General features: G+C 55.0%; 7 protein-coding genes across 7 annotated transcripts; 3 read left to right on the top strand and 4 right to left on the bottom strand.

Moving 5' to 3' along the window:
- Positions 1-25,808: 25,808 nt before the first annotated feature.
- IUM83_16530 (gnat family protein) lies at positions 25,809-26,288 on the bottom strand (the record flags this gene model as incomplete). The annotated part of the gene is made up of 1 exon (XM_067941417.1): positions 25,809-26,288. The coding sequence occupies one exon, from the start codon at positions 26,286-26,288 to the stop codon at positions 25,809-25,811; it is 480 nt and encodes a 159-aa protein (XP_067783243.1).
- Positions 26,289-26,677: 389 nt separating this feature from the next.
- Positions 26,678-27,196, top strand: IUM83_16531 (uncharacterized protein; the record flags this gene model as incomplete). Its single annotated transcript, XM_067941418.1, has 2 exons — positions 26,678-27,049; positions 27,128-27,196. 2 exons carry the CDS (start codon positions 26,678-26,680, stop codon positions 27,194-27,196), a joined length of 441 nt encoding a protein of 146 aa, XP_067783242.1.
- Positions 27,197-27,349: 153 nt separating this feature from the next.
- Positions 27,350-31,568, bottom strand: IUM83_16532 (AGC/PKG protein kinase; the record flags this gene model as incomplete). The annotated part of the gene is made up of 12 exons (XM_067941419.1): positions 27,350-27,469; positions 27,545-27,861; positions 27,920-28,005; positions 28,083-28,162; positions 28,227-28,649; positions 28,724-28,880; positions 28,948-29,474; positions 29,542-29,634; positions 29,720-30,310; positions 30,404-30,565; positions 30,683-30,883; positions 30,969-31,568. The coding sequence occupies 12 exons, from the start codon at positions 31,566-31,568 to the stop codon at positions 27,350-27,352; spliced, it is 3,357 nt and encodes a 1,118-aa protein (XP_067783245.1).
- Positions 31,569-33,321: 1,753 nt separating this feature from the next.
- On the top strand, positions 33,322-34,947 carry IUM83_16533 (RAVE (regulator of V-ATPase assembly) complex subunit RAV1/DMX protein, WD repeat superfamily; the record flags this gene model as incomplete). Its single annotated transcript, XM_067941420.1, has 1 exon — positions 33,322-34,947. The coding sequence occupies one exon, from the start codon at positions 33,322-33,324 to the stop codon at positions 34,945-34,947; it is 1,626 nt and encodes a 541-aa protein (XP_067783244.1).
- A 2,456-nt stretch (positions 34,948-37,403) lies between these two features.
- On the top strand, positions 37,404-41,991 carry IUM83_16534 (RAVE (regulator of V-ATPase assembly) complex subunit RAV1/DMX protein, WD repeat superfamily; the record flags this gene model as incomplete). Its single annotated transcript, XM_067941421.1, has 5 exons — positions 37,404-37,483; positions 37,566-37,689; positions 37,768-37,891; positions 41,708-41,757; positions 41,836-41,991. 5 exons carry the CDS (start codon positions 37,404-37,406, stop codon positions 41,989-41,991), a joined length of 534 nt encoding a protein of 177 aa, XP_067783247.1.
- Positions 41,992-42,375: 384 nt separating this feature from the next.
- On the bottom strand, positions 42,376-43,494 carry IUM83_16535 (Carbohydrate-binding protein; the record flags this gene model as incomplete). Its single annotated transcript, XM_067941422.1, has 1 exon — positions 42,376-43,494. The coding sequence occupies one exon, from the start codon at positions 43,492-43,494 to the stop codon at positions 42,376-42,378; it is 1,119 nt and encodes a 372-aa protein (XP_067783246.1).
- Positions 43,495-43,687: 193 nt separating this feature from the next.
- Positions 43,688-45,369, bottom strand: IUM83_16536 (gpi transamidase subunit pig-u family protein; the record flags this gene model as incomplete). Its single annotated transcript, XM_067941423.1, has 6 exons — positions 43,688-43,926; positions 44,002-44,126; positions 44,202-44,362; positions 44,430-44,573; positions 44,641-44,854; positions 44,915-45,369. 6 exons carry the CDS (start codon positions 45,367-45,369, stop codon positions 43,688-43,690), a joined length of 1,338 nt encoding a protein of 445 aa, XP_067783248.1.
- Positions 45,370-70,459: the final 25,090 nt, after the last annotated feature.

Raw genomic sequence — 70,459 nt, forward strand, 5'->3', positions numbered from 1 at the left:
TCGCTCGGGACACTTCCTGGACCAAATCGGCAAGCGCATCGTTCTACCAGCTACGCATTCGGGCAGTCCGCGGGCCATGTACAAGTCTTACCAAGATTCCATGGCTATCGTGCGGGAGTACGGGAAACCGGACGTCTTCGTTACTATGACGTGCAACCCTACGTGGGAGGAGATCCAGGAGAAGATACCGGAGCCAAACCAAAGTGCTCAAGACCGCCCGGACATCATAGCGCGAGTTTGGCAGCAGAAACTCGCGGCTATGCTGAAAGACTTGGATGAAGGCGTACTGGGACGTGTTCTGGCGAGGATCTACGTGGTGGAGTTCCAGAAGCGGGGCCTCCCACACGCACACATTCTGATTATTCTCGAAGACGAAGACAAACCGCGTGCAAGTCAAATCATCGACAAGTTGTGCTCTTCGGAGCTTCCCGACGCCGAGATCAACCCCCAGCTGTACGAGACCATCCTCACTTGCATGATGCATGGTCCATGTGGCGCGGCGAACCCCTCCAGCCCCTGCATGAAGGACGGAAAGTGCACGAAGGGATACCCGAAGCCGTTGGTAGAGGTTACCCAAGGAAACGTGAACGGCTTTCCTGTCTGCAGACGTCGCCGCCGGCCACCGGGAGTACTCAAGTTCAAGGGAAGGGAGTACGACAACGCCACCATTAACCAGTGGGTGGTCCCGTACAATCCCTACCTTTCGCAGAAGTACAACTGCCATATCAATGTGGAGGTTTGTACGGCCCTCACGGCGGTCAAATATCTGTACAAGTACGTCTACAAGGGGTCCGACAAGGCTGTAATCACTGTGGAAACGGTTGGCGGGGAGTCGAACGGTGCAAGGATGGATCCCAACGAGATTCTTCGGTACCTGAACGCAAGGTATATATCTCCGATAGAGGTATGTATGCGGCTTCTCGACTTCTCCGTTCAAGGCAAGACGCACTCCATCGTACAGCTGACGATCCACCTGGAGAACGAGCAATTTGTGACCTTCCGTTCGAGCGACAACCCGGATCGAGTTCTCACGCGTGGTCGCCACTCGATGTTGACCCGCTTCTTCGAATTGTGTGCGAGCGAGGCTCCGGAGAACCAAGTTGCAAAGACCATGGTGTACCAAGACATTCCGAAGCTATTCCGATGGGATGACAAGGCAAAGAAATGGGTTCGTCGCAAACAATACCAAGCGGCGCTTGGGCGGATGGTTCATGTGACCCCTCGGGACATGGAGCGGTTCTACATGCGTGTACTGCTGTGTCACCGCAGGGACCTCAGTCCTTTGCCAAGCTTCGGACAGTGGATGGTGTTACGTATGCGTCGTACCGCCAAGCCGCACTCAAACTGGGCTACCTTGAAGACGACGCAGAATGGATTGCGTGTATGGAAGAAGCCGCTGCCTTCAAGATGCCGTACCAACTCCGCCAGCTCTTCGCGACGATCATTGTTTATTCTCAAGTTTCGGAGGTTCGCGTACTGTGGAATCGATTCTACGACGTTCTTTCTGAAGACTTCGCGCACACATACCGGGGCTTGGAAGGACAGGAGAAGGAAGACATGATCAGGTTCCACACACTCAAGGACCTTAACGACCTGCTCCAAATCAATGGCTACGTAGTGGCGGACTTTGACCTCCCTCAGCTGGATGACTACCCGCGGCTGGTGCTGGATTCGCTGCTGCGGAACAACCTCATTCGACGCGAACTGGAGGGGTACCAGCACTCTACCCTTCAAGCCATTGTGGACCAAGAAAGCCAGCTGAACGACGGCCAACGAGCTATTTACGACGAAATCATCCAGGCGGCCGAAGCACCAGTTCAAGGCAACAAGCTGTTCTTTATTGACGGCCCGGGAGGTACAGGAAAGTCAACTCTGCTGCGGCATATCCTGGCGAAGGTGCGACTGTCCGGGAAGATCGCGATTGCTGTGGCTTCGAGTGGAATTGCTTCGCTGTTGCTCATGGGTGGGCGCACAGCGCATTTAACGTTCAAGATACCTCTCAAGCTGAACGACAAGTCGACGTGTGCGATTTACAAACAATCGCGCCTCAAGATGTTGATCGAGCGGGCCAGTTTGGTTATCTGGGACGAAGCTCCGATGACTCACAGGCACGCCTTCGAAGCGGTCGACAGGTCTTTGCGTGACATCATGGGTAACGACCAGGAGCCTTTTGGAGGGAAAGTATTTGTGCTTTCCGGTGACTTCCGACAGATTTTGCCGGTGGTAGTGCGCGGCACACCAGCGGAGACCATCGACGCGTGTCTGAAGTCATCTACGCTCTGGCGACACTTCAGGCAGCTGCATCTCACGGAAAACATGCGTGTACAATCGGCAAGTAACGAAAGCACCGCCGCAGAGCTCGCGGCTTTCTCGGAGTTTCTCCTACAAGTCGGAGAAGGTAGGCACGAGGTCAACAGGTCCCTGGGCAGGGACTTTGTGAAGATTCCGCGCGATATGCTGATCGACAACATCTACGAAGAAGGAGACGACATTGAAGACGAAGAAATCACACCTGGAGCTGTTCCACGGGGTTTGAAGAACATTATTGATAAGATGTACGCCGACATCAACGATCCCGAGGTTGCGACGGACGAGTACTTCGCCAACAGGACCATCTTGACGACTACCAACGCCGTGGTGCACCGCATCAACCAAGCCGTCTCTGAACGACTCTCCGGGGAGGCCCACGAGTATCTATCGGTGGATTCAGTGGATGACGACAACGAACGCAACTTCTTCGAGCCGGAAGTGTAGCATTCGGTGACTATCAATGGTATTCCTCCACACAAGCTTACATTGAAGGAAGGCGCACCAGTTATGATGATGAGAAACCTGAACGCCGACTTGGGCCTCTGCAACGGAACACGACTACGGGTTGTCCAGCTCAAACCTCACGTTATTCATGCTACCATCATGACTGGCGAGCGCATAGGCCAAAACGTTCTAATTCCGAGGATCGTCTTCGTCAGCGATGGGGACGCGTGCGAGTTTCCCTTCCGCTTGCGACGCAAGCAGTTTCCAGTTGTACCTGCGTTCGCCATGACCATCAACAAAGCCCAAGGCCAAACCGTCCAGAACCTAGGTTTGTATCTGGCGACACCCTGCTTCTCCCACGGACAGCTCTATGTGGCGCTGTCGAGAGTTACACCCAGGTCCAAGTTCAAGGCTTTGATCGAGTATCCGGAGCTGGAGGAAGACGACGGTGCATACACTGACACAATTGTGTACAGGCAGATATTCGAAGATGCTTAGGCGGAGTAGGCATTCAGCAGTACACACTTCATAATTACATAAATATATGTCTTTTTTCAAGTGCGTTTCAGTTTAGCAGTATATTCCTTTGACGAAACCATCGCCCGCCGGAGGGAAGCGGAGGCGGGCATACCTACAACGTCAAGCGTTGTATAAGCAAACCAACCAGCCCGCCGGAGCGAAGCGGAGGCGGCGGTCCATACTACTGTGGCCAAACCCACACCCACCGCCGCGAAGCGGCGGCGATCAACTAGTCCCCTACAACTAACAGAGTATCCTGTCAGTCTGTCTGTGTGTGTCGTGTTCTCTGTCCTTGGGGCCTTAGCCTGCCGTAGAGCATCGTCCTACCGCCCTGGGTTAGCGCATTAGTAACCTGCCCTATGGCATCTCACCATCGTCCCGACTGGCTCATATTTGCCCGATATGACAACGCATAGCCATGCGTTATATCTATTCGTCCTGTGATTGACCGATTCTGCCTCAGCGCTCACATTTCCTTTTTGAATTCCGCGCGCGGCGGAGCGAGGAAGCGCTCCGACGTCGGGCGCTGCAGCGAGCCCCACAGGACGCGAGCGCCGCACAGGGACTAAGGTACGCTTAGCTACATAGTTTCCTAAGTGTAATAGAAGTGTCGGTTTCGGGAGTTCCGCCTGTTGGGATAACTGGTACCTTCAGGGCAGTCGAGGTATTATAGTGTGGGATTAAGGGCGGCCTGGTGCCTACTCCGGTGGGGCCACGGGGGAGTTGTAGTGGGTTCCACGACACGGCCATGTAGTCGAGACTCCCCCGTTGGTGCACAGATGCCAGGCAGGTCGTCCCGAATCTGCAACATTGCTCTCTTGCTTGCATCCCGGGTTTAATTACCTTGGAGAATGGCATTTGGGTACTGCAGCTCTCCACTATACTGACCGTTACTTTCTCTAAAGTGGGTAGCAATACCCATTTTAAGATGATAAGAAAGACTGCAGCTGGCACCCGCCGCCGACGTAGGATTGCGCGTGCCCTTGCCGCAGCGACCGCTCTTGGGAGCCGCGACCCTGAGGTGCCCACGTCCGCCCGCCAGCGGCGTGGGAAATCTCATACCAATCCGGGGTAAATGGGGCAGATCTCGGCGAAGCCGGTGACCTACCTCATCTCCGGGCCAGTGGTCGTGTATGGGACCGGCACTTTAGGTGGACGCACCTATTTGTGCTTCTGTGTCCGCGGCGGGACGCGTGTATAGGACCCTGGAAATGGCGACGGTGTTCTTAGACTTTATGTCTAACGCGTCATGTGACTCTGTTGTGTGCGCGTAGGCAACAATGGCTCGAACGAAAAGGAAATGGACGCGCGAGGAGATCGAGCAGGCCTTGCGGGACAACGAGCGTATCAACGCAACCCCGGCTGCCCGGAGGAGCCTGCCGCTAAAAAGCGCCGCCAAGCGCGTCGGAGAGCTAAGCGATACAACTTAAACAAGGAATTTCAAGCGCTTAACGTGACAGACACGGCCGCTACTGTCACGGCTGTCGAGAGTCATGTTGCGGTCGGAAACACGTCTGCTGCGCCTCCACCAGTCCGCAGAGAACAGCCCGTGGTCCAGGCAGCGGCGCCTGTTGTTCTACAGTTGCAGCGGCGATGTCAGCACAACGGAGCAAGTTCTGGCTCGACCCGGCGGAGGCAGCACGTAGGCGGCGGGCAGCAATGACGGCGTCTCAAACGAGAACGACGCCGTGCACGCGACAGAGAGAGAGACCGAGTTAGAAGGGCTAACATGACGGGATCCCAACGCGAGCGTCAAAGACGTAGAGATGCAGAACGCCAAAGTGCACGTAGGGCTCTAACAGAGGCCGAACGACATACAGGCCGCTAGAAGAGCTAACCAAACCGAGCAACAACGGGAGATCATGCAGGAGACCGATCGTCTACAACACGCCCAACAACGCCAGCAAGAAACGCCAGATGAACGTGAAGAACGCCAGGAACGCGACCGCGTTCGCCAGGAAGAACGTCGGGCTAATCTGGCGCAAGAGGAAGCGGAAGCAGAGCGAGTGGCTCTTCGGGAGTGTCAAGCAATGGTTCGCGATGCTCAAGAGGAGGAGGAGAGAGGAGCGGCGACAACAGGAGCGTATACGGCGCAGTACACTTCGCAGAGGTCATGCACTCGCAAACCAGGAGGATTTCAGAGTCTCCATGCTCAGCGGCGACAACATCGTCAATGGGCGCCACAGACTGCCTCCGACTACGGTTTGCCCTCATTGCAACGCGTGGAAATGGCCTGCAGAGTCCAAAAAAGGCTGCTGTTTAGAGGGAGCGGTGCAGCTACCTTCACTACCTGCTGCGCCTCCGCGATTGCACCAGTTATACACGGACGCCGAGTTTCGGCGCCGCATCCGTGCCTACAACCAAGTGTTTTGCCTTCACGTCGATTGGGGCTTCCTGTAGCAACCGGTACAACTTCAGGGACGTGAACCAAGACGAGAGCGTTGCGGGACAACGAGGCGTATACACGTATCGCATTCAAGGAGCCATGGGGCACTACCTGGGCTCTCTACTTCCGCGTATCGATACGTTCACAAACGAGCCCATGCCTCCCAAGTTTGCCCAGATCTACATCGTCGATCCAGACATGCAACAGCGAGCGGAGCGACGCCGAGGTATCTTCGCTGACCTCGATTCTGGAACGCTGCTGGAGATCGAGCAGATGATGGAGGAGTGCAATCCGTTCGCGCAACAATATCTCAACTTCGCGGAGAAGCTGCGCGCCGACCAGGCAGCGGGAAAGGAGGTGGCTGATATGGTGTTCCGGCTACATGAAAGAGGTCGAACCCGCGAACCCACAACCTACCAACGGTCTCGGAAGTTGGGGCGACTCTTATCGAGGATGGCAACTTGGACAGCCCGCGCGACATCCTTCTGTGTGCAAAAGATCACTCTCTGTTGCGCCTTTTCGAGACACACTCTGTGTATGACCCGTTGCAGTACCCACTACTTCTTCCGCATGGAGAACTGGGTTGGACCTACACAGACGTGTATGCGAACAACGTGGTGCGCAGAAAGAAGCGTGAAATGTCCCTCCGCGAGCATGTAGCCTACCGGTTATTCCAGAAAGTCGGTGACGAGTCGGTACTGCACCAAGGTGGACGATTATTCCAGCAGTACTGCGTAGATCAACGAGCCAAGTGCGAGCAAGAGCAACTGCGTTGGGTGGCATCCCATCAAGCCGAACTACGGGCCGATCAGTACAGCGGGGTTCGAGACGCGCTTCTAAGTGAATACACAGCGGTTCTGCGCGAGGGCGAAGCTCTGCTGACGGAATACAACCGCGAAACTGGGGCGCTCCAGCACCCCGATGAACCGCAGCGTCGCTCGGGACACTTCCTGGACCAAATCGGCAAGCGCATCGTTCTACCAGCTACGCATTCGGGGAGTCCGCGGGCCATGTACAAGTCTTACCAAGATTCCATGGCTATCGTGCGCGAGTACGGGAAACAGGACGTCTTCGTCACTATGACGTGCAATCCTACGTGGGAGGAGATCCAGGAAAAGATACGGGAGCCAAACCAAAGCGCACAAGACCGCCCGGACATCGTAGCCCGCGTTTGGCAGCAGAAACTCGCGGCGATGCTGAAAGACTTGGATGAAGGCGTACTGGGACGTGTTCTGGCGAGGATCTACGTGATGGAGTTCCAGAAGCGGGGCCTCCCACACGCACACATTCTTATCATTCTCGCAGACGAAGACAAGCCGCGTACAAGACAAATCATCGACAAGTTGTGCTCTTTGGAGCTCCCGGACGCCGAGATCAACTCCCAGCTGTACGAGACCATCCTCACTTGCATGATGCATGGTCCATGTGGCGCAGCTAACCCCTCCAGCCCCTGCATGAAGGACGGAAAGTGCACGAAGGGATACCCGAAGCCGTTGGTAGAGGTTACCCAAGGAAACGTGAACGGGTTTCCTGTCTGCAGACGTCGCCGCCGGCCACCGGGAGTACTCAAGTTCAAGGGAAGGGAGTACGACAACGCCACCATTAACCAGTGGGTGGTCCCGTACAACCCCTACCTTTCACAGAAGTACAACTGCCATATCAATGTGGAGGTCTGTACAGCCCTCACAGCAGTCAAATACCTGTACAAGTACGTCTACAAGGGGTCCGACAAGGCTGTAATAACTGTGGAAACGGTTGGCGGGGAGTCGAACGGTGCAAGGATGGAGCCCAACGAGATTCTTCGGTACCTGAACGCAAGGTATATATCTCCGATAGAGGCATGTATGCGGCTTCTCGACTTCTCCGTTCAAGGCAAGACGCATTCCATCGTACAGCTGACTATCCACCTGGAGAACGAGCAATTCGTGACCTTCCGTTCGAGCGACAACCCGGATCGAGTTCTCACTCGCGGTTGGCACACGATGTTGACCCGCTTCTTCGAACTGTGTGCGAGCGAGGCTCCGGAGAACCAAGTTGCAAAGACCATGGTGTACCAAGACATTCCGAAGCTATTCCGATGGGATGACAAGGCAAAGAAATGGGTTCGTCGCAAACAATACCAAGCGGCGCTTGGGCGGATGGTTCATGTGACCCCTCGGGACATGGAGCGGTTCTACATGCGTGTACTGCTGTGTCACCGCAGGGACCTCAGTCCTTTGCCAAGCTTCGGACAGTGGATGGTGTTACGTATGCGTCGTACCGCCAAGCCGCACTCAAACTGGGCTACCTTGAAGACGACGCAGAATGGATTGCGTGTATGGAAGAAGCCGCTGCCTTCAAGATGCCGTACCAACTCCGCCAGCTCTTCGCGACGATCATTGTTTATTCTCAAGTTTCGGAGGTTCGCGTACTGTGGAATCGATTCTACGACGTTCTTTCTGAAGACTTCGCGCACACATACCGGGGCTTGGAAGGACAGGAGAAGGAAGACATGATCAGGTTCCACACACTCAAGGACCTTAACGACCTGCTCCAAATCAATGGCTACGTAGTGGCGGACTTTGACCTCCCTCAGCTGGATGACTACCCGCGGCTGGTGCTGGATTCGCTGCTGCGGAACAACCTCATTCGACGCGAACTGGAGGGGTACCAGCACTCTACCCTTCAAGCCATTGTGGACCAAGAAAGCCAGCTGAACGACGGCCAACGAGCTATTTACGACGAAATCATCCAGGCGGCCGAAGCGCCAGTTCAAGGCAACAAGCTGTTCTTTATTGACGGCCCGGGAGGTACAGGAAAGTCAACTCTGCTGCGGCATATCCTGGCGAAGGTGCGACTGTCCGGGAAGATCGCGATTGCTGTGGCTTCGAGTGGAATTGCTTCGCTGTTGCTCATGGGTGGGCGCACAGCGCATTCAACGTTCAAGATACCTCTCAAGCTGAACGACAAGTCGACGTGTGCGATTTATAAACAATCGCGCCTCAAGATGTTGATCGAGCGGGCCAGTTTGGTTATCTGGGACGAAGCTCCGATGACTCACAGGCACGCCTTCGAAGCAGTCGACAGGTCTTTGCGTGACATCATGGGTAACGACCAGGAGCCTTTTGGAGGGAAAGTATTTGTACTTTCGGGTGACTTCCGACAGATTTTGCCGGTGGTAGTACGCGGCACACCAGCGGAGACCATCGACGCGTGTCTGAAGTCATCTACGCTATGGCGACACTTCAAGCAGCTGCATCTCACGGAAAACATGCGTGTACAATCGGCAAGTAACGAAAGCACCGCCGCAGAGCTCGCAGCTTTCTCGGAGTTTCTCCTACAAGTGGGAGAGGGTAGACACGAGGTCAACAGGTCCCTGGGCAGGGACTTTGTGAAGATTCCGCGCGATATGCTGATCGACAACATCTACGAAGAAGGAGACGACATTGAAGACGAAGAAATCACACCTGGAGCTGTTCCACGGGGTTTGAAGAACATTATTGATAAGATGTACGCCGACATCAACGATCCCGAGGTTGCTACGGACGAGTACTTCGCCAACAGGACCATCTTGACGACTACCAACGCCGTGGTGCACCGCATCAACCAAGCCGTCTCTGAACGACTCTCCGGGGAGGCCCGCGAGTATCTATCGGTGGATTCAGTGGATGACGACAACGAAGGAAACTTCTTCGAGCCGGAGGTGTTGCATTCGGTGACTATCAACGGTATTCCTCCTCACAAGCTTACATTGAAGGAAGGCGCCCCAATTATGATGATGAGAAACCTGAACCCCGACTTGGGCCTCTGCAACGGAACACGACTACGGGTTGTCCAGCTCAAGCCTCACGTTATTCATGCTACCATCATGACTGGCGAGCGCCTAGGCCAAAACGTTCTAATTCCAAGGATCGTCTTCGTCAGCGATGGGGACGCGCGCGAGTTCCCCTTCCGCTTGCGACGCAAGCAGTTTCCAGTTGTACCAGCGTTCGCCATGACCATCAACAAAGCCCAAGGCCAAACCGTCCAGAACCTAGGTTTGTATCTGGCGACACCCTGCTTCTCCCACGGACAGCTCTATGTGGCGCTGTCGAGAGTTACATCCAGGTCCAAGTTCAAGGCTTTGATCGAGTATCCGGAGCTGGAGGAAGACGACGGTGCATACACTGACAACATTGTGTACAGGCAGATATTCGAAGATGCTTAGGCTGAGTAGGCATTCAGCAGTACACACTTCATAATTACATAAATACATGTCTTTTTTGAAATGCGTTTCAGTTTAGCAATGCATCCCTTTGACGAAACCATCGCCCGCCGGAGCGAAGCGGAGGCGGGCGGTCCACACTACTGTGGCCAAACCCACACCCACCGCCGCGAAGCGGCGGCGCTCGGCTAGTCCCCTACAACTAACAGAGTATCCTGTCAGTCTGTCTGTCCGTAAGTCCGTTCTCTGTCTTGGGGCCTTAGCCTGCCGTAGCGCATCGTCCTACCGCCCTGCATTAGCGCATTAGTAGCCTGCCCTATGGCATCTCACCATCTTCCGGACTGCCTTATCTTTGCCCGATATTACAACGCATAGCCATGCGTTATTTTTATTCGTGCTGTGATTGGCCGATTTTGCGTCAGCTTTCACATTTCCTTTTTTGAATTCCGCGCGCGGCGGAGCGAGGAAGCGCTCGGACGGCGGGCGCCGCTGCGAGCCCCACAGGACGCGAGCGCCGCACAGGGACTAAGGTACGCTTAGCTACATAGTTTCCTAAGTGTAATAGAAGTGTCGGTTTCGGGAGTTCCGCCTGTTGGGATAACTGGTACCTTCAGGGCAGTCGAGGTATTATAGTGTGGGATTAAGGGCGGCCTGGTGCCTACTCCGGTGGGGCCACGGGGGAGTTGTAGTGGGTTCCACGACACGGCCATGTAGTCGAGACTCCCCCGTTGGTGCACAGATGCCAGGCAGGTCGTCCCGAATCTGCAACATTGCTCTCTTGCTTGCATCCCGGGTTTAATTACCTTGGAGAATGGCATTTGGGTACTGCAGCTCTCCATTATACTGACCGTTACTTTCTCTAAAGTGGGTAGCAATACCCATTTTAAGATGATAAGAAAGACTGCAGCTGGCACCCGCCGCCGACGTAGGAATTCGCGTGCCCTTGCCGCAGCGACCGCTCTTGGGAGCCGCGACCCTGAGGTGCCCACGTCCGCCCGCCAGCGGCGTGGGAAATCTCATACCAATCCGGGGTAAATGGGGCAGATCTCGGCGAAGCCGGGTGACCTGCCTCATCTCCGGGCCAGTGGTCGTGTATGGGACCGGCGCTCTAGGTGGACGCACCTATTTGTGCTTCTGTGTCCGCGGCGGGGCGCGTGTATAGGACCCAGGAAATGGCGACGGTGTTCTTAGACTTTATGTCTAACGCGTCATGTGACTCTGTTACGTGTGCGTAGGCAACAATGGGTCGAGTCAAAAGGAAAAGGACGCGCGAGGAGATCGAGCAGGCCATGCGGGACAATGAGCGTATCAACGCAACTCCCGCTGGCCCGGAGGAGCCCGCCGCTAAAAAGCGCCGCCAGGGACGTCGGAGAGCTAAGCGCCACAACTTAAACAAGGAATTTCAAGCGCTTAACTTGACAGACACAGCTGCAACGGTCACGGCTGTCGAGAGGCACGTCGCGGTCGGAAACATGCCTGCTGCGCCTCCACGAGTCCACCGAGAACAGCCCGTGGTCCCGGTAGTGTCGCCTGTTGTTCCTGCAGTTGCAGCGGCGATTGCCACTACAATTGAGCAAGCGCCTGCCATTACATCGGCGGAGGCAGCACGTAGGCGGCGGGCAGCAATGACAGCGTCTCAACGAGAACGCAACCGTGCACGCGACAGAGAGAGAGCCCGAGTTAGAAGGGCTAACATGACGGGATCCCAACGCGAGCAGCAAAGAAGAAGAAATGCAGAGCGCATGCGTGCAAGTAGGGCTTTGCTGACAGAGTCCGATCGAGAGCGGACGCGCAATGAAGAGTCCGCGAGACGTGCCGACCAGCCGGATATTGAACGGCGGTTTGTACAGGAGGTCGATCGCCTTAGACACCAAGAACGCCGTCAACTGGAAACCTCTGAAGAGCGACAAAGCCGACAGGAACGCGACCGCGTTCGCCAGGAAGAACGTCGAGCTAATCTGGCGCAAGAGGAAGCGGAAGCAGAGCGAGCAGCTAATCGGGAGTGTCAAGCAATGGTTCGCGATGCTCAAGAGGAGGAGGAGAGAGAGGAGCGGCGACAACAGGAGCGTATACGGCGCAGTACACTTCGCAGAGGTCATGCACTCGCAAACCAGGAGGATTTCAGAGTCTCCATGCTCAGCGGCGACAACATCGTTAATGGGCGCCACAGACTGCCTCCGACTACGGTTTGCCCTCATTGCAACGCGTGGAAATGGCCTGCGGAGTCCAAGAAAGGCTGCTGTTTAGAGGGAGCGGTGCAGCTACCTTCACTACCTGCTGCGCCTCCGCGATTGCACCAGTTGTACACAGACCCCGAGTTTCGGCGCCGCATCCGTGCCTACAACCAAGTGTTTGCCTTCACATCGATTGGGGCTTCCTGTAGCAACCGGTACAACTTCAGGGACGTGAACCAAGACGAGAGCGTTGCGGGACAACGAGGCGTATACATGTATCGCATTCAAGGAGCCATGGGGCACTACCTGGGCTCTCTACTTCCGCGTATCGATACGTTCACAAACGAACCCATGCCTCCCAAGTTTGCCCAGATCTACATCGTCGATCCAGACATGCAACAGCGAGCGGAGCGACGCCGAGGTATCTTCGCTGACCTCGATTCTGGAACGCTGCTGGAGATCGAGCAAATGATGGAGGAGTGCAATCCGTTCGCGCAACAATATCTCAACTTCGCGGAGAAGCTGCGCGCCGACCAGGCAGCGGGAAAGGAGGTGGTTGATATGGTGTTCCGGCTACATGAAAAGAGGTCGAACCCGCGAACCCACAACCTACCAACGGTCTCGGAAGTTGGGGCGACTCTTATCGAGGATGGCAACTTGGACAGCCCGCGCGACATCCTTCTGTGTGCAAAAGATCACTCTCTGTTGCGCCTTTTCGAGACACACTCTGTGTATGACCCGTTGCAGTATCCCCTACTTCTTCCGCATGGAGAACTGGGTTGGACCTACACAGACGTGTATGCGAACAACGTGGTGCGCAGAAAGAAGCGTGAAATGTCCCTCCGCGAGCATGTAGCCTACCGGTTATTCCAGAAAGTCGGTGACGAGTCGGTACTGCACCAAGGTGGGCGATTATTTCAGCAGTACTGCGTAGATCAACGAGCCAAGTGCGAGCAAGAGCAACTGCGTTGGGTAGCATCACATCAAGCCGAACTACGGGCCGATCAGTACAGCGGGGTTCGAGACGCGCTTCTAAGTGAAAACACGACGGTTCTGCGCGAGGGCGAAGCCCTATTGACGGAGTACAACCGCGAAACTGGGGCGCTCCAGCACCCCGATGAACCGCAACGCCGCTCGGGACACTTCCTGGACCAAATCGGCAAGCGCATCGTTCTACCAGCTACGCATTCGGGGAGTCCGCGGGCCATGTACAAGTCTTACCAAGATTCCATGGCTATCGTGCGCGAGTACGGTAAACCGGACGTCTTCGTCACTATGACGTGCAATCCTACGTGGGAGGAGATCCAGGAGAAGATACCGGAGCCAAACCAAAGCGCACAAGACCGCCCGGACATCGTAGCCCGCGTTTGGCAGCAGAAACTCGCGGCGATGCTGAAAGACTTGGATGAAGGCGTACTGGGACGTGTTCTGGCGAGGATCTACGTAGTGGAGTTCCAGAAGCGGGGTCTCCCACACGCACACATTCTGATTATTCTTGCAGACGAAGACAAACCGCGTGCAAGACAAATCATCGACAAGTTGTGCTCTTCGGAGCTCCCGGATGCCGAGATCAACCCCCAGCTGTACGAGACCATCCTCACGTGCATGATGCATGGTCCATGTGGCGCAGCTAACCCCTCCAGCCCCTGCATGAAGGACGGAAAGTGCACGAAGGGATACCCGAAGCCGTTGGTAGAGGTTACCCAAGGAAACGTGAACGGGTTTCCTGTCTGCAGACGTCGCCGCCGGCCACCGGGAGTACTCAAGTTCAAGGGAAGGGAGTACGACAACGCCACCATTAACCAATGGGTGGTCCCGTACAATCCCTACCTTTCGCAGAAGTACAACTGCCATATCAACGTGGAGGTTTGTACGGCCCTCACGGCGGTCAAATATCTGTACAAGTACGTCTACAAGGGGTCCGACAAGGCTGTAATAACTGTGGAAACGGTTGGCGGGGAGTCGAACGGTGCAAGGATGGATCCCAACGAGATTCTTCGGTACCTGAACGCAAGGTATATATCTCCGATAGAGGCATGTATGCGGCTTCTCGACTTCTCCGTTCAAGGCAAGACGCATTCCATCGTACAGCTGACGATCCACCTGGAGAACGAGCAATTCGTGACCTTCCGTTCGAGCGACAACCCGGATCGAGTTCTCACTCGCGGTCGCCACTCGATGTTGACCCGCTTCTTCGAATTGTGTGCGAGCGAGGCTCCGGAGAACCAAGTTGCAAAGACCATGGTGTACCAAGACATTCCGAAGCTATTCCGATGGGATGACAAGGCAAAGAAATGGGTTCGTCGCAAACAATACCAAGCGGCGCTTGGGCGGATGGTTCATGTGACCCCTCGGGACATGGAGCGGTTCTACATGCGTGTACTGCTGTGTCACCGCAAGGGACCTCAGTCCTTTGCCAAGCTTCGGACAGTGGATGGTGTTACGTATGCGTCGTACCGCCAAGCCGCACTCAAACTGGGCTACCTTGAAGACGACGCAGAATGGATTGCCTGTATGGAAGAAGCCGCTGCCTTCAAGATGCCGTACCAACTCCGCCAGCTCTTCGCGACGATCATTGTTTATTCTCAAGTTTCGGAGGTTCGCGTACTGTGGAATCGATTCTACGACGTTCTTTCTGAAGACTTCGCGCACACATACCGGGGCTTGGAAGGACAGGAGAAGGAAGACATGATCAGGTTCCACACACTCAAGGACCTTAACGACCTGCTCCAAATCAATGGCTACGTAGTGGCGGACTTTGACCTCCCTCAGCTGGATGACTACCCGCGGCTGGTGCTGGATTCGCTGCTGCGGAACAACCTCATTCGACGCGAACTGGAGGGGTACCAGCACTCTACCCTTCAAGCCATTGTGGACCAAGAAAGCCAGCTGAACGACGGCCAACGAGCTATTTACGACGAAATCATCCAGGCGGCCGAAGCACCAGTTCAAGGCAACAAGCTGTTCTTTATTGACGGCCCGGGAGGTACAGGAAAGTCAACTCTGCTGCGGCATATCCTGGCGAAGGTGCGACTGTCCGGGAAGATCGCGATTGCTGTGGCTTCGAGTGGAATTGCTTCGCTGTTGCTCATGGGTGGGCGCACAGCGCATTCGACGTTCAAGATACCTCTCAAGCTGAACGACAAGTCGACGTGTGCGATTTACAAACAATCGCGCCTCAAGATGTTGATCGAGCGGGCCAGTTTGGTTATCTGGGACGAAGCTCCGATGACTCACAGGCACGCCTTCGAAGCGGTCGACAGGTCTTTGCGTGACATCATGGGTAACGACCAGGAGCCTTTTGGAGGGAAAGTATTTGTACTTTCCGGTGACTTCCGACAGATTTTGCCGGTGGTAGTGCGCGGCACACCAGCGGAGACCATCGACGCGTGTCTGAAGTCATCTACGCTATGGCGACACTTCAAGCAGCTGCATCTCACGGAAAACATGCGTGTACAATCGGCAAGTAACGAAAGCACCGCCGCAGAGCTCGCAGCTTTCTCGGAGTTTCTCCTACAAGTGGGAGAGGGTAGACACGAGGTCAACAGGTCCCTGGGCAGGGACTTTGTGAAGATTCCGCGCGATATGCTGATCGACAACATCTACGAAGAAGGAGACGACATTGAAGACGAAGAAATCACACCTGGAGCTGTTCCACGGGGTTTGAAGAACATTATTGATAAGATGTACGCCGACATCAACGATCCCGAGGTTGCTACGGACGAGTACTTCGCCAACAGGACCATCTTGACGACTACCAACGCCGTGGTGCACCGCATCAACCAAGCCGTCTCTGAACGACTCTCCGGGGAGGCCCGCGAGTATCTATCGGTGGATTCAGTGGATGACGACAACGAAGGAAACTTCTTCGAGCCGGAGGTGTTGCATTCGGTGACTATCAACGGTATTCCTCCACACAAGCTTACATTGAAGGAAGGCGCCCCAATTATGATGATGAGAAACCTGAACCCCGACTTGGGCCTCTGCAACGGAACACGACTACGGGTTGTCCAGCTCAAGCCTCACGTTATTCATGCTACCATCATGACTGGCGAGCGCCTAGGCCAAAACGTTCTAATTCCAAGGATCGTCTTCGTCAGCGATGGGGACGCGCGCGAATTCCCCTTCCGCTTGCGACGCAAGCAGTTTCCAGTTGTACCAGCGTTCGCCATGACCATCAACAAAGCCCAAGGCCAAACCGTCCAGAACCTAGGTTTGTATCTGGCGACACCCTGCTTCTCCCACGGACAGCTCTACGTGGCGCTGTCGAGAGTTACATCCAGGTCCAAGTTCAAGGCTTTGATCGAGTATCCGGAGCTGGAGGAAGACGACGGTGCATACACTGACAACATTGTGTACAGGCAGATATTCGAAGATGCTTAGGCGGAGTAGGCATTCAGCAGTACACACTTCATAATTACATAAATACATGTCTTTTTTGGAAGTGCGTTTCAGTTTAGCAATGCATCCCTTTGACGAAACCATCGCCCGCCGGAGCGAAGCGGAGGCATACCCATACCCCAACGACAAAGTGGTGCTTAAGCGAACCAACCAGCCCGCCGGAGCGAAGCGGAGGCGGGCGGTCCACACAACTGTGGCCAAACCCACACCCACCGCCGCGAAGCGGCGGCGCTCAACTAGTCCCCTACAACTAACAGAGTATCCTGTCAGTCTGTCGTGTCCGTCCGTTCTCTGTCTTCGGGCCTTAGCCTGCCCTAGAGCATCGTCCTACCGCCCTGCATTAGCGCATTAGTAACCTGCCCTATGGCATCTCACCATCTTCCGGACTGGCTTATTTTTGCCCGATATTACAACGCGATTTTGCCTCAGCATTCACATTTCCTTTTTTGAATTCCGCGCGCGGCGGAGCGAGGAAGCGCTCGGACGTCGGGCGCTACAGCAAGCCCCACAGGACGCGAGCGCCGCACAGGGACTAAGGTACGCTTAGCTACATAGTTTCCTAACTGTAATAGAAGTGTCGGTTTCGGGAGTTCCGCCTGTTGGGATAACTGGTACCTTCAGGGCAGTCGAGGTATTATAGTGTGGGATTAAGGGCGGCCTGGTGCCTACTCCGGTGGGGCCACGGGGGAGTTGCAGTGGGTTCCACGACACGGCCATGTAGTCGAGACTCCCCCGTTGGTGCACAGATGCCAGGCAGGTCGTCCCGAATCTGCAACATTGCTCTTTTGCTTGCATCCCGGGTTTAATTACCTTGGGGAATGGCATTTGGGTACTGCAGCTCTCCACTATACTGACCGTTACTTTCTCTAAAGTGGGTAGCAATACCCATTTTAAGATGATAAGAAAGACTGCAGCTGGCACCCGCCGCCGACGTAGGATTTCGCGTGCCCTTGCCGCAGCGACCGCTCTTGGGAGCCGCGACCCTGAGGTGCCCACGTCCGCCCGCCAGCGGCGTGGGAAATCTCATACCAATCCGGGGTAAATGGGGCAGATCTCGGCGAAGCCGGGTGACCTGCCTCATCTCCGGGCCAGTGGTCGTGTATGGGACCGGCACTTTAGGTGGACGCACCTATTTGTGCTTCTGTGTCCGCGGCGGGGCGCGTGTATAGGACCCTGGAAATGGCGACGGTGTTCTTAGACTTTATGTCTAACGCGTCATGTGACTCTGTTGCGTGTACGCAGGCCAAAATGGCTCGAACGAAAAGGAAATGGACGCGCGAGGAGATCGAGCAGGCCTTGCGGGACAACGAGCGTATCAACGCAACCCCGGCTGCCCCAGAGGAGCCTGCCGCTAAAAAGCGCCGCCAAGCGCGTCGGAGGGCTAAACGATACAACTTGAACAAGGAATTTCAAGCGCTTGACGCGACAGCCGCAGCCACAGCGGTCATGACAGTCGAGAGTCACGTTGCGACCGGAAACGCGTCTGCTGTGCCTCCGCCAGTCCGCAGAGAACAGCCTCCGGTCCCGGTAGCCGCGCCCGTTGTTCCTACAGTTGCAGCAGCGGTTGCCACAACAAGGGAGCAAGCACCCACCCTTACCTCGGCGGAGGCAGCGCGTAGGCGGCGCGCAGCAATGTCGGCTTCTCAAAAAGAACGCACTCGAGCTCGCGACCGTGAGAGAGCTCGAATTAGAAGGGCTAACATGACCGGATCCCAGCGCGAGCGTCAGAGACGTAGAGCTGCAGAACTCCAACGTGCACGTCGAGCGTCAGTCCCCGAGGCCGAACGGAGCTCAGTGCGCGAAGAAAACCGTTTAGGACGGGCCAATAGAAGATCTAACCAAACAGAGCAACAACGGGAGATCGTGCAGGAGACCGACCGTCTCCAACATGCAGAACAGCGACAGCAAGAAGGCCCTGGTGAACGTCAAGAACGGCAGGAACGCGAGCGCGTTCGCCAGGAAGAACGTCGGGCTGCGCTGAGCCAGGAAGTGGTCGAAGCGGAGCGAGCCGCCCGCCGGGAACATCAAGCAATGGTTCGCGATGCTCAAGAGGAGGAGGAGAGAGAGGAGCGGCGACAACAGGAGCGTATACGGCGCAGTACTCTTCGCAGAGGTCATGCACTCGCAAACCAAGAGGATTTCAGAGTCTCTATGCTCAGCGGCGACAACATCGTCAATGGGCGCCACAGACTGCCTCCGACTACGGTCTGCCCTCATTGCAACGCGTGGAAATGGCCTGCAGAGTCCAAGAAAGGCTGCTGTTTAGAGGGAGCGGTGCAACTACCCCCACTACCTGCTGCGCCACCGCGATTGCACCAGTTGTACACGGACGCCGAGTTTCGGCGCCGCATCCGAGCCTACAATCAAGTATTTGCCTTCACGTCGATTGGGGCTTCCTGTAGCAACCGGTACAACTTCAGGGACGTGAACCAAGACGAGAGCGTTGCGGGACAACGAGGCGTATACACGTATCGCATTCAAGGAGCCATGGGGCACTACCTGGGCTCTCTACTTCCGCGTATCGATAGGTTCACGAACGAGCCCATGCCTCCCAAGTTTGCCCAGATCTACATTGTCGATCCAGACATGCAACAGCGAGCGGAGCGTCGCCGAGGTATCTTCGCTGACCTCGATTCTGGAACGCTGCTGGAGATCGAGCAGATGATGGAGGAGTGCAATCCATTCGCTCAACAATATCTCAACTTCGCGGAGAAGCTGCGCGCCGACCAGGCGGCGGGAAAGGAGGTGGTTGATATGGTGTTCCGGCTGCACGAGAAGAGGTCAAACCCACGAACCCACAACCTACCAACGGTCTCGGAAGTTGGGGCGACTCTTATCGAGGATGGCAACTTGGACAGCCCGCGCGACATCCTTCTGTGTGCAAAAGATCACTCGCTGCTGCGTCTCTTCGAAACACACTCTGTGTATGACCCGTTGCAGTACCCACTACTTCTTCCGCATGGAGAACTGGGTTGGACCTACACAGACGTGTATGCGAACAACGTGGTGCGCAGAAAGAAGCGCGAAATGTCCCTCCGCGAGCATGTAGCCTACCGCTTATTCCAGAAAGTCGGTGACGAGTCGGTACTGCACCAAGGTGGACGATTATTCCAGCAGTACTGCGTAGATCAACGAGCCAAGTGCGAGCAAGAGCAACTGCGTTGGGTGGCATCCCATCAAGCTGAACTACGGGCCGATCAGTACAGCGGGGTTCGAGACGCGCTTCTAAGTGAAAACACGGCGGTTCTGCGCGAGGGCGAAGCCCTATTGACGGAGTACAACCGCGAAACTGGGGCGCTCCAGCACCCCGATGAACCGCAACGCCGCTCGGGACACTTCCTGGACCAAATCGGCAAGCGCATCGTTCTACCAGCTACGCATTCGGGGAGTCCGCGGGCCATGTACAAGTCTTACCAAGATTCCATGGCTATCGTGCGGGAGTACGGGAAACCGGACGTCTTCGTTACTATGACGTGCAACCCTACGTGGGACGAGATCCAGGAAAAGATACCGGAGCCAAACCAAAGCGCACAAGACCGCCCGGACATTGTAGCCCGCGTTTGGCAGCAGAAATTGGCGGCGATGCTGAAAGACTTGGATGAAGGCGTACTGGGACGTGTTCTGGCGAGGATCTACGTAGTGGAGTTCCAGAAGCGGGGCCTCCCACACGCACACATTCTGATTATTCTTGCAGACGAAGACAAGCCGCGTACAAGACAAATCATCGACAAGTTGTGCTCTTCGGAGCTCCCGGACGCCGAGATCAACCCCCAGCTGTACGAGACCATCCTCACTTGCATGATGCATGGTCCATGTGGCGCGGCGAACCCCTCCAGCCCCTGCATGAAGGACGGAAAGTGCACGAAGGGATACCCGAAGCCGTTGGTAGAGGTTACCCAAGGAAACGTGAACGGGTTTCCTGTCTGCAGACGTCGCCGCCGGCCACCGGGAGTACTCAAGTTCAAGGGAAGGGAGTACGACAACGCCACCATTAACCAATGGGTGGTCCCGTACAATCCCTACCTTTCGCAGAAGTACAACTGCCATATCAACGTGGAGGTTTGTACGGCCCTCACGGCGGTCAAATATCTGTACAAGTACGTCTACAAGGGGTCCGACAAGGCTGTAATAACTGTGGAAACGGTTGGCGGGGAGTCGAACGGTGCAAGGATGGATCCCAACGAGATTCTTCGGTACCTGAACGCAAGGTATATATCTCCGATAGAGGCATGTATGCGGCTTCTCGACTTCTCCGTTCAAGGCAAGACGCATTCCATCGTACAGCTGACGATCCACCTGGAGAACGAGCAATTCGTGACCTTCCGTTCGAGCGACAACCCGGATCGAGTTCTCACTCGCGGTCGCCACTCGATGTTGACCCGCTTCTTCGAATTGTGTGCGAGCGAGGCTCCGGAGAACCAAGTTGCAAAGACCATGGTGTACCAAGACATTCCGAAGCTATTCCGATGGGATGACAAGGCAAAGAAATGGGTTCGTCGCAAACAATACCAAGCGGCGCTTGGGCGGATGGTTCATGTGACCCCTCGGGACATGGAGCGGTTCTACATGCGTGTACTGCTGTGTCACCGGAAGGGACCTCAGTCCTTTGCCAAGCTTCGGACAGTGGATGGTGTTACGTATGCGTCGTACCGCCAAGCCGCACTCAAACTGGGCTACCTTGAAGACGACGCAGAGTGGATTGCCTGTATGGAAGAAGCCGCTGCCTTCAAGATGCCGTACCAACTCCGCCAGCTCTTCGCGACGATCATTGTTTATTCTCAAGTTTCGGAGGTTCGCGTTCTGTGGAATCGATTCTACGACGTTCTTTCTGAAGACTTCGCGCACACATACCGGGGCTTGGAAGGACAGGAGAAGGAAGACATGATCAGGTTCCACACACTCAAGGACCTTAACGACCTGCTCCAAATCAATGGCTACGTAGTGGCGGACTTTGACCTCCCTCAGCTGGATGACTACCCGCGGCTGGTGCTGGATTCGCTGCTGCGGAACAACCTCATTCGACGCGAACTGGAGGGGTACCAGCACTCTACCCTTCAAGCCATTGTGGACCAAGAAAGCCAGCTGAACGACGGCCAACGAGCTATTTACGACGAAATCATCCAGGCGGCCGAAGCACCAGTTCAAGGCAACAAGCTGTTCTTTATTGACGGCCCGGGAGGTACAGGAAAGTCAACTCTGCTGCGGCATATCCTGGCGAAGGTGCGACTGTCCGGGAAGATCGCGATTGCTGTGGCTTCGAGTGGAATTGCTTCGCTGTTGCTCATGGGTGGGCGCACAGCGCATTCGACGTTCAAGATACCTCTCAAGCTGAACGACAAGTCGACGTGTGCGATTTATAAACAATCGCGCCTCAAGATGTTGATCGAGCGAGCCAGTTTGGTTATCTGGGACGAAGCTCCGATGACTCACAGGCACGCCTTCGAAGCGGTCGACAGGTCTTTGCGTGACATCATGGGTAACGACCAGGAGCCTTTTGGAGGGAAAGTATTTGTACTTTCCGGTGACTTCCGCCAGATTTTGCCGGTGGTAGTGCGCGGCACACCAGCGGAGACCATCGACGCGTGTCTGAAGTCATCTACGCTATGGCGACACTTCAAGCAGCTGCATCTCACGGAAAACATGCGTGTACAATCGGCAAGTAACGAAAGCACCGCCGCAGAGCTCGCAGCTTTCTCGGAGTTTCTCCTACAAGTGGGAGAGGGTAGACACGAGGTCAACAGGTCCCTGGGCAGGGACTTTGTGAAGATTCCGCGCGATATGCTGATCGACAACATCTACGAAGAAGGAGACGACATTGAAGACGAAGAAATCACACCTGGAGCTGTTCCACGGGGTTTGAAGAACATTATTGATAAGATGTACGCCGACATCAACGATCCCGAGGTTGCTACGGACGAGTACTTCGCCAACAGGACCATCTTGACGACTACCAACGCCGTGGTGCACCGCATCAACCAAGCCGTCTCTGAACGACTCTCCGGGGAGGCCCGCGAGTATCTATCGGTGGATTCAGTGGATGACGACAACGAAGGAAACTTCTTCGAGCCGGAGGTGTTGCATTCGGTGACTATCAACGGTATTCCTCCACACAAGCTTACATTGAAGGAAGGCGCCCCAATTATGATGATGAGAAACCTGAACCCCGACTTGGGCCTCTGCAACGGAACACGACTACGGGTTGTCCAGCTCAAGCCTCACGTTATTCATGCTACCATCATGACTGGCGAGCGCCTAGGCCAAAACGTTCTAATTCCAAGGATCGTCTTCGTCAGCGATGGGGACGCGCGCGAGTTCCCCTTCCGCTTGCGACGCAAGCAGTTTCCAGTTGTACCAGCGTTCGCCATGACCATCAACAAAGCCCAAGGCCAAACCGTCCAGAACCTAGGTTTGTATCTGGCGACACCCTGCTTCTCCCACGGACAGCTCTATGTGGCGCTGTCGAGAGTTACATCCAGGTCCAAGTTCAAGGCTTTGATCGAGTATCCGGAGCTGGAGGAAGACGACGGTGCATACACTGACAACATTGTGTACAGGCAGATATTCGAAGATGCTTAGGCTGAGTAGGCATTCAGCAGTACACACTTCATAATTACATAAATACATGTCTTTTTTGAAATGCGTTTCAGTTTAGCAATGCATCCCTTTGACGAAACCATCGCCCGCCGGAGCGAAGCGGAGGCGGGCATACCCATACCCCAACGACAAAGTGGTGCTTAAGCGAACCAGCCAGCCCGCCGGAGCGAAGCGGAGGCGGGCGGTCCACACTACTGTGGCCAAACCCACACCCACCGCCGCGAAGCGGCGGCGCTCGGCTAGTCCCCTACAACTAACAGAGTATCCTGTCAGTCTGTCTGCTGTGTGTCGGTTCTCTGTCTTGGGGCCTTAGCCTGCCGTAGCGCATCGTCCTATCGCCCTGCATTAGCGCATTAGTAGCCTGCCCTATGGAATCTCACCATCATCCCGACTGGCTTATCTTTGCCCGAAATTACAACGCATAGCCATGCGTGATAATTATAACGCGCTGTGATTGGCCGATTGATTTGCCTCAGCTTTCACATTTCCTTTTTTGAATTCCGCGCGCGGCGGAGCGAGGAAGCGCTCGGACGTCGGGCGCCGCTGCGAGCCCCACAGGACGCGAGCGCCGCACAGCGACGACGGTGCGCTGCGTGTGCGACATAGCAACCTGTTCATGCGCCCTAAAGTGAATAGAGGACGACCTTCTGGGCCTGAGATAAATACATAATAATATATTATTACTGCTCTGTGATTGGCCGAAACCCTCTCTGTTAGAATACATTGCTATTCGGGGTGCCACACACATTTCGCGATACAGCGCGCGAAATACAAGAAGTGCGCTGGACAGGGGTTAACCCGGACCTTCAAACGCGACTTGCAGGAACTTTAAGCACGCAGGACCTTCAAGCATGCTGGACATTCGAGCACCGAACGCGATCGCGTAGTAGTGGAGCGAGCTGGCACAGCGAGCGTAACGGGTTGTGACGACCAGTAGATCAAGTAGTAGAGCGAGCTGGAACAGCGAGCGTAACGGGTTGGGACGAACGGTATGGTCAGTGGTGGAGCGAGCTGGCACAGCGAGCGTAACGGGCTAAGACGAACGGTATGGCAAGTAGTGAAGCGAGCTGGAACAGCGAGCGTAACGGGTTGCAACGAACGGTATGGTCAGTGGTGGAGCGAGCTGGCACAGCGAGCGTAAGACGAACGGTAGGTCAAGAAGTGGAGCGAGCTGGCACAGCGAGCGTAACGGGTTACGATGAATGGTCCTTCAAGTGCGACCTGCCGGACCTTCAAGCACGCCGGAGATTCGAGAACGCTGGACCAAGCCCGCTGGACCTTCAAGCACCGAGCGCGATCGCATAGTAGTGGAGCGAGCTGGAACAGCGAGCGTAACGGGTTGGGATGAACGGTATGGCAAGTAGTGGAGCGAGCTGGCACAGCGAGCGTAACGGGTTGGGTCGAACGGTAGGCCAAGTAGTGGAGCGAGCTGGAACAGCGAGCGTAACGGGCTGCGACGAACAGGAAGTCAAGTAGTGACGAGAGCTGGAACAGCGAGCGGAACGGGTTGAGACGAACGGTATGTTCAGTAGTAGAGCGAGCTGGCACAGCGAGTGTAACGGGCTGTGACAAACGGTATGATCAGTAGTGGAGCGAGCTGGCACAGCAAGCGTAACGGGTTGGGACGAACGGTGTGTTCAGTAGTGAAGCGAGCTGGCACAGCGAGCGGAACGGGTTAGGTCGAAGGGTATATTCAGTAGTGGAGCGAGCTGGCACAGCGAGCGGAACGGGTTGGGACGAATGGTATGTTCAGTAGTGGAGCAAGCTGGCACAGCGAGCGTAACGGGTTGGGACGATCAGGAAGTCAAGTAGTGAAGCGAGCTGGCACAGCGAGCGGAACGGGTTGAGACGAACGGTATGTTCAGTAGTAGAGCGAGCTGGCAAAGCGAACGTGACGGGCTGGGACGAAAAATAGGCAACGTGGTGATGCGAGCTGGCACAGCGAGCGTAACGGGTTATGACGAACTGTACACCCGCCGGAGCGTAGCGGAGGGGGCTATGACAAATAGTGGAGCGAGCTGGAACAGCGAGCGTAACCGCCTATGACTAACCACACACACACCGCCGCGAAGCGGCGTCGATCGGCTAGTGTGTAATCTACTGTACACGCATGAAGCAAGGTCTACACGGTGTGGACTGGTGGAAGGCAGCCCACAACCCTTGGAGTATGCAACACGTTGGGTATCAAGACCAATTCGCATACTACAGGTAAGGTATTTGAAGACCAATGTACCAAAGTGTCTTCGGTTCGCTCTTGAATCTTGAAAACTGCCGACGTCTGTCGATAGTTCAAACAAGCGGAACTCCATACGAGGAAAGCCAAAAATATATTTATTAAAAATGTATTTATATTTTCCGGTCTGATAATTTATTCGTCGTATGAATCGATTGCAATAACGACATTTAGTTTCTTGCATGACAGGTTGTTTAAAGGTGACCAATTCAATATTTACAATATTATAAGAAAATAATTCATTTCGGCATTTTGTAATGTTGCAACAGGTATTTATTTAATGAAATGATAAAAATAGTTATAAATATAATTGTCGTCTTCCCTGTCCGCGTCGAACATGTCTACACTAGCTGCACGACAAAATTACGTGCGTAGTGAAAAACTTCGAGTGTCTTTCTCAGGTCGTTGTCATTGCACTTACCAAGACCTGCGACCTTAAAGTTATCGAGACAGATAATCTGGTGTCGGTAGGTTTCGCAAGCTGTATATACAAAACTATTAAAACAACAAGGTACAAGTAGAAGAACTTTGTGCGGCCTGGCACCTCTAAACCAGAGTTCAACATTAATGCAGCGCGTACTCCATCACAAACGCAGTGCGTGGCTCCAACCGACGGTAGTAGTCTTCGACAACAGCCTTTTCAACGAAGCCCAGCGCCCTGTAAAAGGCCGTGGCCTCCTCATTGCCCGCGTGGACATGCAGCCTCACGCCATGAACCTCATCCCCGTCCTTCTCCGCCGCCTTGGCCTGCTCGATGACCTTCATCACCAGCTTGCGACCGATTCCTCGACGTCGGAACCGCGCCGGCGCCGCCAGCGTGCGCAGCTGCACCGAGCGTTGTCCGTCCCGTTCTAGCTCCAAGTCGGCGACTGCCGCTCCGCTGACGACATCCCCGTCCACCACCGCAGCCCACGACAGTCGGTGCGGGTCCTTCTCCGCTCGACGGTAGCAAAAGGCCGGGGGTTGCACCGGCAGCACCCCCAGGTTGAGCTTCTGCACCGCCCGCACCAGCGCCGCGTCGTCCGTCAAGCAGCGCAGCTCCATTATATAATTCCTTGGTGGGCAGACGCTTAGCCTCGCGCGTGTGCACGAAGTTCGTCCAGCGCCGCCAAATTCGAAATCTGAAACGAACCAGTTTAGAGATCTGTAATCTATTTAGATCCATAATTCTGCGCAATGGTGCAGCTCACAGCACGACTTTATAAGGTAGAACTCCATCAACCCTTCTAGCGTCGGTGCATTGCGGCGGTATTAACCCCTTAAGAAGAGCGATCGATCGTTGGTCACATACACCTTTGTTTGCACTGTGTTTCCGCACTACCCGATACAGTAGCAAAACGATCGTAGAGGCATAAGGCCCGGTTGCATCCCCTCTCTCCACATTTGCATCACTATTGGTAGAGTATTAGTTGGGTGGACGAGAGACGCTCTCGATGGCTATGACCTTCTCCAGCAGCGGTGGCGGCCGTGCAGCGCTGTGCTTCCCTCGAGACGGCGCCTGGTTCCAGGGTTACTTCGTCTGCGCGTCGAGTCGCTCGCAGCTCGGGCTGATGGGCGAGGAGATCCCTGTCGACGAGTGCGTGGCGTGTCCCGACGGGGGCTACCAGGAGTACCGCCTCACGGTGATACACTTCGCGGCGGACAGGGAGGTGGGGCTGGTGGTGAGGAAGACGGGGGGAGACTTGTGCCAATTGGACAGCGACGCGCTGCAGTTCCAGCCGTCGATGCTGCTCACGGACGACAAGGCTGTCGAGGCCATTGAGACCTACTTCCCCACTATCGCGGAACGTGTCGACCATGACGCGGTGCGTAGATCAACTTGTGGTCATTTTAGCGTTGCAGCGCACTTTAGGTTCTTACGTTGATGGCATATTTGTGAGCAGAGTTTGTTGCGTGAGTTCACCGTGTGTTTTGGCGATATGGAGATCTCGGGGCTTGTCTTCCCATCGTAGAGCAGGCAGTACGGTAAGCTAGTTCTACAGTATGAACTCATCCAGTTAGCAAGAACAAATACTTCAAATTTTGGTGGTAATGACTTGATGCTGCCAGCTTCCGCAGTCGTCGTGCTAGCGATCAACGTCTGCCAGCGGCGAATTTATACATGTCTAGAAACCAGCGAGCCAGTCGACGTCGCCCGTGTAAACGCTGCCGACGTTCAGGTCTTCGTGACTCCCGCTGGCCGCAATCTGCTTGAATTCTGATGCAGCCTCCGGTTCGAGGGGTGCCTGCTCAATCGACAAGAAAGGGTAACGAAAGTTAGCAAAGCTTCGGACTTTGAGAGCATTGACTTGCACGCGTACCGAGAACGAGCCAATCTTAGTGGCCTCCCACGACGTTCCCGCGAAGAAGGCGTGCTTCTTGATCGGTTCGCAGGCACCGGCGCGGACTTCGGAGTACCCCAGACGCCTTGCGGGATCCGGGCTCAGAAGACTCTCAATGATATCCTTCAGCTCGGTACTTGTGTGCTCGGGCCACGATAACTGGTCCGGGCGGAACGACGCGATGTCATTCAGAATCTCAAGGTCGTTCTCGTTCTCTCGGGTGAAGGGAGTCGCGCCAGTGAGCATTTCGTACATGAGCACGCCAAGTGCCCAGTAGTCTGCAGCGATGTTGTGACCTGCAGATATCAAAACCGTCAGATTTGAACATTCCACGGACCGACAATTCTCTCCTACCTTCGCCTGTAATTTGCTCCGGAGCCAGGTACTCAGGGGTGCCACAGACAGTGTAGGTTCGGCCGCGGCCAACGTACTTGGAGAGCCTACACCACATGGAAAACAGAAAACGCGCATCAGCAAACTAACACGAACGAATTTCTTAGGCATATGGATAGCATACCTCAGATTGATCATGCGAAGGTTGCCGCTGCGGTCAACCATCAAGTTCGTTGGGTCAACCGTTCGCGAGACAACTCCCTCCTGAAAGTTACAGAACAAAATAAGAAATCGTGTGATTCTGACCAGGGAGTGTACAAAAGCTTACCGCATGCATGAACTCGAGGGCCATCACCACTTGTGCAGCATAGTATCGGACAAAAGACTCGCCGTGCGCCTCGCCGTTCAGGAAGCTCTCGAGGGTGCCAACGATTTGCGTTTCGTAAAGCATGTGGATGTCCGAGTCGTTCGAGTTCATGGCCAGAAGCTGCGGCACAAGCGCATTCTTTTCATAGAGAGAGACGTAGATATCGCGCTCGCCGCTGACATGTTTCTGCATGCCAGCATCAACGATAGCTTGCTTGCTCACTGATCGCAACGTCAAGTACACTGGAGGGGACGAGCCCTTGACTTCCACCAAGCGAACAGTGTTGGTCAGGTCCGACATCACACTCCCGACAACCTCCACGTCATCGATAGACTTGGGCGTCTGCGTTTTGGATTCGTTGTCAAACTCGACAAATGATTTTGCCTAGATGAATGTTTAAGAAGAAGTTAGAACATAGTTAATAGCGAGTCGGAAGCACATACACTTGCAGAGCTTACCGTTGCTTCCTTTTGCGCCTCCGAGATTCTGGTCTTGCGCGAACGACGGAGCTTGTCTTTCTCTAGGATGGACGACAGCTTGCCAACCGCAAGCTCCAAGGCATCCTTTCTGATGAAGAGACACTCCGTGCGCTCAATCGCTCGGATTGATCGTTGGCTAAACACAACCAAAAATGCAGTTAGCATGATCACTAACACGACGCTGAAAACTGCGGGAACTGTACCTGATTGACCGTCTTCGCACAAGTGCGATTTCACCGAAATAGTCAAAAGTCTTTAGTTCAAGTGGCGCCACGTTGTCCATCTTTGAGGTCGACTCGATACGACCACTGGTGATCAGGAAGAAGCCTGGCTCTGTCATTCCCTCGTGGAGAACAACTTGATTGGGCTCGAACACCACGGTACGCATCTCTTCCGCAACTAGATTCGTCTGCGCCACAGTCAATGGGCGCAGCAAGCTGATCTGGCGTAGTCGGCGAACGACGTCGCGCAGCGGCCGCCCACGCATCAGAATAGAGCGGAAGGCAATTCGGTCAAGTGCCCACAGCGTACCCTTCTCCTTCGTAACAACGGTGTTAACACGAGGATTCGGGTAAATAAGTGCTAGCTCGCCGAATGTCGGGTGCGAGTCTGCTGTGGCCTTGTACACTTGGACCACCTCGCCATATGCTTCCGGAGAGGAATCGTTCTCCGGCGAAAGCTCAGGTGTTTCACCCTTGATGTGACGAGCCTCAAATTCGCCGGTTTCCACCTGTAATGGCAGTTCACACACATTAGCTTTCAAAAAGATAACATAGCACAGTATCTGCGTTGCATACCAAATAGAACGTGTCGCCAGGAACCCCTTGATGCATAACAATGTCACCGGCACTGAACTCGAGCTTCTTCAGCACGGAGATGACTTCGTGAATCTGAAAGGGTACACCAGGAACAAATAAATTTCGAGCTCACACGTCATGCACAGGTCGCAGCGAACAAGCTCCAGAAGTTGGTTACCTTCTTGTCACTCAGGTGGTTGAATAAAAAGCTTCCCTGAACAGCCTTCTTGATCCATTCCTCTTCTTCCTCGGATTTTCCCTCGCTTTCAATCAAATTCGGGATTTGGCCAGGTTCGTCGTCGTCATCCATGAATGCCTCCGCAAGCGACAAACGGATCGCGTCTGTCCCAACAATCGTATCCCTGCGAGCGTGGTTTTTCGTGATGCCACGTACAGGCCTCTGCATCGACTGAAGATCCAGAACCTCGCCACCAACGTAAATACTGCCGCGAGGACCATCACGCTCCTTTGCTGGGGTAACGCCATCTAGGAAAATGCAGATTGCAGTGATATCATCTGTTCGCACTTCAAACTGCAGCCAGCGGTTGTACGCCTCCTCGACCAAGGCGTGACACGCCTCTGACGGGTTCTCGTACTGCTTCACGATGTCGACCACGTTCTGGCTCGTGAGGAATTCGAACACACCGTCACTCGCAATGATGATAAACTTGTCGTGAGGGTTCAGTCCCTTGCACAAAATTTCGGGTTCAGCCGTCACGCCCAGCTCCTCGGAAACCAAATCGCCAATACTTCGCGTGAATGCAGTGCCCTGCAGGATAATGACAACGAAAAAAGAAAAGTCAGGACTAACAAGTAATAAATCAGGATCAGGCCACTTCAAGCTGCTATCGCCGCTGCTTACGGGGTACTGTCCGTAAGGATGCCAGATGCGTGGTGGGTCTCCGTTCTCGTCGATCTCATCTCCGAGGGAAAGGCCCCAGTTCTCGTGGATAGGCTCGAGGCCTTCCACTTGGTCTACCGTCAAGATACGTGCTCCACACTTCTTGACACGAACGCGCTCGTCCTGATAACCGGGCATCATAACGTGAAAACAATTAGGTCAGTTTCCCCAAAAGAAAAGAAAAGCACAAAACGCCCCAAGCGTTTCGCGTGAGTACGTCAGTGAGTTAGGTGCACGCACCTTGCGGAAGGGCGTCTGGTCGATGGACAGCGGCTTGGCCACCAAGTTGGCCTCGCCCTCGCGCGTCGAGGCCTTGAGGTTCTCCTGCGCGATGATGGCCCTCGAGTCGCCCACGTTCGAGACGTGGATCTCGTTGCCGCAGAAGAGCACCGAGATGGACGTCGTGCCGCTCATCGAGTCGTCGAAACTCGCCTCGTGCATCTAGTGGATAGTTACAACTGACAGTGAGTTCTCTCTCCAGCGTCACATAGTCAGTCAAGAGTACTGGTGCCCAGACAGCACGCACCGCCCGGTTGGTCTGCACGTGGGCCCTGGTGAGCGCCGGCAGCACGCCCATGTTGTCCTCGAGGTTCTTGATGATGTTCTCGGGCAGCTGCTCGGCCGCGAACTGCGAGCAGATGTCTCCGTACTGGCCGTGGCCGTCGAAGACCGCGAAGAAGGCCTTCTGGTCGTCGCCCGCGAAGTGCGTCTCGCAGTAGTAGCTGTCCTGGTTGGCCTTCTTGCGCGCCTCCGGGTAGTAGCCGCGCTTCGAGTAGTACGAGTAGCGCAGGTTGTAGGCGCCGATCTTGACGTGGTGCGTGTTCTCCACGTGCTGCGCGCTCGGCCGGTGGTGCAGCGGCGGCGGCGCGAAGGCGTCGGCCTGCGGCTGCGACTGCGACGAGCGCGACGACGCCGAGCCGGAGCCGGAGCCGGAGCCGGAGCCGGAGCCCGACGCCGGCTGCTCGTCGTCGCGGCCGTTCTCCTTGGCGGGCTCCGTGTCCTCCGTGTCCGCGAGCTTGTGCGGCGAGGGCGGCAGCGCCGCGTAGGGCACGGCCACGGCCTGCACGCCGCCGTCGTCCTTGTCCGTGACGACGGCCGCGGCCTCGGTGGAGCAGCAGTTGCCCATGGCGCACTAGGCTACTAGACGGCTGGCTGGTCCCGTTCGTGCCGCTTTCCGCACTGGCGCGTGTGTGCGTGTGTTGCCTTTTCGTCGTCGGCGGTCCGACGCGCACGGAAGAGGTGTGCTGTGCTCTGCGCTTGCTCGAGCTCGTGCTCCTGCTCCTGCTCTTGCGCTGCTGGCTTCCCTCACTGCAGAGTCGCCCTGTTGTACTGAGAAATGGGCGCGGCAGATGGCGCGCGGGGCCTATTTTCTGGGCGCCCAAGCGCGGAAAAGGTATTGGAACAGAGGAATTGAGCGAGGACGAGGTTGCTGTCGACGACGACTGCGCTCGGGTTCCGGCAGATTAGCCACTGGTGCGTTTGACTGCGTGCTCGACACTAGTAGATTTTACGATATAGGCTTTGGTTGAAAGAAGGACGGATTTCTCGACTCGGTGACGATGGCCGCGCGTGTCTGCGTTCGCAGTTTCGCTCTCCTCTGCCAGTAGCTGGGTGCGTACCCAGTGTTGGTTCTTGCTGTAATGTAGAGAGCGATATATTCTCCTATCGATCAGGATGGAAAGAGAAGGAGAGATTCTGCTCTGCCGTGCCCTTGGCTAAGCTCTGAAACCTATCCGACATGTTCGTCATGAACCAGCGCTGGTCTGCAAAGCGGTCAGCTTCCTTGGGTTTCCTAGCTTGCCTTATTTTTCGTCAAAAGAAGCCGCTGCCGCGGCGTATGTATGCAATGTTGGTTGAATACATGTGACCTGACCTGACCTCACTGTCATTTTATCAGAACTGCATGACAACGCGACCTCAAAAGCGCAACGGATGACGGGGGGCGTTCTCCAATTCGTACCAACGCCAGGATTGGCAGTGTGCCAATACATTTCGCGGCTTCGCAGTTCTGTCATCTGATCCCCAATTTCAGCGCGCATATACAGTATCTCTACAGACACCTTCGCTGAAGATAAATGCATGTGGTCCTGGGAGACCAACTTGCTGGTTTGTCTGTGGCTAACCTCACAGCTCTTATTATCCTCCAAGGAAAAAAAATCAAGTAGAATAAAAATGATCTTCCAGCGAAAGCGCAGCAACCTTGTGACTCGCCACGCATTTAATCTATCACTAGTGACGAGGTTACCGAGAGTTGCTTTAGTTGACATCAAATGTCGAGCCGGCCTATTTGGGTCATTCCGCCTCCCCTCTAAATGGGTCGCATGCCCCGTCCACACCGAATGTAGGCCCCGGTCCTGTACTCGAATGATCGCACCATGTGCGACAATTTGTTGCCCTCAAATGCATCCATCTTTCCGTTCCATAAAGACAGTGGACAAACGAGACGAGCTCAAAAATTCGAACGCGAGTCAGCCAAGTTGAAGAGCAGTTGCTCCTCAACTGCACTCTATTGCCAGTGCCAATGTGCCGGTGGCAGCTCGCCACGGTCTCCGCTGCGGCAGCTCCAGCACATCCCTCTCGGCGCCGTGCATCAGGCTGATGATGGGGGCAGGCATCAGAGATAGCGCAGCAATTGTCACGCAGCCGTGTGGCTGGTCATGTCTACCGACCCTGTCATACTGCCTTCCGCATGTATTTAGGCAGGCCGGTCGCAAAAAAGCGTCTCGGTCGCTCCCAAATCACAAAATAATAGTCCTAACTGCAACCTAGTAAAAAATAGTCCCTCTTTTTTTTTCCCCGCAAAGTTCAACGTCGGTACCAGTTGTATACTCGGCGCAAGACAAGATCGTCAGAGTGAAGGTCACCCACCCTCGCGCACCATGGCGACGGCGCTGCGCGCCTGGAGCTGGACGCGCATCGACGGCCGCAACGTGCTGGCCGTGCCCACGCAGACGGAGATCCGGCTGTACGACAGCGACGACTTCATCCTGCTGGCGCGCCTGGCGCCGTCGGGCCACCGCTCGCCCGTGGCCTGCGTGCGCTGGAGCGCCTTCCACGGCAAGCTGGCCTCGCTCTCGGCCGAGCTGCTGCTGGTGCACGCGCCGCAGCGGGACGCGTCGGGGGGAGGAGGAGGCGTGCGCTTCGCGGCCGTGTGCCGCCTGCCGCTGGACGCGGCGCTGGGCGGCGGCATCCGCGGCCTCGCCTTCAGCCGCAGCGCCGACGAGCTGCTGTTCTGCGGGCGCGCGGCAGGGCTGGGCAAGCTCAGCGTGCGCTCGAGCAGCAGCAGAGACGACGGCCAGGCGCTGAGGCTCTGGGCGCGGCAGGACGAGGGCTGCGACGTGGCCAAGTACTCGCCCAGCGCCTTCGTGTTCGCCAGCCTGAGGATGCAGGACAAGCAGGTGAAGGTCTGGAGGATGCGCAGGACGCTCGGAGACGCAGACGAGAACCAGACGCTGGAGAGTGTGGAGACGCTGCAGCACCTGGACCCTGTGGTGTATTTCTCGTGGAAGCCGTCCACGACGCAGTGGCACTCGGCGCTGGAGACGGACGGCACCAGGAAGGCCCAGTGGTTCGAGCCGGCCAGGATACTGCTGACGTGCACGGCCACGAGGTCCGTGAGGATCTGGACGGAGAAGGACGGCGAGCAGGTGGGCTTCCAGCCGGTGCTGGTGTTTGAGCCGACCTACCCGATCGATAACGTGCGCTGGGTCATGTCGAAGAACAGGAACATCAGCGACGAGAACTTCCAGGTGGTGAACGACGTGCATGACAAACACGCGGATTGGATCTCGGGGGTGGATCATAACGGGATTTTGAGGCTGTGGCGAGTGGTGGGGATCGTCTCGGACGAGCCGACTGTGGAGGAGACGACGCTGCAGATTAAGGTCAATGGGGAAGACGACACTAAGAAACCGACCAATACGAGCGTGAGACTCGGAGAGGTTTGCGTCATGGCCTACTTCTCGCAAAACTACTTTGGAATGCCGTCCAAGCTGGGGATTGTGCTGCAGCGCGCAGATCATATCATGATGTCGTTCCACGTTGCTGTGGGCGAAGGAGATCGGCCCTCGCAGATCCTGAAGAAGTCGTGGTACAGAAGTCACCTTGGATCAATCTCGGCACTGTCCGCGCATCCGTCGCTGCCACTGATCGCTAGTGTTGATGCCCACCCTTCACACCATGACGGCACATGGAGAAATGAAATTCTCGTCTACTGGATCTCGTTTTCCGCTTTCTCTGCCGAGTCACGGCTTATTCCATCGGGTGTGCTGCCCTGTGCAAAGGATAGTGGTGAGGTGCTATGTATTCAATGGGTACCAACGCTGCACTTCGACGCCACTCAATACTTCTCGTTGCGTTTGAGTCAGGTACTATTGATGTTTATGGACGCTCTGCGAGAGCGGACGTCGCAGTTGTTTCTTCGCCAAGAGTGCAGCTGCCTCGCCAGCATCGACGACTCACTCGATCGCCAAGCTTATCGCCTTGGACATTCTACGATTACGTAACAGGGGAGTCTGGATTTGAGTACGAGGTTGCCTGTGAAAAGCCAACTGCAAGCTCGGATTTTGGCGTCCAGTTTGAGGAGAAAAAGGGAAAGCTACTGGTTTCAAGAAATAGCTCCAGCAACAAGTACATCAGCGAAGTGGTTGAAGGTGACGAGCTGGTTGGTATCAACAACAAAAGCGTGGTGGGTAAGGATGTAAAGGAAGTATTTTGCTGATCGACATGATTCCAAATGACGAATCGCTGTTGATGCGTTTTCGAGCTGCGTGCGTGCAAAATTACCAAGGGGCATGGGACCGTCGGCTTATGCAGCTCTTCCTCAGTCAGTAACCCCGCTCCCTTTCAGCCGACGTTTGCCACTGGCAACGGAGTCGAGATCGATTCGCCTGAACATTCAGTTGAGGAATATGCATCAGACCTTCGCCGAAGTTTTTTGTCCTCATTGGAGAAACAAAATCCTCAGAGCCCTCGCGGAACGGACAACGTGGTTCACGCAGGAGCAGTATCGATGTACGGAGGGTGGAGACAACTTCTTCATGTCAAGGCAGCACCAGAGCTGTCGTTGCTATGCGTATGCCCAGCTTACGCTGACGATGGCGAGTATATTCCTGATTCTGTCGTAATTTTCGGTATCACATCGTTGCCTGGAAAACTTTGTGTCTGGAAAGGCGTCCGAGATGCAGCATACCACTCGTTTGAGTTAATTCCGCTCCAAATCCATGACCCAGCAATCGAGAAGAAAAGTAATATTACCTCTATTGCCGGCGAGAGAGACTACCGTCAGCGAGCGTTTTCCACCAAACGAGTGCAAAGTCGCAACAGTTTGAATTCACTGCTTTTTGTCGGCGATGCTTCTGGCAACATCGAGCATTGGCGTTGCCAGATTGTAGGGGATATTATTCATTTCACGATGATGAGCTCTCACTCCGTTTGTGGTACCACTTCCCCTCCCTCGCCCAATGGACATTATGTACGTGAGGTGTCCGGTTCGTTTTGTAGACGTGGATACGTTTCTGCGGATCAATTGGAGAATTCAAGGCAAAGTGGTGATGCAGATACGGTAGTCACTAGCGGTATTTGCCATATCGAGGTGGACGATCCGAACCGTCTGGCTGTCCTACATGCTGACCGCCCGGAAGAGCTGCATGTGTTCGAAGCGGAATCTGGCCTGGGAATTTTACGCATGGAGGAGTTCATACCATCCAACGGCCGCGGGCATGTTTTAGGCTTCTGCTGGTGCAATTCACACGTCGAGTTTAATGTCGATGCTCTCGCTGTGAGATACGAGTCTGCAACTGTCATTTACCAGTACGATACGAATTTGCATCGCTGGGCTCAAGTCGGAGACGACATTGTGAGTCCCTTGCCACTATTTGATTGTACGCGAGATTCGTCTGCCTTATTAATTGGAGGGGGCCACCTGAAGGATTCACGGTTAGACCAACCATCGTTCCAACCAATTTCCAACGAAATGCCCGTGGTTATAGGCAAGTGGGATGAGCCGGGAAGCCTTTTGCAGCACTCTATGGACTGGAAAGCGGCTGAGTCCCCGCAGAAACTCCCTGTTTGGCACCCTTATGTGCTTCTCACAACGATGTTTGGAATGCACGCCCGTGTGGGGGAGAAAGACACGTCGCTTGCTGGAGATCGGGCCTCCTATGAGTTTTCAAGGGCTTTTAAAGATGCCACTCAAATGCTAAAACTACTTGCGAAAGTCCTGGAAGACGAGTCGTCAGCTCGTGCTAGCGCCACTAGTGGCGTTTTATCGTACACTGGGTCAGAACGACCAAGAAGGGATTCTGCCAAGGAGAATGGATCGGGACGAGCTCGAATGCTCGAATCTATTGGTCGATACTCGACATCTATCCATCGAAGCGATAACATCGATAAAGCAGAAAACCTGTTCGCAGCCCCGACGAGAAGCCAAAGAAAGGACAATTATGAAGAGGACGACTTGTTTGCCGACGAAAACGACCAGGGAACATTGGCATTGGCTGAAGCAGCGACTATCTTAGAAGCAGTTGATATCATGCTCTTGGGAAAACGACATCCGCTGCAAGCAAATGCCTCCATTTTGTTTGCTTCATTCAGCGAAGAACATCTCCTGGAGATGAAAGCACTTCTCGCTTTTGTGGAGGCGATTCAGTCCCTCGGTTTTGATTTGGACGCTTCCGCTGCAGATCTAGGGGCCAAGCGCTTCTTTTCGATGTTTTTGTTCGCGAAATCACTGAGAAGCGCCGTGCTTGCTCACACCGGCGACAGTAGCGACTTCTCAAGCAATCCGCAAAATGGCGATTCCGACCCTTTTTCTGGCAAATTGAAGTGGAGAAATACATACAGTGAACGCGAAAGCTGCTTTTGGCTTCCAAACTTGGAAGAAACGCCATCTTCAGGACTTTTGTGGGCCTTACATTCGGATGCGCAGCAGTTTTTATGGGAGCACTGTATTCAACCCACCATGCAATGGGATGATATTCGTCCGCTGTGGTTGGGACTCTGGATCAAGGATGTCAAGGACCTTCGGGGTATCGTTGAGAGGTGGGTTAACTGTTTCAGGGATGGGAGATGTTTTTTTCCGTTTATAATCGTAGTGATTATGTGCTTTTAATGTTGTGTCCAGATTTGCGAAAGTCTCCTATGCAAGGACAAAAGATGCTATGGACGTATGTTTGTTCTACGTGGCATTAGGCAAACAGAAAGTTCTGAGCGTGTTGGCGAAACTAACTCAATCAGAGTCAAACAAGGTGAGGATTGTCATTGTGTGCTTCGTATGGCACTGGCTTGTTGTGCCGTTTTTCACATTTTACGTTTTCTTGCTTCAGACACTGGCATCTTTTCTCGAAAATGATTTCTCCGACAAACGCTGGAGCAATGCTGCGATTAGGAACGCGTACTCGCTGCTTAGCAAGAAGAAGTACGAGGCAGCTGCAGCATTTTTTCTCCTCTGTGAGCCTCCACGTATTCAAGATGCTATCCGAGTGTTGTCAGTGCGTTTGGGAGACCCAAGCTTGGCACTGATCATTTCCAGACTTGTGGAATACCGTCTAGACGATAAAATGCAGAATGATTTTACCGTGAATCAAGCTGGTATTTCGCCCGCGGGGACTGTTACAAAGCAATTGCTGGAGCAAGACGTGGTCCCTCTTTTCCGCATAAAGCACGAGGTATGGTTGGAGAGCTGTGCTATGTGGTGGCTCGAGGAATTTGAGCAGTCATGGGCTGTACTGCTTCCGCAGTTCCAAGACGTGGATGTATGTGGAGGTAGCGAAGTAGGTCTCCCTACCAAGAATACCTTGGTGTCCAGTGTGATGCGAGCGACGCATTTCTACGTGAACCTCACGTCTCTCACGGTTTACTTTCAGCACCTCCACTCCTGCGTTAACTCTTCGTTGTTGAGATGGGCCAAGAAGAAAATGCAACAGCAAGCGTTTCCTGACGATCCAGTGTCCCCAATAAACATCTCTTTGAGTAAAAAACGTCTCCAGCTGGCGTCAACCGCAGACATCGAGCATGCATTTTCGTTCGCGGCATATGTATGCAAGCGAAGCGGCTTGAGTGATACTGCACTCGTGGAAATGCTTCAAGCACGGCACCTCGTCAACCTTCATGCGCGCTTTGAGATCTCGACAGTTGAGTCTGGAAGCAACTCGATCAGCGATTTGGTGCTAGACGAAGAACTAAATGGAGAATCTGGCAGCCCTACCTCACCTCGATTCCAGTCATCAGTGAAAACCTTGAGACGAGGAACGACGCTGTCGCTCGTTACTTCTCCACTGGTCAGTAAATCCGCAAGGTATGGCGTTTGGAGTAAGTCGCCGAGGCGAATGAGCTTTATGGACAAGCCTGGCCTCTTGTACATCGACCCCCAAGTATCGGGGAAGAAGTCACAACGGCAAAGGGCAAGCTCAATAGCATGGTCGACAGGGTTGCAAACAGAGAAAACTCTACCGGCAGCCCCGTGGCTAAAAGCACAGATTGCTGACATCGAGTGTAGGCGGTGGGCTTCGTCTGCCTTTGTGGGTAAAATGATTGGTATTCGTGTGGCGCGCGAGATGATCAGCCACTTCCGCTCCGAGTTAGATATGTGGTTTCGGCACGGTGATGGTATTGATTCCCCCACCCATGCAGTGACCATCACTACAAACCCCGGGCAACGCCATCATCATCGCGTTAAGCTTCACAGGGAGTTTTTGGATGAGTTGTGCACACCACTTTGTGAGCAGTTCCAGGTCGACCGCAACTATGTCTATGAAGCTGCGCTCGCTGTGATGCATCCGCACGCATACCTCCACATCGTCGAAGTCTGCTTCCTGCTCTCGGAGCTGAACAGGGTTACGACTTTACGCAAGTGGATTGAGTATGTGTCGCTGTCAATGCTGCACTCGTGCTCAACGTTTGCGTCATGCAGCATCGCTGAGGACGTGTATCGGGACTGGGAGGGCCTTACAATTCAGCTATGTTACATCCTAAATCTCGATGCACAGGGCCAAATCAACATTCCAGCTCAAGTGATTGCGCACATAAGTGTTGCGGTTCGTACTGGAATTATCTTCCTGGGCTGGGCGCGGCAAAGATCTGACATTGTTCGCCAGGCTGTTAGTTTGCCATTTTACACTTACGGCACAACTAATACTGAGTCCAATGGCGAATCAAGTCCCAGTCTGAGCTCGTTTGCGTTTGAGAAGAACTTGCGCTTGCTCTGCAGACTGTTGCAGAGACCCACTGCGAATGCAAGTGAAATGCGCAAAACTAGGATATTCGAAGGAAATCTAGGGTATACTTTCCTAGGTGCCGTTGCAGCTCACCAAACGAGCGATGACAGCATTTCACTGTTGTCATGGGGAGGTATCGCGAATGCAGCAAGCCAGAACCAGTTCAAGATTCGCAAGATGTACACACTGATTCTCATGGTCTCGGTGCTCCGCACGCTGTATGCCCGAGCTACAGTTTTCCTCAGTACCTATCAAGAGGGAATTGACGATGATGATGATGAAGTAACCGAGGCAGACATTTCAAGCTCTCTGTTTACTCCGCAGAAATTATGGAAAGCATTGGGTGAAGGTCCATTGGAAGGACTGAAGAGGTGGTATGCGCTCATCGAGTCTCACCTCAGGTGCGAATTTGACTATTCCGTGAAAGAAGTGCCGTGTCTCTGTGGCCTTTACGGCCTTGATACCGCAGCATTCGAAGAAGCAGCGGCCACAAACCGTGATTGGGAGCAGCAGAGCAGCAATGAACGCGATACTGCGAGTGCCGATATGTCTCTTAGCAGTGAAACTGAGGACAGTAACCCGATTATTGACCGTGAAGGTGATATCATGCAAGACATCTCCGCTCCTTCTGAGTCTCAGGGGATGTCTGGAGACGAAAGTCCAGACAATTTGCAGTCTTTCCTTCGCGATATTGGGATGAGTTACGAGCTGCATGCGACTTTGGTGAGCGCAAGTGATGACTATGTGCTGTTGCTGATGCAGAATCCAGATTTTGGTGTGCGAATAACCTTACGGCGATTTCGTGTAGACCCGCGGGTGTACGTGAAAAGTTTTGTGCTGCGAGATGCGTTTAGTTGGTTCGTTCGTCACCAGATCTTTTGCAGCGAGACCAAAGCAGACACCATCGCGCAAATTCACGCTTTTCTGACGCGTTGCTGTAAGCAGCGTAAGCTACGGTTACTGGTGGCCCATCGCGGTGAAGATGCTCAGATGTTTCCGTTTGATCGCTTTCATGCACGCCCGCGGCATGAATGTGATGCTGACACCAGCTCAGCAGCGTCAATTTCAAGCGAGCTTCCTATTCCGCGGTCGCGGCTGCCGAGTGCGGCAGGATCGATCACAAGCGATGTACCCATGTCACGATCAGGGCTATCTAGTGGTGCTCAGGTGTCGGAACCGAGCGAGCCTGAAGCTCTTCCTGAGGCATTTTACTTGCAGTCTATTATGTTCGTTGACCCTTGGGAAGTTGAAGCGGAGTGGAATGTACGTCGATACATGCACGCTACACAGTCTCCACTCCACGTTGAGCTTGGGTGGGATCGACTTAGTCCGATTTGCTTGGAGACATGTGATAACATTGTCGACTCGGTGTTTGAGGATCCTGATCTCGTAGCAATGTGGAGGACCACTGGGGGAGAAGGTTGGCTTGTTACGGCCATCACTCAATATCGCTTAGATGGCCTGCACTCATATCGCACACTTCATCAGCACGTCCAACGTGGCCTCGCTGGGAAAGAGGAGCCACGAATCCCGCTTCTCGTTGAAATTTATTCCCGTAGCCAGCGAAATGCAATGTTTGAAGAAGCGGGGTTGCCCCACCGCTTTATCGGAGTGATTACGGTGGAGCTGGTTGAAGCGAAAGATTTGATTGCCTGCAGCTGGATAAGCAAGTGGAGTAACGCCTACGTGTTCTTGGAGCTATCTCATGCGAAAGATAAACCACGCGAAACAGCCGAAGAGTGGAGTCTTCAAACGTACCGTAGTCCAGTTGGCGAAGGCGGAGTTAACCCGAAGTGGAATCTTGCGGAGAACAATTTTGTTTTTCGCTTCGCTATCCCCACTCATGGAAAACACACTACCCGTCCCACGAGAGGTGTCCACTTCTGCAATGGAGGGGGTAGCGTTCGCAAGGTGGGTGCCGAGACCAGCCGCTTGGCGGCACAATTATGGAATGCCAAGATCACCGATCAGAATCGTGCTGCCGTGGACGCTTTGGAGAAGTTGCTTCCATCGGTGTTTTCAGGGCCACCAGCTATGTTGCGATGCACAGTGTACCAGAAGAATAAGGTTATGAGCCACCAGTTCATGGGGAGAGCAAAGGTGAGTAGAGCTTGTGCTCTGTTGTAGTCTTCGAAGTTTACCCAGATTGCCTCATACCTGTGTGCTTCTACGTTTTAGGTTCCTCTGGACGAACTCACGTCCGGCAACCCGATGGACTGCTGGTTACCACTTGAAGACACAACGAGCGGGTCGCTGCACGTTCGGATCTCTCTATCCTTCCAGCTCATGTGCTCGTCCATGGCTGGGCAATCGGAGCCAGAGGGCTCGCGGTGACTGCGGTGTACATGTACTTCGAAGTAATTGTTTTGGGAAAATATGGATATGTTGAGATCGTTTCGCAAAGTGTGCGTTGGTGTCGGTCGCCTATCGACGTTGCATCATGCTCTTGCCACCGGTCTTCACAACTATCAAGGCGAACGCCAGTCGATCTTCATTAGTGTTAGCTCTGCTATTACAATGACATGATACCCTGGTGAACTCCTGCCCTCTACGTACCACCACTACCTCGGCCTGTATTCATCTCAAAGCGTGAGGAAATGGCCCAGTCGTCACGGGGAGCACCCCAGGGGCGCTAGTCAGGCCGCCGGCCAGCGCGCGAACATCCTGCGATTGCCCGCCGGCCCCACACCGCTGCGCGTTCCTGCCTCACCCCGCCGCTCACTGCTGCTCCTGAGCACGACGCGCGTTCCTGATAATATCCAGCAGACCGCCGACGTTCTTCTTGTACAGCTGCAGCTTGGCGTCGATCTCCGCCCACTGCTCGGCGCCGAAGCGGCGCTGCAGCGAGCGCGAGATGGTGACCGTGCGCGCGAGCTGGTCGATCTTGGCGCTGGCGACGCCCGCCGTGATGGCGCGCACGACCCACTTCTCCACGTCCTCCTCGCCCACGTCGAGCGCCTTGGCCACGTCCGCGTACGGGATCTCCTGGAAGCCCGTGGGCAGCGTGCAGAGCGTGAAGAGGCGCATGGTGTCGGCCAGCTCGGCCTCCTCGAGGCCGTTCTCCTTGAACACGGCGGCGGCGCTCTTCTGGAAGGCCGCGAACTCCTTGAGCGTCTTGGTGGACACGATCTCCAGCAGCTCGAGCAGCTTCGAGCCCTTGAGCGCGGCCTGCACGACGGCGCTGGCCGCCAGGTCCACGCGCGCCAGGAAGCTGGCCACGGGGTTCTGCAGCACGATCTTGGCGGCGCGCAGGGCCTGCTCCTTGGGGGCGTCCTTGGTCTGCTCGAAGCTGGCCAGGTACTTCTCCAGCACGGCCAGCACCTTGAGCGGGTCGTCGGCCAGCTCCAGCACGTCGGCCACGGCCAGCAGCAGCGTGCGGCGCTGCTCGGCGCCGAGCTTCTGCGTGTCCAGCAGCGCGTCCACCTGCGAGAGGTAGGGCGCCACGAGCGCCACGTTGTCCGAGGCGGCGGCCAGCGCCAGCACGTCCAGCAGCGCCTGCAGCTGCACCTGCGGCAGCGCGCGCGCCTTGTTGAAGAGCGCGGCGGCCACGCGCAGGCGCAGCACGGCGCCGGCCTTGTCCTGGGCCTTGACGGCCTGCAGCAGCTGCAGCGCCTGCGCCTCGGCCTGCGGCGGCGGCAGCTGCAGCACCACGTCCCAGAGCAGCGCCGCGGCGCCCTCGGCGTCCGTCTCGGCCTCGAGCGCCAGCAGCTGCGGCAGCTTGGGGCCCACAGCGGCCACGACGGGCGCGTAGTCCTTCTTCTTGATGTCGGCCGCCAGGTCCAGGGGCGCGGCGCCCGGCAGCAGCTTGGAGACGTACGCGACGAGGTCCGAGGCCATGGTCACAGCTCGGCTTGGCTTGCTTGATGGGGATGGTTGTGGCCACGATAGGCGAGCCAACAGTTTATTGCAAGACGGCGATTGGTGGAAAAGCCGAATCAAGGAGGCGTGTGATTGGTGGGGAAAGCATAGAACTGGCGAACGGAATGCGCGGGCCTGCACAACGGCATATGGGTACATGTTGAAGTGGCCTCTAGTCTACCAGTAGCTTCTTGCTGGCGGCGCGGAACTTGGCCACGTCCTTGTCGCGCTTCATGGTGGCGCCCACGAACGCCGTGATGACCTGCGAGTTGAAGATCTGGTACACCAGCGTCTGGTTGTAGAAGAAGTTGGCGTTGCCCGACGCCGGGAACAGCCACAGGAACCACATCACCGGCAGCATGCACGTCGCCACGCCCAGACCCAGCACGTACACGAACCGATTCTCGATCGCTGAGCATAACAAAACGAAGAAAAGTGAACATGACAAACTGACGGAGATACGTGAACTGAACTTGTCATACGTACTCATGATGGTCTTTGGGTGCAGCGCCAGCATCGAGAGAAAGAAGCCGAAGTCACCAAACGACGGGTACGCTTGGAAGAGAGAGAAGATACCGATCAGCGTACACGCGTAGGCTTGAGGTCGGTGTCTGCAGATTATGCAACCAATCGTCGAGTTAGTGGAGAGGTTACCATTGGCAAAGCCGACGAACAGCTAGACGTACGCCAAGCGAAGGTAGATCGGCACCACGTATATGACCGGGTGCAGGTGCATGATGAAGAGGAAGTACGGGATGAAGCGGTCGAAGACTTCCATGAAGAAGTACCAGAAAATGCCAATGTTCGGCGTCAAATCCGAGTACTTGGCAACCCACACGTACGTTTCCTACATTTTAATACAGCACAATATCAATCACCACGATTTTCGCTTTCCTGCAGCTCCCAATTCGAACCTCCAAAAAGCCCCAGTCACCACTCAGACTCAACGACAGGTAGAACAGCAGGCCCAGCCAGATCCCAAACACCAGCAAGCAGGTCACCCCCAGAGACACCAAAGACGGTCCTGCCTGACTCACGTGGCCATCGTCATCTTCAGTCTACAACAGCAACAAACACCATACCGTTTAGTCCTGCGACTCTCCCACCTCAGCCACTTGCACCCACCTTCCCACTCTTCACACTTCGTAGCAGCAGCACGATCGGCACCATCAGGAAGAACGGATACACTGACAGGTACGTGCCAGCGGCCACGCACATCATGGAGGCAGCAAGCGCCCCCTCCGAGGCGAACACCAAGCTATAGAGCACAGCCAGGTGGGTGAACGACACCGTGGACATGGCGACGCTCGAGGCCAGCGAGTACGGGTTCACCAGCGCTCTGCAAGGAACAAAAATGTCAGTGGTTCTACCTCGTTCCACCCCGTTCTACCTCCCTTACATGAAGGCCACAGTAATGGGCAGGTTCTCCGGCTTGAGCAGCGGCGACACGGGCACTTGGCTGAGCCAGATCTCCCGTCCCTGGGCCTTGAGGCGCCGTCCCTCCTCCAGCTGCAGGTTCTTGGCGCAGAGGCGGGCGAGCCCCGCGGCGATGAGTAGATCCACACTGACGAACACCACGCATGCTGCCAGATACTGGAGGGCGGCTGGGGGCAGCTGTAGCACGGGGTACAGCAGGGCGAAGAGCAGCGGCGGCTGGTGGTACACGTCCCCCGAGTAGGGCGAGCCGGTCGAACGGAAGAGGTGGGCGCCCTCCTGCAGCCGCCGGAAGGACGAGACCGCCGTCACCAGCTCCGGGCGCGACACCAGCGTCGAGTGCACGGCCGGCAGCGCCAACAGGAAGCCGCGCACGCTCGCGCCCAGCAGCAGCACGAGCGGCAGCCCCAGTCGCGGCATCGCAATTGTTGTTGTTTTTGACATTTATGTTATTAATAATATTATTAATAAAATTAATATAGGACGAGCGTCCAGGTTTCCGAGATTCATAAAATACTCAGAAATCTGATTCTCCAGGAGAATTACAACCCATCAAATGACCATGCAACTCGATCTTCAGCCTCTTGGATTTATTCGTTTTCCATGAACGCAGCCGAAACCTATAGAATAAAATAACTCTCAATACAAAAGATGTCCACAACCTTCATTTACAACCGAGAAGTTACTGACATGACAGTGAGAATACTTTCAGACATATCGTCCTACGCTGACATCATTTCATGCGGTTTACATGCCAAGTCGAGATAGTAGTAACCCCCCGCTTAGAACAAACCAAACCACGTGGTTTGGTTCGGTAAACAAACCAAACCAAAATTACCAATGAACCTGGTTCGAAACGGTTTCGTGGTTTGGTTCGAAGTGGTTTGAACCGAGTGAGACGCTGCAAACCAAAACAAACCACGAGAATGTGGCTGGCTAAAAACCTCGATTTTAAACTGTTCACGATGCGGCTCTTATCGAGTAGTGCCGCGCTGCACAGCCGAAAGGCCAAGCGTCGTTGAAGACTGGAGCCGCTGTCAAAAACTAAAGCTGCATCAAGGTGAGATGCTCACCGCCTTCGGGAATGCAAATCCTGCCATCCAGTAGGTGCAAGCGAATAAGCCAACCTTGCTACCGATACCAGCCGCAGATTCTAATTCGTCGGGTATGCGGCTTGCTTAGGCGCAGCCTTTGAAGAGAGCCCGCCAGGAGTACAGAGCCATTTTGACCAACCAGGCAGCGGGAAAAGCAAACCATTGTGACGTGGACGTCCGTCTGCCAATGAGATGGCAGAGGACGCCCACGTCAATTGCTAATGCATACCTTTCTGTTTACGCTGTACAGCGTAATAAAACATTGCATGGTTTATATTCGTTACATGCTATCCTACCGGTCAATATCAAGAATAATCATGATTATGGGACGCATAAACATGGAATTTCATGCGACCTCATTGGCTAAAATCCTTGAGATGTGCAAGAATGAAGTTTTCGAGCCGAACTTTTGATTACGGGACGCGAGTCGCATATTTGGATCAAGTTACGTTTTGGATTAGTAGATTCTCATTGGTAGATCAGGATAGAGTTAGGATCTGAGATTGATAGACATTAGGATGGGACCTGGATACTTGTTTGCGTGTCCAGGTCGCCAAGAACTACTGGTTGTGCGGCGGCAATGAGCCGACACCAAACTAACGATTCAATCAATCACTTTTCAAATTCCAATCTTCCTCTCAAGTGTTCGACGGGCGCCCGCCACTGCGCCCTCAAGCTTCGGGTCTTCGGGTCTTCGCATCGGTTTGTGTGACATAGTAGCACTTGCCGTGTCAAGCTTCGGTTCAAGTTCAAGAAAGGTTTACTCGTGGCTGCATCATGGGAAGCGAGTTTTACCTGTGACTATTGGAGCCAGCCACATCGTGGGGAACTCTAGGTTGCGAACGTGCAGCTTTTGAGGAGCACACTTTGAAGAAGTGGGTACATTATCGCGGCGTGTGGCCGGTGGAAATACCACATAGGGGCTTTGCCTCCGCCTAGATCGGATTGTACCTAACCTTCGCTGTGTGCTGGGCTTTCACTAGAAGCCGGTTTTACACCAGGGCGCCTGCATTGTGTCTGCGAAAGCGGAACTTTGTAAAAGTATAACGGTCCTTGGTTACCCGGTGGTAGTCCCTTGCCTCTTTTTCGATCTTTTTAGTCGGTCTATGGCCCGCTACAAGAAGGGTCACAACCAAAGCGGTAAGAGGAAGCATCAGAAAGCGAGTGACGTCAACGTATCACCGACGTCCACTCCTGCTCCTCCACCTGTTACGGCGATTGACACCAGCCATTTCTTCTCGCCAGATGAGGCGCAGAGTTTCGCTAAACTTCAAGTGGATCTCCTCCGCCAGGTCAAAACGGCTGAGCGGGTTTTGGGCAAGTTTCGCAAAGAAACTTTCTGGATCAAGGACGAGCGCACCGAGTCCTAGGTTGATCGCCAACTTAACCTGGCGTTTCTGAACCTTTTGGAGTGCCAAGCCAACCTTGCTGCGAAGCTTAACAGCCTTATTCACCAGAAACCGCAGCAACACTAAGTTGTAAAACACTTTTTGAGCTTTTAATTCCTTTTCCGTTTTATTTCGCCGTATTCAACGGATCACTCACCGAAAAGTCCATCTGTGACTATGACAAGGAGTAGGGCAGCAGAGAGTGAATCGATTAACCCGCGGCAACGCCAAGTGCCAAGGACGGCTCAAACGGAGGCGGCAACGCCGCAGGAAGCTCACCACGCAGTCCCACCCGCCGGAACGGCAAACGTTGCACCTGACGCAATGTCAATGCAACAGCTAATGATCTGGTTAACGCAACAACAGCAAATGTATCACACGCAGATGCAAACGCAATTTCAGATGCAGATGCAAATGCAGCAAGCCAAAAACCGTTTTGAAAACTTGCTCGCATCGCAAGGTGAACGACGGAAGCAAGATCCTCCCATGTATGAAGGGAAATTCGGTGAAGATTTGGAACTATGGATCTTTGCCATGGAGGAATATTACGCTAACAAGAGCGGATTGATGGAGGCCGATACGCCCGATTTTGTGACCATGATATCCAGTAGTTTAGGTAAATCTGTGCTAAACTGGTATCGCGCGTTTTCGTCAGATTGTGAAGCGGCAGGAGTTCCCAAAACATGACAATTGTTTAAGGCGAAGCTACGTGAACGCTTTCGTCCCAAGGACTTTGAATACAATCTACGTGAGCGATTGTTTCAGCTGAAACAACACGGGACCATCCATGAATATGTGTCATCGTTTCAGGATCTGATGTATCAATCCGAGTTGGAGATTTCGGAGCTGGAGAAGCGGTTCTACTTTCAGAACGGACTTTGGCCGGAGACAGCGAAAAAGGTGAAGGAGCTCAGTCCACGATTCTTGCATGAAGTAATTGAGATTGCAACGAATTTCGAGTTTGCTCACTATGGAGGGCTCTCGGCACATACCACGGCCAATCACCAGCCTTCTTCGAAAGCGTTATCATCTGTGAAACCAGCGGCTAACAATACAAGCAAGCCGCCGGAGCGAAAGCTGCCACCGAAGAGTGGACCAAAAGAGGATTGGCGAAAGTCAGCCCCTTGTCATAATTGTGGACAAGTCGGTCATATCAAGCCGCAATGCAAGTCCACCAAGGAAAGCAATCACTATGTTGGCGGATCATTCTACGCTATTTTGGAAGTGAAAGCTTTAGCCTACAATCAGGAGGAGGCAGCGACTGACGTCTCAATATTCATCGACAATGGAAGCAGCCTCAACGGTGTCACTGCAGATCTAGCTGAATGACTTCAGTTGGACATCAAGGAGCATCCTGACGACATGATGACAGTTCGTCTAGGATACAACCAAGCAGTGCAAAGACCGAGATGTACCGTCGAAATGACGTTGCAGATTCCGGATTTCCCGGTGACGTGTGAAACGTTTACGGTCATGCCTGTCCCGGAGGATAAGGATGTGCTCCTCGGAATGAAGTGGCTTCGGGAGAATAACCTGGACATCGGTTGGGAACGTTTACTATTGCGCCCGCGTACAAGGATTGAGGAACCCCAGGCTCTTCAATTGGTGGTACCTAACAGACCTCGTGCGCGTATGATCGGAGGCCGTCGTTTCAAGAACGCAAACCAGAACCGCGAAATCTTCCATTACTACCATCGGCATGGTCACAAGGGTGCGTTCGGTGAAACAAAACTGATCATAACGAAGCAATTTCTGAAGGAACTCCGCAAAGGGAAGGATATCGAAGCTGTATTTGTTGTCAATCCACACGACTCAGAAAAGGCTGAGCGTTTTTAGGAACAAGGATGGGAGGCACTGGTGAACAACCCCGCATATGAAGTCTTGCTCAAGTCTTGTAATACTGTGTTTCTCACTGAGCTGCCAAGTACCACACCCCCTGTCCGCGAAGGGATTGAACACGAAATTCAACTCCAGCCGGGATGTAGTGGGTCTAACTTGACTCACTACTTTAGCTTACACGTTGAGCTACGTGTATGAGGAAGCGTAAGTACTTAGTAATGACTTGAGTTAATTATACTTGAGTACACAAGTATAATATAAATCAAATAAAGACTCCAAGTGACTTAGTTTAGGTAAAATGAGAACTGTATTGTTTGTAAATTGATCTTCCTCCTAAATCCGCTAAAATGTTTATCATCTATGAAAGGGGTTGACAGCGGCTGGCTCACAGAGCCCCGCCAATATGCACGTCTCTAATTGGTAGAAAAATGCTGCTTTCTACCAATAGGATCTTTGGGTAGGTGTGGACCACTCATTGTGGTGGCCCACTTCAATGTATCCATTGGTGTGACTTACACCAAGGTGAGGAAGTATCTAAAACTTTTAACAGATATTTTATCTGTTAAAATCACAAGTTGCTTGTAGCCACTTGTGCGTGTAACCCTGTTACACCATCCCCCCCTCAAGGTTAGACGCGCGGGGTCCCCGCACGTCAATCTCTGAATTGACCATTCGTCAATTCTCCGCGTTTGGAGAAGAAACCCGCGCTCATTCAACGATGAGCACGCTCCAAGAAAATAAGAACCCGAAGGCGATGGAGAGTCATCTCTCCATCGATGACTATTTCGAGCGCCAGAAGGCGAAGTATGGCGACGTCGTCGACTTCGGCGACCACGATGAAGACATGGAGGACGAGAAGGACTCGTCCTCAAAGCGCAAAGACTCAGTGTCGAGCGAGTCGCTCGACCCCCACGCTAAGAACGTTCGCCCACGTGAAGGGGACGAATCGGACGCTTCGAGTTCGAAGCGTTCGCGAACCGAGAGTGATACCCCACTCGCTTCCGCTGAGGCTCTCAGTTCTCCGCGCGCTGCAACTGCAGCGCGTGATTCCAAAGCTCAAGGCTCTCCGCGCGATCTGTGGATGCCGTCCGCGTCCGAGATCTCGGACCGGTATGGGAACTCGGTACCTCCGAATGAGGTGCCGCTATACGTATGCAGCGCCATCAAAGATGACGCCGTGGCTGCCGAGCTGCACTTTGATGCGGAGACGCATCAAAGGCGCGATTATTACATCGGACTCTTCCATGAGCTCCGATGGTTTCAAAGCAAGAAGACGTCTTCTCACAGCAAAGTACCCGAGTGGCAGGCACTTTGCCAAAGTTGGAATGCTTTTGTTGAGAACTTCAACAAGAAGCCGAATGCTTACCGTGATCGGATTAAGCAAGCGCGTGATCGTTTCGAGACGTACTCGAAGCGTGGAACGTTGGAGCAACTCCACGTTGCTGCGGAGGAGGCTAACGTGCCGTGCGTTGTGCCCGAGGGCTTTCAGTGCGCGAAGTGCTTCCCAGGCGTGGTCCGCTTGAGCGACCGCGACCTAAACGGGTACACGTCATTCCGTGTGCCCGAAAGTCGCAAAGAGCTCCGTGCTAAGTTCTTAGCACGTGAGGGTTCGGGCATTAGTGATGACCGCAGCGCTCGCACTACTTCCGCCGCGCCAGCGCGTACTGCTCTTCGTACGCCCTCACCATTTCCGGAACGTCCTCCAGCAAGACGTTCCGCTGCTCCCATGAATCTTGATGGGGAGGGAATCCTCTCCAACGAATACGAAAACGAACCCCTTGAGGGGTTCGTTTTCGGGATACTATGGTCAACAATCCGCTCAACAAACCAGCGGGTTGAGCCGCGGGCGTCACGGATCGGCGGTGGCGGGGGTGGGAACGCGCCCCGGGTATGATCAGCCCCGGGCTGATCAGTACACGCCTCTCCACGACTGAGTGACCGCCGTGGAGCGTCTGCAGGGCGCTGAGTTCGCCGCCCTGAAGCAGGAGCTGGCGAATCAGAAGGCCCAAGTCGCGGCGGTCTCGCAGACCGCCTCGAATATCCAGGTCGAGTTGGGGACCCAGATGAAGGGGTTGCTCCAGCGCGTCCGCGCGCTGGAGGAGAGGCTGCTCGTCGCCGAGGCCAAGGCTTCCGCTTCTGCCTCGGCTTCTGCCTCGGCTTCGGGTCAGCCGAGCTAGGTGGATCGTGCTGCAGGTATGGCTTCAGCCGTCCAACGTAAAAGATCGGATGGAGGCGCATGCTAGACGGTATGTCTAGCGTGTATGCGTTGCCGTATTGCAGTCGTAGATCCTCCCCCACTTTAAGTGGAAGCCATCACACCGAGTAAACTCGGTAGACGTGGATGCCGCATGGCATTCACGTAGAACGGTGTATGCCCGGTCGAGGCATGCACTGAGTTGTTGATGGCAAACTATGCCATCGACAAACACTCGCTCAAGTATTGGAACGAATGAGCGTAGCTCTTCAAAATGTCGACGAGCACGCGATTCACGCGCTCGGGTTGACCGTCTGTCTGCGGATGATCCGCAGTCGACATTGAAAGATGGCTCCCAAGAAGTGTAAACACTTCTTGCCACAGGTGCGCTGTGAAGCGCGGGTCTCTGTCCGACACGATGTCGGTCAGCATGCCATGGTGTTCGAACATCATGTCGACGAACAGATGGGCCGTCTGCTTCGCGGTCACATCTGCCGGCACCACAGCAAGATGTACCGTCTTGCTGAAGCGGTCGACGAAGACCACAACACCGGTATTCCCTCCGCTATCCGGGGGAAGACCAAAGATGAAGTCCAAAGACATTGACTTCCAACACTCCGACGGAGTCGGTAGTGATTGCAAAGGAGCCTGCGCGAATGGCGCAGGCTTTACGCGTTGGCATACCTCGCAAGCACGGATGTACTTGCGCACCCACTTGTACTGGGGATGCCAGTAGAAGTCGCGCGTGAGAAGGACGTATGTCTTCTCACGTCCGAGATGTCCCGCAGACGGGGCATCATGATACTCGTACATGATCCTGAGTCGCAGGTCATGGTCATTCGGCACGACAACGCGATCCACGTTGTCGTCGACTGCATTATAAAGCAGTAATCTGTCGTGCTCTCGATATCGGTGTGCACGCGAACGAAGGTGCTTGGGCCGCTTCTGACGAGACATGTCAGAAGGTGCTGTGCCATAGGCCAGCAAGGGTTTAGTGTCCGCGTCGTGCGCGTACGCGGCCTTCACGTCGTCCAGCAGAGACGACGTGGGTGTGCTCGCTCGCATGGCATTAATGGCATTGACGTGATCGTGCTGCATCAGCGCACATTCGATGGCGAAATCGGATGCATCACGCACTACGTGAAATGGGCGATCTTGGTTAGCCACTGCCAAGATCGGTGCCTCAGTCAAGCCCCGCTTGACTGCATCGATTGCCTTTTGGCAATCGGCTGTCCAATTCCACACAGCTTCCTCCATAAGAAGCTGTGACAGCGGGCGGATCTTGCCCGCGCAATCCTCCACGTACTTGCACAAGTACGTGGCCAAGTCAAGGAACTGCCTCAGTTCCTTGATACCTGAAGGCGTTGGCCATTCATTGACCACTCTAACCTTTTCCGGGTCAGGGCGAACACCATTCTTTCCTACGAGACACCCGAGGACGGGTATCTCGCTCGCTCCGAAGATGCACTTCTCCAGGTTCGGGTAGAGCTTAAGCTTTCGCATAGGCTCAAGTAGTTTCCAGAGATGCACCCTGTGCATCTCTACGTCGGTCTTCCCGTCCACAGCCCGGCTGTGGATAAATACATCATCGAAGCAGCTCGGTGCGAGTCTTCGCACCGAGCGCAACAAGTGCGTCACGCACCTGTTGAAGGTCGCAGGGGCGTTCTTGAGCCCCTGCGGTATCACTAGCCACTCCCAGAGCATGCCGCTTGGCGTGCTCACTGCCGTGAGAGGGATATCGCTCTCACGCATTAGGATCTGATAGAATCCATCTCGCAAGTCGAGAGCACTGTAAACGGTGCTCCCGGCCATCGAATCGATGATGACATCTTTTCGTGGTATCGGCGTCTGCGCCGGTACCGTCGCATCGTTCAGCTTATTGTATGCATGAACGACGCGCCATCCGTCCTGTGGCTTCTTGACACAGAACGTCGGAGCACTGTGCGGGGACTTTGATTCCCGCACTTGTCCTGCTTTACGACGACTTTCAAAGAAGTCGTCGATTGCTTTTACTTGCTCTCGCGGCAGTGGCCACTGCCGCGTGACACAGTACTTCGTGCCCGGCACGAGATCAATCTCGTGCTGAATGCCCTTATCTTGCGGAAGCTCCGCAGGAATCTCTTCCGGGAGTACGTCTTTGTACTCCCTCAACAATTCGTAATAGGGACTCGACTTCAGCGAGTCCCATCCTTGTTCCTCGAAGCGCTCTCGCTTCGTCTTCGCACTGAGAGTGTCTCCACTCTCAGTGGTACTTCCCATGAAGAGCTGCCTCAGCTCTTCGCTCTCGCTCTTCGTTCTTTCGCTGTCCGAGAGAACGCAGACCTGCTCGATGCGTCCATCGTGCAAGTCGCGCGTGAAGCGCTTCCAGCTCATGACTAGACGCGAAGTCAACTCCGACGCCGTCGTCGGGGGATTAGCGAGTTCCATTTCGCGATACTGGAATCCAGTATCGGTGCGCGTCAAGACGCTTAGCGTCTCGACGTCCGGCGTCACCGCCTCAGTCTGCCCAGCAGACGGTTCTCGTGGAGTCTCGGTCCCAGACCGAGACTTGCGGGCGTTCTTCGCATGCGCCGTCTTCATGTTGTGAGCCCGGCTCCACACAGTTGTTCTTCTGGTCCAGGCCCGACCATGGACAGTTGATCACCGGCGGACCCTGTCCGCGCGGTACGTTTGCAACCGTCCGCACTGTTTGCAGCGTCAACTCCCGGAGTTGACACGCCTTTGTCACCTCGACGCCATTCATTGGCGGAGCCCCTCATGACCGAGGGTGCGTCGGCTCCCGGAACCGATGCGTCGTCGTCGACCTGACCTCTTCGGGTCAGAGAATCTCCCTTACACACTTGAACGCGGTGTTGGTTCCCGGAACCAGCCCATCTTTTTCTTCTGACGTCGGCAGCAATACCGACGCTGGTCTCACTTGTGCGCACCCTCGCGCACTTCCTGGGTACTCCGGGACAGCAGCATTAAGCGCTGTCTCGACTGGTGAGCCGCGTGCACATGCTGGTGCATGCGCTGCGGTAACAGGGCCATCGCTCTCTCTTCCGCAGTCGCGACCGAAGCGCACGAGCGTGTGCTTCTTCCAGTCTATTACCGGATCATGCCGTGCAAGCTCCGGCATGCCCATTACCACGTCGAACTTATCGTCCAGGTCCAGGACGATAAAGTGTTCGACAAACACACGTTGTTTGTACGAGAAGCGCAAGTTCACGACGCGCTTCTCGGTCTTCACGATGGCACCTGTTGCCAGTCGTACTTCCAGAAGACTTCGAGGTACATTTACCTCCTCGAAGTCAAATCTCGGCAGGCTCCGTAGTCGAACAAAGTTGTTCGACGCGCCTGAATCTACCAATGCTCGAAGAGAGTCACTCGCTCTCTTCGAGTAAACCTTCAGGGTGACTAGGTTCGGCCTGTCATCTTGTTTCTTGCAGCGAGAGCTAGTCTCACTGGGGGCTGGAGTCCTCAGTGTCGCGTGCCCGATGTCGGCACGCGTGACTGCATTACCAGTAGGGCGCCCCGCGCCTATTGGATGTTCGCGTTTTTTGTTGGTCCGCGGCGATGCCTAGCATCGCCACGACGGCCACCTCCAGGGGGCATGGGAGCTGTGCACTCCCGTGCAAAGTGACCGATCCTTCCGCAACGGAAGCATCGCACCTTGCCTCCCTGCTGCTGGTAACCAGCAGTTGTTGCATTCGAGAGGTCCATTGGTTCTGGACCTCCCGTCCTCACTACCGGGCGCGGTTGCGGCCTCGGCACGTTAGTATGGAGTTTAGCCTGCCGTAGGCTAAACTCTTCTTGCATGGCAAGGGTGATTGCAGCTTCGAGAGTACTCGGGTACTCTCGGAAGAGATAGGTCTTCACGGGCCCATCTCTAAGTCCCTCCATGAACGTGACGACCTTGATCGCCTCGTCAATTGGACTAGTTACGATATTTGAGACCAAGTATCGTGTGCGCTGCGCGTAAGCATGAACGTCATGCTTACCCTGCTGAAGGTCGAGGAACTCCGCCCTCGACCGGAACTCGTTTTGCGGGGGCTCAAACGCTTGTTTGAGCTCCTCTTTGAACACTGCGTACGTGCTGAAGCACATAGGATCAGAGAGTCGGCGCCCATACGCCCAACGCTTTGCGCGTCCGCCAAGGCAGGACATGGCGAACGCGACCTTCGACAGCGGGTCGACGATGCGTCGAGCCACTATGGCTGTGTCAAGCTCGACAAGCCACCGGAGGAGAGGTTCGCCCTCTCTTCCCACGTACGTATTGCTTACGCTGAATTTCAATGATTGAGCACGCGGTGTCGTCCCTGACGACGCCGTCACTGAGGAAGCAGCATCACACTGCTACTTCATGATGAACCCCAGAGCAACACCATGTTGCTCGTCGGCGATAGCGTACGCAGCATCGTAGCTATTGCCGCCTCCCCAATGACTGTTGACAGTCGTTGGAGGGCTTCCCACTCTGGGTCGGACAGGTGGGGGGCTGTCGGCGCTTGCAACATGCGTTGCAGGCGTATTGGATCTCTCCATGGGCACCTCCGTGCTCATGTGGTTCTCGGCTCCGCGTTCGTACACCTCGTACGAACGTCAAGCAGTCGGTCGTTACACGGACTACAAGGTGCTACCAGGTGTAGTGGGTCTAACTTGACTCACTACTTTAGCTTACACGTTGAGCTACGTCTATGAGGAAGCGTAAGTACTTAGTAATGACTTGAGTTAATTATACTTGAGTACACAAGTATAATATAAATCAAATAAAGACTCCAAGTGACTTAGTTTAGGTAAAATGAGAACTGTATTGTTTGTAAATTGATCTTCCTCCTAAATCCGCTAAAATGTTTATCATCTATGAAAGGGGTTGACAGCGGCTGGCTGAGCCCCGCTAATATGCACGTCTCTAATTGGTAGAAAGATACTGTTTTCTACCAATAGGTCCTTTGGGTAGGTGTGGACCACTCATTGTGGTGGCCCACTTCAATGTATCCGTTGGTGTGACTTACACTAAGGTGAGGAAGTATCCAAAACTATTAACAGATATTGTATCTGTTAAAATCACAAGTGGCTTGTAGCCACTTGTGCGTGTAACCCCGTTACAACCCCCCCCCGTTCAAGTTGCGCTTACGCAACAAAAGCACAATCACACATTTTCCGAAAAGACGCCCGAAGAACACCGGCGAAGCCTGACGCGGGGGAGGAGGAAAGGCGCTCGCTATACCGAGCGACATACGACGATGGAGACGCAGCAAGCTGGTACACACCAAGCCACCGCATTGGCGCACACGCCGATGCAGAGCACGGAGCCTGTAGAAGCGTCGGGGCCACGCGGGATCCGCGCGACCCCAATGGAGGACGAGCTGGCGCCGTGGAACTTGTTCGAGTTGTCGGGTACTGAGCGCACCGAGACGCTGGACACCATGAAGGATCACTTCCGTCGCTTCCGCGCGACGCGACGCAAAGGCATCGAGGGATTCTCGCACGAGGCTCTTCAGTTCTCGTGGTGTGCGTTCATCTGACGCTGGAACAAGATGACCCGGGAAGGCCAGAGCTTCGCGACTTGGCTCGCGAATCGTGAGGAGATGCTTCAGGATCATTCAATTGGTGAGCTTTGGCAGCGCGACTGTGATGACGCGTGGGATCAGGATCGGATGTGTTTCGTCAGTGTGTCGGAAGGGTGTGCGTCATATGGAGCATTTCGACCTACACTAGCCCAGTGGGAGGCGCAGCTCACGGAGCGACTGCTCGGTGTTGAAGAGGTGGGATGGATCGCCAAGTACAAGCGCGCGCTCTCCGACGTTGCTCGAGCAGCTAATCGAGGCGGCGCTCAAGGGAGTTATTCGCACTGGAGCCACTCCTCGCGTTATCGTTCTCTTTCGCCAGGTCGCTGGCGTTCTCGTTCTCGTTCGTCGCGGGGCACGCCTCGGGATCGCTCGCAGACTCGAGCGCTTTCTCGTACTCGCGAACAACGTCTGGAACGTCGCGGAGAAGGTTGGCGCAATCCTTCCAGCAGGAAAACCGAGCCAGCGTACCCGATACTTACGCACAGCCGGGACTGCGTGGCCACCGGAGCGATGATCACGAGTGCGGCGTCGTGTGGCAGGGGGGTCTTCGTGAGCCACAGTATGGTCGACAATACAGCGGAGTTCACCCGCCGAATCAACAATCGGCAGTGGTCCCTCACGGCGATACTGCGCCCAGTTGACCGGGCGTGGACGAATTTGTTTATGCTGTGAATCGATCATGGGACGCTCAGGAAGATGATGAGCGAGTGGTGGATCGCGCCTGGCGCGCTGAACGCGTGGTGACCGAGCTTTGGCAGTCCAATCACGAGTTGTTGACGCGTCTGCGGAACTTGGAGGGTCGCGTCTTTGGGTCGGCTCAATCTGGGGAACGTCCACGCGAGCGGGCGCCTGGTTTAGAAGGTTGGATGGCTCGTGAGGCACGTCGGGCTGGGCGCCCGACACACGTTCCGCCAGGGGTTCCTGGTGAATCGAACCCGGGATCTCAGCCGGCCAGTAACGCTTGGGGCGCCCGACGTAGAACGTTGGGTGGAGGCGCAACGAGGACGGGATGCCCAGCGTGTATGCATCGCCAATGGACTTCAAGATCTTGAAGGGGCCGATGAAGCGTGGTGGAAGTTTGTTTGCGCCGAGGTTTGTCACGGCGGAGGATCGGATACCTTCAGCAGACAGTAACACACGATCGCCCGAGAGAAATGAATCTTCGTTTTTTTCGCCCATGTTTGTCTGTGTTCTCTTTTCGCTTGTCCACTGACACTTGCAGTGTCTCGCACAAACCGTATGATAGCTTGCCGTTGTAACACAAAATTCGAAATCGCTGCGTGATCAGCGGGGTTCGCCGAAGGCTTCGGCGCATAGTTGGCTATTGCGTAGTCCGATGGATGCGCTGCCAAATGGCCAGCGGGGTCAATCAAAGTACGTTCCGTCCAGTCAGTGAGTGGAGTCGCCGCGTTGCGCGGCGTGTCGAGTGCTTTCTTCATTTGGGCGCGCGTCACAGCATTAGCGCTCGATCCACTCGAAGTGTCACGTCACCGGCGTCGCGGCGGCGTCTCTGTCGGCGATAAGTCCAAAGCGGCAGCTCCTCCCCCACCAAAAGTGGAGGTACGTGATCCCATGGGGAGACCCAACGCAAGTATAGCGGGGACGCGCGGGTGCCGCGCGGAGTTAATGAAGAATGGAGTCAGACCCGTCGACGAGTGCTCAGCGTTGATTAAGGCGAACTCGGCCAACGGCAAGAATGCACTCCAGATCGGGAATGATGTCGCGTAGCTACGGAGCACGTCTTCAACGACGCGGTTGACACGCTCAGTCTGACCATCCGTCTCCGGATGTGCCGCGGTCGACATCTCCAGCGTTTTGCCAACGCATTCGAAGAGCTTGGACCAGAACGTGGCGGTAAAGCGGGGGTCTCGATCGGAGACGATCGATTCAGGCAACACATGGTGTCTAAACACCGCATCCAGGAAGAGCACCGCGGTTTCTTCCGCGGTGACGGTGTCGGACACTGGTGTGAGGTGGGCCATCTTACTGAACCGGTCCACCAACACGAGGCCTTGAGTGCGCCCCTGTTCATCGGGAGGTAGCCCGAAGACAAAGTCCATCGACACCGAGCGCCACACCTCGGTGGGAATTGGGAGTGGGCGTAGTGGCGCCTGTGAGGACGATGACGGCTTCACTCGCTGGCAGATTTCACAAGCTCGCACCCACTTGCGTACCCACTTGAACCAGTGGGGCCAGTAGTTATCCCGCGCCACCGCCGCGAAAGTCTTTTCGCGTCCCAGGTGACCTCCGACAGGAGCATCAAAATACTCGTGGATGATCCGCGCACGAAGGTCTCCGTCGTTCGGCCCCACGATTCTCGGGGCACCGAATAGGTCGATGGCGTACATCAGTAGAGAGCCATCGAGACTATAACGCTCGATGTGACTGCGAATTGAGCGCGATAGATCCTTCAGTGTCGCATCGCTGGGTGCACGAAGGTGTGTCACGATGGCAGCATACTGTGCGTCGTGTTCATGCGCAGTAGTGATCTCCTCTCGCAACGACATCGCAGGGGTGACGCTCATCAGGTACAAGTTTGACGCCACACATGTCGAGCACGGGTACTCGTCCTCATCGTCAGGTGTCTGACGCCTAAGTCGCTGGCGTGGATCGTAGTCTGGATGCCGAGACAACGTGTCGGCGAGGATGTTGTTCTTGCCGGGCTTGTAGTGTACCACGAAGTTATACTCAAGAGAAAAATGACAGCCAACGAACCATCCGCTGAGTGACACGAAGCGGCTCCAGAAAATTTGCCCAAGTCTCTGCTCAGTGGTCCGGCCAGCGACAGGCCCGTAAGACATGCGACGGATGAGCACAAGAGAAGAGCGAAGACACAAGCGAGGAAGAAGGCTCAAGCAAGTCCAGACAGAGAGCCGAAGAAGATTGCTCAAGATCGTCCAGACTCCCGCCATAGTGAAGTCAAGTCAAACTCCAGACTCATTGGTCTCTGGACCCCGGACGCAGGATTCCAGACACCAGGCTCCGGACGAAGATCTTCGATGGGCGACCGGTCGCGCCCTGTCCCAGCCTGATTTGTACCCAGAAAGACCTTCCAACTTTCGAGTATACTCCGCCCAAGATGTTAACAACCGACCAAGACGACCGACCATGATATGTTATGCACCGACCAGATTCCTGCCCTATCCATGACCTGCTCGACACGCGACGTGATTACGCCACGCCCCGACTGTAGTGAAACCAAGATAAAAGAGCTGATTCCAGAGAGAACAGTAGATACAGAAGCCTAAGAAAAGATAATCAGAGAGTTCAATTTGCCAAAAAGGGCGCAAGTGCTTCCCCGTCCCCAGGGACGATGTGTGCTGTCAAGTAAGCGAGAGGAACAAGCCTCGACCGGAGGGATTAACCCTGCCGGCGGCCCTAAGCTACGAGACCTGCGTTTGGACGCGTCGTGACCGCGAATACCGCCGTGGAACTCTCCCAAAGGCTAAGACCAAGTTAGGCGGTGATCGGGCGACGCGCGCTCCGAGGTGACCTGTCTTATTTCATATTCCAGTTGTTGGTCCTTCGTTCGGAGGTCCCATTTCATATTAACTGCGTTTCTAGGAGGTTGTGTGTAGCCACCCCTAGACCCGATCGATTGACTACTGTGTGATAGGCTTGTATATTGTCTGACCGGAGGTTGTTCTCCTGTTTGGAGTTGAACGTTTGGAAAGGCTTCCGCCTGGAGCTAGTTATCTCCTTGCGGGAGCTGGTGCGCGTGAGTGAAGGGTGCTTTCGGACTCGACCGGTGGTCCGGAAGAAACTCCAGTAGACCGGTGTACGGGCCCCCCGCTCAAGCCCCCCCCCAAAGAATAAGTAGGGGCTGTATATTTGTATATTTGTATATTAACTCTCTGATTTTGAAGGTTTGGCTGGAAGGATCTGCTTGTGATCTCAACCCCAGTCGTGGAGACCTACCTTTGAAGTAACGTAAGCGCTCTACACCCAAGGCTTTATCATTGTGAAGACAACTCACCAGGTGAAGTTCGTTCTATCGAAGATAAACGACACCTACAGGGATTCACAAGGTCACACGCCACCTCCGTTTGGAGCACCTAGTGCTGCTATCGGAGTCTGACCCCATTGGGAAATCCGGAAGGAGGAGTAATTCTCCGGACGGGCGGCCCCGTGGCATCGTGCTATACACTTGGGCGGCAAAAGGCGCTCACCCGCCTCGCCACAGCTGGTGCGCGTGCCCGGATTTGGTAGTCCGTGGAATTTCACCGAGTTGTTTTTATATTATATTGATTGAGATCTAGGGTGTTGACTGCTAACGACCTTCTAACCGTGGTTGATATGGCTGGAAGTGGAAGCAGGAAGAAGGAAGGGCGACGGCAGTCGGCGGAGTCTGAACCAAGCCGGCAGTCGCGCCGAGTCGCGAACTTGGGAGTCGAGCCGCATCGACCTCTGGAAGACGTCGAACGTGACGCCCGGAAGGCCAACGTGGCAAAACGCAAGGCTGCCAAAGAAGCGAAGGAAGCGTCGGCTCCAGGCGAGACGACTTCTGGACCCGCTGTTCCAGACGCGCACCAAGTGTCCAAGGACGGCGACCAGGAGATGGCTCCGGGAGATGCTGACACTTCCATGTCGGCGGACTCGAAGCTGGGTCCGGATGACGAGAACAAGTCCGCTCCGGACATGTCCGCCAAGGCGTCTGCGGGAGGCGCCGGTATGGTTGAGCCCCCGGTGGGTGGTCGCGTTTCGGACTCCCCCCAACCGGAACATGAGGTCGAGGCTTCGGACGTCGACGACGAAGTCCAATACGTTGGGACGAAGAAGCCTGTGGAGGGTCCGGCTGACGACGTCGAAGTTGGCGAAGTTGACTCCGAGCCGGACGACGAAGTGCAGCTGGTGAAGGTCGAACCGGCGGTCAAGAAGGAAGCCCACCTGTCTACGGTTCAGGAAGACCAAGTGCTCGAGGATACGGAAGTGGCTTCGCCGAAGTCCTCCACAATGGCTTCTGCCCGAACGCCGACTCAAGTCCGACCGACACCGGTGTCTCCATCGGAAGTTCAAGTGAAAGCGTATGTAGCTGACCAAGTGCGACGATGGGAGAGGGACGTCTCCGAAAGAAGTGTTCCTCCGAACATCAAGTATGAATGGCCTCAAGCTCATTTGGATTCGACGTCATATATGTCTGCTATCCTGACTACCTCTGAGTACTTACGGAAGCGGACGTCGATGGCCGTGGAGGCGGACGCTTGGATCGCCGAGATGGAGCTGACACGTCGGACGTTTGGAGTCACCCGAGACTGGACGGCTGCGACGATTCCGGTCGGACCCTTCTCCCCACGCGAGTGTGTTGTGGTCCTTCAGACGCAACTGTTCGAGTCCGGCTTCAGTTTCCTGAACTTAGTTCCTGGCTGGTTCCGGACACGAGCTAACAAGGCGCACCCGGACTTGGTCCGCCACGTCGTCGAAGAGATGCTCCTGCTGTTGTCCATCGAGATGGCCGAGCTGAAGCAGCTGATGACCAAGGCGTCGGAAGTGCAGGCGCAGACGTCTCGCCCCGAACGACCGCGTCCAGACTCGGCTGCACCGGAGCTTGACGCGGAGGTGACCGACCACGAAGTCGAGCTGCTGGGACGCGGCTACATCCAGATGCTCAAGGTGTCTGGACTTCAGGCGCCGCGAAGTCCAAAGAGTCCCGCGGTGAGTGAGCCTGGACCCAAGCGCGTCCAACGTGTGCCGGCGCTCGCACCTCCGCCGTCCATCCCGACGCCTGCGTCCCCGCAGTCTGTGTCGTCGTCCGCTTTCCGAAGTCTGGAAGGCGCTCGACCTGGCAGTGTGGCGTCCGGTCTGGATGCCTGTCAAGCCGGAATCTCGAGCATCGTCAAGGCTCTTCGGGACGTCAGGTGGCTCGAACGAGTCGCTTGCTAGTGCCACGTCAGGATCGCGAACCTCGAGGGACAGCTCGTCCGGATCTTGGGGACTGAGCTGAGGTCAGGACGCTGGATCACACATGCCGGCAGTTCCGATGGCGATGACTGCCCAGACGCTTGGTGGTGTGGCCCCGGTCGAATCCGCGATGGCCATGTACGTCACCCAGGAAGCTCTCCCTCCGAACCCGGTGCGCGTGGATCAGGACGATGTCGTTATGTCGGAGCCCGAACGATCGCACGCCCGGGGACGGGGGTCGAAGGCATTCCGACGTCGCTCCAAGCGTCGAAGTCCGTCGCCATCCGAAAGCTCCAGCAGCGACGATGATAGCCGACGCCGCAGGTCCAGCCGACGCTCCCAGTCTGAACGTTCGTACCGCTCGGGACGATCACATGATTCAGCCAGTTCTGGAAGCACGCAAGTCGCCTTGAACGCCATGTTCCAGGTGCCGGAGGCGGTCGCCCGGATGGAGAGGCACCTGGACTCGGCGCTCGAGAAGCTGAACACCAAGCTGGACTTGGAAGTCGCTCGGAGGTTCGGACCCCCGGCTCGGGACCCACCTGCGAAAATGGAGTCCACCCGGAGTCCGGCCGACGACACTTGGATACGCCGCGAGGCGGAGACCCGGGAAGCCGCTCGACTGGAAGCCGCGCGTCTGGAACGCGAGCGTGCAGACGCACTCCTGGCACAGTACCGTGCCCAGACGGAGGCACGTCAGGCCGAAGAAGCGCAGCGCGTGGCGGCCATGATGGAGTCCTTGCAGCGCGAGCTAGAAGCCATGCGCGCGGGGCGGGCCCAGGAGCGAGAGGCGGCCAAGAATGTCCAGAAGTTTCTGACTGGACAGTTGCGCGACCTTCGTGCAACATCCGCCCAGACGCCTCCGCGACCATTCGCATTCAGACCTGATTCGGCAACTCGGGACCCTCATGTGACAACGGAAAATCCAGTGGCGACAAGTCGTCAGGTCAGGCGTCCATAATCCGGTGGCGTAATCAGTGATGACGTAATCAGGGGAGATGTCACAACGGACCTCGACGAATTCCTGGCGGCCCAGCTCCGGGCGACCCTCAGCGCCGCCACCAAGGCCAACGCCGCGCCGCCGCGCGCCAAGACCGAGAGCGCCCCCGACGCCTCCGCACGTGGACACGCTGACGCGCGCCCTGAACGGAAGGCGCAGGCGGATGGCGTGCCGCAGCGCAAGGCGCAAGCTGGCTCGGCGAGGCGGGCGAAGTCTGCGGGTGGCAAGTTGACAGAGCGAAGGGGAAGAGACGCCTCGTCCCGTGGAGAGAAATAGAAGAACCCCCCAAGCACCGTCATGATCCGGATAGTTCCGATTCTGGCTCAAGCTCCGACGGGAGTTCTTCGGACTCCGACAGCTCCAATAGCTCGTCGTTTGAAGATGTCGCTCCGGGCGCACCGACTGTTGCAGGACCTGGAGGGGTGCTATTCACGTTCCGGCCGTATGTGAATGCGAACAGTCTGGAGGATTTCGATGAGAAGGCGTCGCTAGCGGTCCGGACAATGTGGTTGGAGAGATTCCAGAGCATCGCGGCTCAGGGCGGATGGACGGACAAGATCAAGATATACGAGATGAAGCTCAAGTTGTCCGCCGCCGTCCGGAACTGGCGCGACAACCTTCGTCTGAAGGTGAGACGAGACTGGAAGAAGTTCCTGAAGGGGTTCCGTGAGATGTATTGCAAAGCAAAGACCTCAGACTCCGAACGCTACTACACGATGGTTCAGAGGAAGTCCGAAAGCCCGCTAGAGTTTTACTATCGCCTGAATAAGGTGGCAGATAAGGCGGGTATTGACTTCGACTCGTCGTCCAAGCAACGGGAACGTCATCTGAAGGTATTCACGAAGAAGCTCTTGGACTCACGCCTTCGATCGACGTTGCAAGGCCAACGCATCAGGAGACTATGTGACTTGGAGTACGTCCTAAAGCAGCACGAAGCGATGACCCAAGGCGACGACTACGATGCTTCTCCGGCCAAGCGGGACTTCCGGGCGGACAATGTTCCGCACGGACGGTTCCAGTCGAAGCGTGCCGGACGCGCGTATATGGTTCAGGACGAAGATGTGTCGGACGAAGGTGAAGATGATCGGGAAGTGCGGTTCCAAGATGCGGTGGAAGAAGTTCCTGCCACTCCGTCGACGGCAAGCTCGGCCGTTGGAAGTGCGCCAACCGGAGGTGATTTCAGGCGAGACGAAGATCGCGTGCCAGATATTTCAAGCACTGTCTTCCGGATTATGGAGACCTTAGGTTGGAGACCTCCTTCGGGCGGAGACTTCCGAACACCACCTCGGTCTCCTCGTTTCGACACTTCGAACCGCACCAAGTTCTGCGAGCGCTGCAATGATTTTGGACACTCTACGGAGAGCTACTGGACCGACATCAAGTGTGATCGCTGCGGCCGGAAAGGGCACCCCGCCCGCCTGTGCAGAGTTCGACCTTGCCTGTTCTACAAGAAGTTTTGTGAAGACCAATGTGAAGAGTGGAAGAGTTCCAAGCTGCAAAGACTCTCGCTCGTCAAGGTACACTGGACCTTCCGTCCGCTATCCGGAATCAACTACTGGATGGGACGTCGATTCTGGGGAACAACAGTTAAACTAACAAGCCCGCTGGATGGGGATCCAGAACGCGTCGGGCTCAAGACTACCCCGGAATTGTGTGTCCTAGTGCACATTGGGCCAGAGTTGAGGAGCAAGCACCAAGAGAACCATCAATGCATGACTGTGATTTCAGAGGAAAACGACAAGTACCTATCCGATCAACACGCGGTCTCGGTTGGAAGAAAGTCGTCTGGGGGATAATGATTCGGACGACCCTCCCGAATTCCGACTGGGGCCCAGCCAAAGGTACGGATGGTGGAAAGTGCACAACCCTGAGGACACCAAGAAACTGGCGATGGTGCAAGGTGCTGTGAACAATTATCGAATGGATATCCTCCTGGACTCCGGAGCATCTGTTAGCATGGTGAGTTTGGACTTTGCGCGTAGGCTCAAACTCCGACTTAAGTTTTGCAAACAGCTCCGGGTGTCTGGACTGGGTGGTGCCCCGACGATTATCATGCTACTTCCGAGGTGAAGATTGCCTTGGGACCTCGCGTGGTCTACATTATGGAATTATGGGTCGCGAACATTGGCGAAGGTGTGGATGTGCTTCTCGGTATGAACTTCATGTACTCGGCTGGGGTTCGATTGTGCGCTCAGGAAGGGTTGGTCAGGTTTCCGGACGAAGAGACGGTACTGCTAGCTGGTCGGACTGCGGACCACATGGGACGTCGTCTGGACTTGGCCATCACTCCGAAAGAGAGTCTATACTTGGCCCCAGGTGAGTCAGCCATCGTCCGAATTGACTACGGTCAGAGCAATCCGCAACGCGAAGTCGTTTGGGCTGGTCGAGGTGACGGCTGGATTACGCAGATTATCTATGCTGCGAAGTCCTGGTCAGTTGCTGTGAAGGTGGTCAATATTTCGGACAAGACAGTCTGGATCTACTCTCGAACAGCAGTGGCCCGGGTTGTGGAGTTTGGTTTTTTCCCGACGGCTGGAAGGTTCGTCCGTCCAGGATTACGGAGGTATCGAGAATGGCAAATGATGATTTATGAAAATACCAACTCGAGGGAGCTCAGAGAGCGTGAGGAGCGACTCGCTCGAGTGCATCAGAGTTCCGAACCACTGTGTGTCCAGACTCCCGAGTACCCGTGGCCCACGAACTTACTCACTCGGGCACCAGTTGATTCGGCGCAGGTGCACATGGTGCGCCTGCAGCCTAAACCTGGCATGAAGGCGTAAGGGCGTTGCCCGGATCAGACTCCTCGACTTTCGGTAACCGAGAGTTCCGGAGCGTCCGAAAGAGAATGCACGGTTCCTGAGGCTGCTCCAGGTGAGGTACCCGGACCAGGCGAGAATGTTGAGAATACGAACTCGGTGTCTGAAGTTGCGAAGGTCCAGTCGGAAACGATCGAAGATCCTGAAATGAGCCCGGATGAAGACTCTGCTTCGGACTTGGACGAGTTTTATGACGCGAATAGTTTTGACGATGAGTGTCTGGCCAAGTGTGTTCTGAAAGTCCCCGTCGAAGTCGAGTCGAAGGTTGAACGGAGTCCTGAACGATTGTCTATTCCAGTCCGAAGGCTCGAAGTGGAGTACGAACGGTGCATGCAGATGAGTGCGGAAGAGCTGAACTTGGAACCAGCCGTGTACATACACGAAGGTAGTGAGTTACTGGCTCAGCTGAGTGACGAACTGGCCATGCTTCCGGAACTCCAAGAGCTGAGTTCAAGGTGTGATATCGAGAAGGCCGATGTTGGAGTATCTGGACGGACTACTTCGGCCGAAGAGGAGAAACTTCGAATGCACCTGAGGTATCACCACAAGATATTCTTGGGAGACGGGAATGCCGCCCCCGCGCCGGCTCGTGGAGTGTGGTGTGATCTAGATGTCGGTGATGCTAAACCAGTTGCTCAGCGTCCGAGGTCAATCGCCCCACACTTAGCTATCAAGGTCTACGAGTTGCTGAAGAAGCTTTTGGAAACAGGACTGATAGAACACTCCGAATCGCCGTGGGCTTCCCCGATCGTCATCGTCCTGAAGAAGAACGGTGTGGACATTCGGATGTGTATTGACTACCGAGTGGTGAATGGATTCATTCAACTGTCCAATTATCCTCTGCCTTTGATCGACGATCTATCGATTGGCTTTGAGAGTGCAATGTGGTTTATGAGTCTGGACATGGCGAGTGGATTCTAGGCCATCTGGATGACTGGGCGCGCGAAGCTGATCTCAGCCTTCGTCTGTCCGTTCGGGCACTTCCAGTGGGTTCGGATGCCGTTTGGACTCAAGAATGCTCCTCTCGTCTACCAGGCAGTGATTAATAACTGCCTGTGGGGTTTCGTGAGACTGTCCCCGGAAGAAAAATCGGAGGTGGACCAAGATGTTCTGGACTTCCTGAATTTGGACCCGTCCAGGAGTGACTCCGAAGGCCAAGGGTTGGCATTGACGGATACAGCGACGGTGTTCCAGAGGAACATCCCTGCTCCAGACAGCATGGGTCCGGTTTTGGGACGGAGCTCGTACATTGATGACATCGCACATGGCGCGCCCACCTGGGACAAGCTTTGTGAGGATCTGAATGCTCTTCAATTCCGCTTGCGCTACTGAAACATTTCTGTGAGTCTCCCGAAAAGTGAGTTTGGGAAGCTGTCGATTCCATACCTGTCGCACGAAATTAGTGCAGAGGGGATTCGGGCAGTTCCGAAAATCGCTAAGGGAGTTCAGGACCTGCCATTCCCGAAGACTCTGAAAGGAGTGCAGTCCTTCCTTGGAAGTCTGAACTACTATCATAAGTTTATTGAAAACTTTCCGGTAGTGGCTGCAGTCCTGTACGAGCTTTCAGACGACCAAGTGCAAGCCGGACGAGATCTCACCAGGGCCAAGGCTGCGTTCGAGATTCTCAGAAGAAGATCGTTTCGACCCCACTGCTCCGGCATCCAGACCGGACAAAGCCGTTCGTGATCATCCCGCATGCCAACCGTTGGGCTGCTTGCGCGGTCCTCGGTCAGGAATACTATGGAAAGATCCAACCGGTGCGGTTTACTGGACGAGTTCTGAACGATGCTGAGCTCCGATATCACATAGCTGAGAAGGAGGTGATTGCTGTGTTAAGAGTCCTTCAAGTCTTCCGAACACTTCTCGAGGGTTGTCGTCTGGAAGTCTACACTCGGCACTCAGTCTTCAAGTGGATACTCCAGTCGAAGTCTGCCGATGGACGCTGTGATCCGTGGGAAGTTATGCTCTCACACTGGGACATCACCGTCCCGAAGGTCCAGAAGGATGAAGACGGTCTGGCGGCTATCATGGGAGCTGGGATCACCCCGCGTGAACATTAGGACGAAGTCGCAGAAGTACTGATACCTGCCAAGGGACGCGTCCGGAAGCCACAAGTTCTCAGTGTGGAGATGCTCAACGATACCTATCAGGGCGTCGTCCTGAGTTTCGATGGTGCGGCCAAGAAGTCGACTCGGCGAGGAAGCTGCGGATGTATTCTCTGGTAGCTCCCAGGCTGGAAGGTGCTCGAGGCCCGAGGTTTTGTTTTGGACGACGTGACAGTCAACGATGCGGAGTATCATGGATTCCCGAAAGGAGTCCAGATGGCGCTCGACCGTCAGGTCGAAGACTTGGTGGTTGTGGGAGATTCTCGGATCGTGATTCAACAAGTCCAAGGTCTCATCAACTGTCACCAGCCGAACTTCCAGAACACTTGGCTGAGTGTGAAGTCCAGAATGATAAGTTCCGGACGTTGCGACTGGTACATGTTAAGCGCGAGTACAACCAAGCTGCAAACTACCTAACGTCGAAGACGCTGGCGCTCGGAGGGTCCTGGACTGTTCAGGATTCCGAAGAACGGACACACTTGGAAAGAGTGTCGAAGATCGCAGAGAAACTGATGAAGCCAAAGGTGGTCCATCTGGACGGTGACCCATCTCCGCGTCCTGAGACTTCGGCCCGGATGGAAATTGACGCAGTGGCTGCAGACTCACAGTCCGCGCCGCTCTCTCGTTCGGCAAGAGTCTTCGCCGCGTTGACAAGGTCGAAGGCCAGGGACGCCGTGCATCCAGATCCGGGAGTTGAGGACATTGCTCCTCCTGGTGATGGTGAACCTCAGCGACCCATGGGTCCCCTCGAGTATCAGGCCGAACGGTGGAGACATATCAGGACGCACCAAGATCAGGATGCCTACTTATCCGAAACCAAGTCGTTCCTGAAAGGAGATATCGACAGATTCTCGCCGAGAAGGCTCCGTAAGATTGCCAAGGTGGCGGACTTGTTTGCGTTAGATGCTCGGGATGTGTTATACCGTCTGGCCCGATCGACTCGAGACCTCCCTCGCGACTTTGTAGATGAGCCGAGACTGGTGATCCCGGAATCCCTGTGGCCAGACATGCTGCGCTACGCACACGAGGATTTCCAAGGTGGTCACCAAGGCACCACTCGGACGTACGAGAGACTCCGTTCGGAATTCTACTGGCCAGGGATGTACGCCGATGTTGAGCGCTGTGTCAAGGAGTGTGTCGACTACGATGACTTCGATGCGGCCTTACTTCCGGAGGACAGCTGGGAGCCAGACTCAGAGCGTGACGAGTATGAAGTGGAGAATATTCTGGATCTCAGGTGGTCCAAACTGACCCGAACGTCTAGACGCACTCGAGAGTACCTCGTTAAGTGGAAAGGGTACGACAACCCCGAATGTTTGCCCGTGTCTCAGCTCAGTTGTGGAGCATTGCTGTACGCGTTCAATCAAGGTGCACGTGCACAAGCCCGGTTCCAGACGATGCAGGCTGGGGACGAGCACCCCAGAGCCTAGTACATGTCTGAACTGGACCGACTGCGTGGATGTGCCCCTCGACGGAATGTGCTTTGAATCGATAGGTTTGCTATGTGAGTTCAGATATGATATTTCTGAGTTTCAAGTGGAGAACGAGTGGAGAGTTTTGGAAAGATGAAGCTTGGAGTTTGAGAGTTTGGAGTTTCAGGACTAAGATGACGAAAATATAAGAATGA

Source organism: Phytophthora cinnamomi (assembly GCF_018691715.1).
Source record: "Phytophthora cinnamomi strain GKB4 chromosome Unknown Contig100, whole genome shotgun sequence".
Taxonomy (NCBI): Eukaryota; Oomycota; class Peronosporomycetes; order Peronosporales; family Peronosporaceae; genus Phytophthora; species Phytophthora cinnamomi.